This window comes from Lagenorhynchus albirostris, chromosome X (assembly GCF_949774975.1).
Source record: "Lagenorhynchus albirostris chromosome X, mLagAlb1.1, whole genome shotgun sequence".
NCBI lineage: Eukaryota > Metazoa > Chordata > Mammalia > Artiodactyla > Delphinidae > Lagenorhynchus > Lagenorhynchus albirostris.
In genome coordinates, this window is record NC_083116.1 from 116,226,008 (window position 1) to 116,298,096 (window position 72,089).

The following is a 72,089-nucleotide window of genomic DNA, read 5'->3' on the forward strand; positions in this document are numbered from 1 at the left end:
AAAGCTGAGAGGGGGCAGAAGCTAAAGGCCCAGTAGAAAAAGTCAAGAGACAGGCCTGGCTGGGAGTGGAGTGAAGCGAGACATGAGATGCTAGTGGGCTACTACACCCAAACCCTTCTTTCTTTAACTTGCACCCTGCCTTCTCATCCCCACGTCATCTTAAATAGTCTGCTCTGCACAGATGCAGCAGCACTCCTGTACAGTACCTCTCAGGCCATGTCCCACTCCTGCTAAGGCACAAGTGTCACCTCCATGTGTGAAGAGAACATATTCCTGTTTTAGTTAAGTAAGTTTTCAAGTTAGGGACTGCATTTTTAAGACTAGACAACAAATCTAGACAAGTCTGGAAGGATATACTATAGCTTTTGCCATAAGGGCTCCTAAAGAAGTATTCTGCTGTGTTGCTTTGAAGTTGTCTTCTCTTACGACTCTCTAAAGAAGACTCCTGTTTGTTTCGTAGTGGTGGTCTCCTCTGCAGGCTCTGGACTGCAGTCTCCCAGTACAGAAGACAGGCTCAGGGGGCCCCGGCAACCCAAGATGAGGCTTAATCAATCAGCTAAGCCAGGGGACACAGGGAGCAAAGAGCTGACAACATACACACGAATTCTGCTGCACTTACGCAAGGAAAACACCGCTTGTTCAATGAACAATTTAAGAACTTGAAGTTTTAAAGAATTATGGAAAAAATTTTAACCTTTTATTTATCAACATGTTTTCAAGGTGAGTAGAACTTGTATGTATTGTGAAAACAGTGATTGTAAAACCTGGTCTTGACATCCCAGAGTATTAGGGAATCCTTAAAAATGAATTTTAATTTACTTCAATGGAAAAATATCTGCTGGAAAGGTGAAACAACAGGTGTTTAAAATAACAAAAAGGCTGGGAATCACTGTTTTAGATCACACATTCCATACATTACTATTAACTGGAATTGCACTTAAAATTCAAAAAAGATAAAATTGATAAGAATATGCCTTGTATTTAATGCCTTGTATTTAATGTTTGATATGACTGTAAATAGAAAACTATTAAGAAAATAGCTTCATATTTATACTTAATGTATAAATGGAGAAAACTAACTTATTTGGCCTTTAAAATGAAGTAGTCTTATTTAAAAATCGAATTGTCCTTCCACCCCTGCCTGGTTATAATAAATACTGTGTTTTATTAAGGAGAAATGATGGTTCAGTGTGAACAGGCTTCAGCACCGACATGCACACAAATGGGGGCGTGTGTGCACGTTAGGGTACACCAGGTAAGCTGCTGGGCACTGGGAGGGACAGGACAATGATCGCCCCACAGAAAGGTGGCAGAGTTGGACAGGCATATAAGGAATTGTTTCTCCTTTTAGTAACTAAAAAAGTATTTGTTAAACGAGTATACAACTAAACCAAATAGAACTATTTTAAAGAAGTAATTTGAAGGAGGGTTAAGCAAACTCTTATTACCTATTTTAGACCTATATAACTAAAATAACCTTTATAATAAGATCCATACTATCCTTAAGATATAACATTAAAAGACGTTGTATCTTTTAATGCAACACTGTACAAACCACATGCAATTACACTATCTATCTATCTAGCTATCTAAATCTACACTTTCTTTCTGTGGGTTTTTTCCTCCTTAACAAAGTTGAGAACCCAAAGCATTCCTTACAGTTGCTGCTGAATACCCAACTGAAGGTGTACCATCTCGCATTAACTGATGGACTTAAACTTGATCCACTGGTTTGCACCCCGGACTTCAAAAGGCGGATCGCTGCAGTAGATGTGATAGCCGAGTTCTTCCAAAGGTGGTTCAGGGTCAGCTGTAGCAAACTGGGCAGCATCCTCAATTTCTTTTCTCACGTCAACATCAATTTCCTAAAAATCAATCAGATTACAGTTCAAGAGATGTTTTGAATAGACAGCAGCTTAGGTACCAACTTGTTCTACTGGGAACCTCTTGCTAGTTGTTAACTCTCTACTAGTACTGGCAGTATACCTATTATTATTGAAAATGTTAGGTTAACCATGACACAACGATCCACGAAGGGGGATTCTGGAGGACAGATACCAACATTAAGACATATACCCTGGCGAGGGAACATTTATGAATTAAAAATCTACAGTATATTTTTAGGAAAGAAGAACTGATGGTGGAGGAGGTTAATGTCCTGTGAAAAATATTGCGTTGGCCAAAAAGTTCTTCGGGGTTTTCCCACAACATCGGGGTTTTCCCACAACATGGCTCGGAAAATTTTTGGCCAACCGAATACAATATGTACTTTCCCACTTACTTACCTAGTTTACCGAGTGGCAGCTTCTTGTGTAGAGAAAAACTGCTCAAAAAGGAGAGCCAACCTTCAAAGGCAGACTTACTTTTAAACCATCAAGAGTCACTGTACCTTTAGTTCTTCAACACTGGCCAGATTGCTGTTCACCATCCTATCCTTGAGAAGCATGATAGGGTCACTCTTACTTCTAACTTCCTGAATTTCTTCTCGTGTACGGTAACTAGAGGGAGGGAAACAGAGTTACAAGTAGATAAGAACAGTGCCGGCACAGCAGAGACAGTCTGGGAAACACAGCAGTCTGTTTCTGAGACGAAGGAGCACATCAGTACTCACGTCACCGTAAGAAGGGCAGAATTATATACTTTCAAAATACAAGAACTCATCCTAATATTCTGTAAGGAAGAGCTGCTCTGTCTTTATAGAAAACTCTACAATGGCAATTCACCTGGCTTCTCTGGCATTCTGACAACAGGCGCCAAGTTTCTATTTGCTACTTGATCTAGAGGTCGGGCGTGAAGGTAGTGGTGGAGGCAGGGGAGATGGTTTTCTGTGGTGATAGCTATAACCTTTGAGGCAGCAGAAGGCTAAGCACAAAAAAAATGTGCCTTGCCTTTTCTCCCTTAAGACCACAGAGCAGTGTGGCTGGCAAGAACTTGGAGAGGAGGTTTTCCGATTCTTGATTGTACAACTGACCCTTGTCCTACAGCACTTGAAATAATACTAAAAGCAAAGAAAGGCTCTACCATTTTTTTAAGAACAGAATTACACCAAGTGCTTTCTTCCATGTAAGCTGCTCTTCATAACATTTTCCCTTAGGCCTTCATTCTATACTCAAAGACTTATTACGGCTTACTTTGACTAAATCTACTCTTAATTATGCCACACTCCGGGACTGCAGCATTACATGCCAGAGTTGCTAGGTGACAAAACTCCTTTTTTTTTTGACTGATTTATTTCAACATATGGAATATCCCACGTGCTACTTGGTCTTGCTCCATTCCAGCCAGAAGAGGAATATGCCATGAGAATCTGGGGTAATGCCTACAAAAGGTAAATGCCCCCAAGTATCCTACTCTACCATCAGTCCTGTTTTATGCAACAATTCCTCTCTGCAATTGTTTTCTTATTGGTGCTCATGCTAACTAGCATGTACACACTAGAGGAATTTTCAGAATGCTTTCTATATTGGAACCAATTTATTGGAAGGCACGGCTTTCAGGCTCAGACTAACTACTAAATCAATGCATGAAGCCAACTACTGGTGTCTGGCTTCAAAAGCAAACACACACTGAAATGCTTTGCTTTTTCATCTAAGTAGCACCATTCAAAGCCCATCCACTTCGGACACCACACTCAGTTTTCCCATGACCATACCTGACTCCAGGATCACTCATGCTGTGCCCATGGTAACGGTAAGTCTGCAGCTCCATCAGTATGGGCCCCTAAAACAGAACCCAGTGGAGGTAAGGTGAAACAATGGCCACAGCCTCAAATGTACGTCCTCTCAGGATCAAATACCTTCATCAGATCTGAGTTAAGAATTTCTTCTTAGTTGACTGATTATCTCTTCTCATTTCTATTACCTATTTATTGCATGTTTCATTCTCCTTATTTTTTTTTTTTTTTTTTTTTTTGCGGTACTCAGGCCTCTCACTGCTGTGGCCTCATCCCGTTGCAGAGCACAGGCTCAGCGGCCATGGCTCACAGGCCCAGCTGCTCCGCAGCACGTGGGATCCTCCCAGACCGGGACACGAACCTGCGTCCCCTGCACCGGCAGGTGGACTCTCAACCACTGTGCCACCAGGGAAGCCCCATCCTCCTTATTTTTAACAGGAACTTATTAATAAAAGCCACCCCCCCGCAGCATATTTTGAATCAAAAAGGCAGACAATTCTTTATGTAATGTCAATGGGTTCTATTTCACCAGAAATAGATATATTGCATTTGATATATAATTCTTTAAGCACAGCATAGATTTAATTAAGAAAAGCCTATCAGAAAGCGGGGATGGCATTTATCTTCACGGTTAATATGCTAGTCTTTCTGCCCACCCCCCTCCCCCCAGTCACAGGGGAAATCATCTATAAGCATTCTGATCAAGGCTAGAGAAAAACACTAACATAAACCTTAACAACGTAAGATGAAAAGCAAACCTCTAGTCCTCTCGTCCTTCTCCACTTCCCAGCACACATGAAGAGAGGCTGGATAGGTGACTTTCTACGTCACACCCACTTCATGCAGTGTTTCGTAGGGGACAGCAACCAATCCTACTTCACAGAGATCTAGCTACTGTGTAACAAAGTTGGCAGGTGCTGATCCTGCGACTGGGAGAGCCCGGCTACCACGAGGTAGCTTGCTCATGCTACACCAGCCCCCTTTTAGAAAACAACTTTGAACAGAGGGGATGGGGTGGATCTAGGATCCTTGGGCAGTTTGGTGTAGTAGTTAAAAGAGGGCGGGGGATGGAATCCAAGTGCTTGGGTTCCAGTTCTGGCTGTACTCTATAGTAGCTACATACCTCAGTTTCTTCATCTACAAAACAGTAATTAACCCAGCTCAGAGGTGCGCCGATTAAAAAAGGTAATACCTAAGTGCTTAGCACATTGCCTGACCTATCATCTCTCAATAACTGTCACCTATTGATTGTTAATCATCCCGTAGCCATTTGGAAGCACGGCTGGTTAGGCTAAGGGGATGGTGATACAGGGGTTTTTCCAGACCCTCCCCTAATTCCAAGATCAGGCTTTGGTCAGGCTGAGAAAGTCAACACACTACAAACTACTGATCCTGTTTCCACATACTGTTGGATGCCACATATTCTTTCAGGAACTGGGAGAGGGGGGGATGATGATACCCACCACCCAGGGCGTGGACCCCTAGTCTCAGAGTCCTGATATAGACCAGTGAGCCCACTGCCACCAACCTGCCATCTCAGTCATCTCATTTTTTTCTTGTTCAACCGTTCTACAGCTCCCTCCCCTCTTCACCCTCTCTTCCATTTTCATCACTGTCAGCCCAATCTTATTTGCACTACTGCCCAAACACATACGTGAGGGAAGTCACTGAAGGGTAAACCTCAGGGGCCTGCTTTCTGGGCTGTGAAACACTGATTTAGGGAGAAGAACATCTTTCTACCAGCTCAGATGGCATGTAAGCCTCTTTTTAGGCCAATCTCACTGGTCCCTTCTCCCTCCACTGCTATAACTGGAAGGGTCAAGATTCTCAGGACTGAAACAGCAAGACTAAGACTACATAATTTAAACGTATTATTTGATTTACAAAAGACAAACTTATGGATGCCTATTTTACATAAGCAAAGTTCTGTGCAGGGCACTGCAGGAGTCCCCAGTCTGTTCACTCAAGGGGCTTATGATTGATGGCGGGGGGGGTGGAAGAGTTAGAAGCACATAATTAACCAAACCAAAAGGCAAAACAGATTGTCACAATGAAGACAGAGGCAGAATGCTGAGGGAGCACTGCAAGGCAAGATTTACCCCAAATGGGGCAAACATGGAATGTTTCCCAAGACGTGAGCTATCAAGACCATGTTATTTATATGAAGGGACCCGATTCGCTTAACTGGACCCAGCTTCTATCTTTTACACCTCAATTAGCAGCTACTCCTACATTGCTACAATAGACACAGGGGGCATTCTTTTAACTTTAAGACAGATAAATGTCATTAGAAATCTCTAGCCTAGAGGCCTACAAGAAAAATCTTACCTTTCCAGCTCTACAATAGGCAGCTGCAAACCTTGTGGCCTCCCGGACACACAGGATATCCATTCCATCTACCTATTAATAAATGGGAAAGATTAAATAAACACAACATTGTAAATCAACTATACTTCAATAACATTTTAAAAATAAAAAGGAAAGGGGCAGAGCATAAATCCAACTGCCTAAAACCATTTTCATCTTACATGACCTGTTCATCCACTAAGAAAACAGAACTCTTTGATCTCTCTGAGATCTTCAAGGGCACTTGACAGAGTGCCTGGGCCCCGCAGGCCCTGAGGGTGTAGCTCCAGCTCTACAACAGGTGTCCTTACCCTCAGCCCAGGAATGAAGTCGCCTCTCTTGTAGTAATCAGTGCTGGCTGCTGCTCTCTCCACAGATGTTCCCATCCCATAGCGGTTATTCTCACAGATGAAAATACAAGGCAATTTCCACAAAGCCGCCATATTGTAAGCTTCGAATATCTGACCCTGGAAGTATGTATAAAAGTTCAAGTGGTTTCATTTTGCTGTTTTTCTCTAGACTTTATCATCCACAACAGCAGCTGCTCTACCCAGCAGAGAAAGCTTCCATAGGATGAAACGCCTCACCCACAACTAAGCTTCTGAAGCAAAGGAGCGTGTGCGCTTGGGGGGGAGCGGGGCACAGCGCAGCAAACCCATCACCTCTTTTGCCGCTAAGGAAGTGACAAACCAAGTACTACTACTTGCTTCTGTAGGGCCAAGGCAGCAGCGGAGAATACAACGGGAAAAGATGGACATGTAAGAATGTACTACGGCTGCCTAGTTGTGTGCTTCATTATAAATTCTATGAGACCCTCTGGATGACCAGAGTGAACCGGTGTCTGAGAATCGGCATCCAGAGCAGGGCCTGGCAGGGTGTCAGCCACGGACCGGTGATTACTCAGACCACGACAGAAGAGCAAGAAGAGTCAGGGCTCAGGAACTAGGAGAGGAGTCTGACAGCACCTTGGCATTCAGGGGAATGAGTCTGTACATTACGGTACTGGTTTAAGAACTGGTTTGCCAAGGATTAAAATGTAAATCAGTCCTTCCCCACAGAGTCTGTGGAGCACTGAGGTAGAGCAAAGGTGAGCGTACTCTTAGGAGTACACCTATGTAAAGCGCTTGTGAAACAATGCCAGGATGTAAATCTCTAATGTGGCCACAAAACCAAATTTTAGCTTGCCAGATAAATGGCCATTTCAACTAGTAAGCAATATACTACTTCACCACAAACTGAACTATGAATATTCAACACTTTGGACATAACACTGTAATCATTATTGCAATGTTAAGAGACACATACTCACCTGATTAGCAGCGCCATCACCATACAAAGTCAAACAGATTTCATCTTTTCCGTTATACTTACAGGCCAGAGCAATCCCAGCTCCCAGGGGCACCTAATATTAAGGACAACCAAGAAAGGAACCACAGAAATCCGTGAGGGAAGAAGTTAATGCTCTGAATGTTAACTCCTGACCAGAATGTGAGATAGAAATGACACTGTCCCTACCCCAACCCTGTCTCTGCTTACCCTACCCCCAATATTATAAACAAACTAGCAAAGTAACACGAATAACTACTATCGTATTCTATGTCAACCATTTAGCAATAACATTTATGCATTCAGAGATTCAACTGCTAATCCTGAAAAGCCAAAAAAAGAAAAAGAAACCAAGGATTAAAAAAAATACCAAAAACAAACCAAAAAACCCAGATGCTAGAACCTTAATATATTAGAAAGTAAACCGAACAATCTAGATACGATCTTCTGCTGTTCCTTGTCCATTATTTACTAACTGATGAGAACAAGGAGGACGGCATAACCACAGAAGCTGGCTTTAGATTCAAACTAGGCCCTTAAGACCCTGACCACCTGCTTCTCCTGGTCTGGTACCAGTGCCAGCACTGTCTACAGCAGGGAGAGAGGTGTGGCCAAGAGGATGTGACAAAGCAATTAAATATCAATTAAACGGCAAAGGTATAGTTCTACTGCTAGTGGCTCTTGCTTACTTATAAAACATAACAAGTACCTAAAAGGAAACATTTTAAATCACTGTACAAATCTATTTATTAAATGATAGGGTATGAAGCAAGAGGTCATTTAAAGCACACCGTGCCCCCCAAGTACTGAAGTACTTCAGAGGGAAGTTGTCTGGGGTACAGAATATTGCACAGATGTGGGCCAGGGCCAAATCCAGAAAATCATACAATGCTAGTCCTCAACTACCTGAGCTCCCACGATGCCATTGCCCCCGTAGAAGTTCTTGGCGTACATATGCATCGATCCTCCTTTTCCTTTAGCACAACCTCCTCTTCGTCCTAGAAGTGGCACCACACAAACATGACACATCAAAACCAAATATATAAAACAAACAAAAACACACCCTGAGTATTTACGTAGAGGCTCAACCATTAGAACTCAGAAACCGATTCAACTACATAAGCACCTGTCCCTCTATGCAAATACCTAGACAAGTCCTCCTTGTCTCCTGGCCCTTTTATAATGAAGGTCAGACCAGTCCCATGTCCTTGACCTTTCCAACTTTTTCAGCTCTCTAATCACTGAGTTTTCTTCAGATGTTAGTGTGGTCCCCTAGACTTTTTTTTTTTTTTTGGCCAGTGACAAACATCTGATTTCTCCTACACTCGCATAAGAGTCAAGGGGGACAAAGGGACTGTTGAGAAGATTCTACCCAATGAATTTCTACCCAATGAAATACTTATACTCAATTTACTTTCTTTGCTAGATTTCTATTGGCATGCTTGAGTGATAAACACTATTCTGATTTTATAGAGCTGACCTTTACCTGAGAGGCCAGACAACCTCAAAAAATGGTCAGTTTACTCAAAAGCACAATAGAGGTACCAGAGCACCAAAAGGGAGAGGTTTTTTTGGTTTCAGCTTTTTTTTTTTAACCCTCAAAAAGGTTTCAATGTTAACTTATAAACGGTTAGCATCTTAATAGGAGATCTGAAAACTTAATTTCCCCTTTTTGTAAATTAATAGCAAACCTGTAAGCTCTGCGAGAATTGCTCGGACAGAAAGCCCACGAGTAAACGTAAAGCCGTGAGCCCGATATGCTGTGATCAGATGGTCTGTGGGGTTTATGCCGGCCTCCAGGCCCACACAACAAGCTTCCTGCATTCAAGGAAGAAGTGGCAATGAGTCAGTACAGTACACCATTTCTAGTTAAAAGGTTTCCTACACTATTATGAAATATTTGGCCCAGGAGAACTCTTCATTAATAACAGCAAGTACCTCTACTTTACACCAGAAACAGAGTAGAGGGTAAGGCCCAAGCCAGAGCCATAAACTGGCAATGCACAGATACGTTTCTTTTAAGCCTGTATGGTGATGTGAAAAAATCCTGAATCAAATGTGAACATTAAAATATTGGGGAATTTCACATGAAAATAGAGACGTCTTCTCTCGAAGACATCAGCAACAGGAAGCATTAGCCCCGTATTTCCACATGGCACCAACTGGCTGGACTACCAGCCAGTTATGACTACCCCTGCGGGTGGGCCCCGTCTGTTCCACTTCACCACTAGTCCCTGTCACCTTTCTCGATACTTCATACAGCTGGCAGCCTTCACTCATGTATTCTACCTAACTGGTCCCTGGTAGGCATTTGATTTCACAAACCTTGGCCTAAACCTACAAAACAAAAAACAAAACAAAAACCCTTCCCCCAAAAGTATACTCAGTACAGGTGATCATAATGCTATAAAGGCACAGGAAGTCAGCAATATGATACATGAGTCAATTCTTTAGCATAAGCTTCCTAGCAGGTCTCAGCATTCTCATGTTTATTCTAAAATACCAGCCTCAATTCCTTCAGACAGATAAAGCAGGGTAAAAGCCGATAAACACACACCATACTTCAATTCCTAAGTAACACAGTTTTACTACAAAACTACCACCCACCTGACCATCACACAAGTGACAGAAACCACGAATAATTTTCTGTTTATATAGCTGATCTGCTTTTAACTCCATTCGACGAACAGTCTGCATCATCCTGTAGTATTTGAGCCCATCCTCCCTGGTGAGCACCGTAGTGACAGGAGGGCCCTCTTCCAGCCGGTGAAGATCACATTTCTGAAATGGAATCAGACAGTTATCTCTCAGTCACTACAATGTAAACACTGCCAACCCACTCTAAGATCTAACTCGAAATATTTAAATCGAAAACCAGCAAATACTGAACTTCAAAACCAGCAGGCGAGCACATCAGAAATGCTGCATATTGCTTCTGATTCCTTCATAAAACTGACTGTGCAATGAGATGGCGTTTTGGAGAAAGGAAGTCTTTCTAAGATGACTTTCACTGAAAACCCCTAGAAGTCAACTGAGTTACAGGTTGAAAGACAAACTTTCAAACAAGCATTCTAAGAATCTTCTTATTCAAACATGTTACCAAACCACATTTCAAGTCTTAGAGTAGGTCTTCAATCTTTTTAGCTTGCTCTCCTGCTCCAAACTACCAAAAACCTGCTACATAAAGGGAGTAAATTCTAATTTTTGCTAACTTCTCTGAATCTTCGATTCTAGAACATTTGGAATAAAATGGTGAAAAACATGAATATCAAAATGCTGTACTGCAGAGGTAAAACTATATATCAAAGTGTACCTGTGGAAAAAAATTTAACACGAAGCAAAACACCTCTTACCTTAATTTCAAATGTAGCATCATTTGCAAAATTACGGGATGCCACCAGCACTCTGCTTGCCTTGAAAGATCAAAATATACAAGTATATCAGTGCTTTTTATTGTCGGTTATTTTTGAGTTATTATTCTTATTAATCAGTTATCAGGATGCAGTCCTAGAACTCTAAGAGCCCTAACACATTCATGGGCTTATCTTCCATTCTGTTCACTGTGTTGGGATCTTGTCCTCCAAAAGGAATCCATGCTTTGGCCAAAGAAACATGATGGTACCCCCATCTAAAGGCAAACTGCAGAAACCCGTCTATATAGTCACTTTGTTTTCAAAGAAATTACAGTGAAAATGTAATGAAGTTAATGGCCAAATCGAAGAGACCAGATAATCTGTGGGGCATGTTTATGCTATTCTTAGTCATAACCACATACGTTGAGCAAGCTAATGCTTTACTTTCAGAATAGTTCTTCAAATAAAACTATGATTCAACTCCTATTTCAGGCAAATCACTTCTCTATGAAACGGTACTATAAGAAAAATATTTTAAACTACACAAAGCATGAGATAGACACCTTAGTGAGAAATGTACAAGACAAAAGAAAAGATACTTAGCATTCCCTGACTTAAAAAAAACAAAAGATTTGAGGGATGTTTTATGATTCGAAGAGCACCAGAAGGAAGATGTTCTCTACAACTCCCTTCCTTTTTTTTTTTTTTTTTTTTGAAATAATAAATGCTTCTCGAGAGGGCAGACAGCAGAAGCAAGAACAACTACAATCCTGCAGCCTGTGGAACAAAAACCACATCCACAGAAAGATAGACAAGATGAAAAGGCAGAGGGCTATATACCAGATGAAGAAACAACATAAAACCCCAGAAAAACAACTACATGAAGTGGAGATAGGCAACCTTCCAGAAAAAGAATTCAGAATAATGATAGTGAAGATGATCCAGGACCTCGGGAAAAGAATGCAGGCGAACATAGAGAAGATGCAAGAAATGTTTAACAAAGACCTAGAAGTATTACAGAACAAACAAACAGAGATAAACAATACAATAACTGAAATGAAGACAACACTAGAAAGAATCAATAGCAGAATAACTGAGGCAGAAGAACGGATAAGTGACCTGGAAGACAGAATGGTGGAATTCACGGCTGCGGAACAGACTAAAGAAAAAAGAACGAAAAGAAATGAAGACAGCCTAAGAGACCTCTGGGACAACATGAAACATGACAACATTCACATTATAAGGGTCCCAGAAGGAGAAGAGAGAGAAAGAACCAGAGAAAATATTTGAAGAGATTATAGTTGAAAACTTCCCTAACATGGGAAAGGAAATAGCCACCCAAGTCCAGGAATCGCAGAGAGTCCCATACAGGATAAACCCAAGGAGAAACACGCCGAGACACATAGTAATCAAATTGGCAAAAATTAAAGACAAAGAAAAATTACTGAAAGCAGCAAGGGAAAAACAACAAATAACATACAAGGGAACTCCCATAAGGTTAACAGCTGATTTCTCAGCAGAAGCTCTACAAGCCAGAAGGAGTGCAATGACATATTTAAAGTGATGAAAGGGAAGAACCTACAACCAAGATTACTCTACCCGGCAAGGATCTCATTCAGATTCGGTGGAGAAATCACAAGCTTTACAGACAAGCAAAAGCTAAGAGAATTCAGCACCACCAAACAAGCTCTACAACACATGCTAAAGGAACTTCTCTAAGTGGGAAACACACGGGAAGAAAAGGACCTACAAAAACAAACCCAAAACAATTAAGAAAATGGTCATAGGAACATACATATCGATAATTACCTTAAACGTGAATGGATTAAATGCTCCCACCAAGAGACACAGGCTTGCTGAATGGATACAAAAACAAGACCCATATATATGCTGGCTACAAGAGACTCACTTCACACCTAGGGACACATACAGACTGAAAGTGACAGGATGGAAAAAGATATTCCATGCAAATGGAAACCAAAAGAAAGCTGGAGTAGCAATTCTCATATCAGACAAAATAGACTTTAAAATAATATTACAAGAGACAAGGAAGGACACTACATAATGATCAAGGGATCAATCCAAGAAAAATATATAACAATTATAAATATACATGCACCCAACATAGGAGCACCTCAATACATAAGGCAACTGCTAACAGCTATAAAAGAGGAAATCGACAGGAACACAACAGTGGGGGACTTTAACACCTCACACCAATGGACAGATCATCCAAAATGAGAATAAATAAGTAAACAGAAGCTTTAAATGACACAATACACCAGATAGATTTAATTGATATTTATAGGACATTTCATCCAAAAATAGCAGATTACACTTTCTTCTCAAGTGCGCACGGAACATTCTCCAGGATAGATCACATCTTGGGTCACAAGTCCAGCCTCAGCAGATTTAAGAAAACTGAAATCATATCAAGCATCTTTTCTGACCACAACACTATGAGACTAGAAATGAATTCCAGGGAAAAAAACGTAAAAAACACAAACACATGGAGGCTAAACAAGACGTTACTAAAAAACCAAGAGATCACTGAAGAAATCAAACAGGAAATCAAAAAATACCTAGAGACAAATGACAATGAAAAACACGGTGATCCAAAACCTATGGGATGCAGCAAAAGCATTTCTAAAAGGGAAGTTTATAGCTATACAAGCCTACCTCAAGAAACAAGAAAAAATCTCAAATAAACAATCTAACCGTACACCTATAGGAACTAGAGAAAGAGGAACAAACAAAACCCAAAGTTAGCAGAAGGAAAGAAATCATAAAGATCAGAGCAGAAATAAATAAAATAGAAACAAAGAAAACAATTGCAAAGATCAATAAAACTAAAAGCTGGTTCTTTGAGAAGATAAACAACACTGATAAACCATTAGCCAGACTCATCAAGAAAAAGAGGGAGAGGACTCAAATCAATAAAATTAGAAATGAAAAACGAGAAGTTACAACAGACACTGCAGAAATACAAAGCATCCTAAGAGACTACTACAAGCAACTCTATGCCAATAAAATGGACAACCTGGAAGAAATGGACAAATTCTTAGAAAGGTATAACCTTCCAAGACTGAACCAGGAAGGAATAGAAAATATGAACAGACCAATCACAAGTAATGAAATTGAAACTGTGATTAAAAATCTGCCAACAAACAAAAGTCCAGGACCAGATGGCTTTACAGGTGAATTCTATCAAACATTCAGAGAAGAGCTAACACCCATCCTTCTCAAACTCTTCGAAAACATTGCCGAGGAAGGAACACTCCCAAACTCATTCTATGAGGCCACCATCACCCTGATACCAAAACCAGACAGGGATACTACAAAAAAAGAAAATTACTGACCAATATCACTGATGAATATAGATGCAAAGATCCTCAACAAAATACTAGCAAATAGGATCCAACAACACATTAAAAGGATCATACACAGCAACAACAACAACAAAAAAAACTCTCCAGAAAGTAGGCATAGAGGGAACCTACCTCAACATAATAAAGGCCATATATGACAAACCCACAGCAAACATCATTCTCAGTGGTGAAAAACTGAAAGCATTTCCTCTAAGATCAGGAACAAGACAAGGATGTCCACTCTCACCACCATTATTCAACATAGTTTTGGAAGTCCTAGCCACAGCAATCAGAAAAGAAAAAGAAAGAAAACAAATACAAATTGGAAAAGAAGAAGTAAAACTGTCACTGTCTGCAGATGACATGATACTATACATAGAGAATCCTAAACATGCTACCAGAAAACTACTAGAGCTAATCAATGAATCTGGTAAAGTAGCAGGATACAAAATTAATGCACAGCAATCTCTTGCATTCCTATACACTAATGATGAAAAATATGAAAGAGAAATTAAGGAAACACTCCCATTTACCACTGCAACAAAAGGACGAAAATACCTAAGAATAAACCTACCTAGGCAGACAAAAGACCTGTATGCAGAAAATTATAAGACACTGATGAAAGAAATTAAAAATGACACCAACAGATGGAGAGATATATACCATGTTCTTGGACTGGAAGAATCAATATTGTGAAAATGACTATACTACCCAAAGCAATCTACAGATTCAATGCAATCCCTATCAAATTACCAATGGCATTTTTTAAGAGCTAGAACAAAAAATCTTAAAATTTGTATGGAGACACTAAAGACCCCAAATAGCCAAAGCAGTCTTGAGGGAAAAAAACGGAGCTGGCGGAATCAGACTCCCTGACTTCAGACTATACTACAAAGCTCCAGTAATCAAGACAATATGGTACTGGCACAAAAACAGAAACAGAGATCAATGGAACAAGATAGAAAGCCCAGAGATAAACCCACACACCTATGGTCAACTCATCTACGACAAAGGAGGCAAGGATATACAATGGAGAAAAGATAGTCTCTTCGATAAGTGGTGCTGGGAAAACTGGACTGCTACATGTAAAAGAATGAAATCAGAACACTCCCTAACACCATACACAAAAAAAAACTCAAAATGGATTAGAGACCTAAATGTTAAGACTGGACACTATAAAACTCTTAGAGGAAAACATAGGAAGAACACTCTCTGACATAAATCACAGCAAGATCGTTTTTGATCCACCTCCTAGAGTAATGGAAATAAAAACAAAAATAAACAAATGGGACCTAATGAAACTTCAAAGCTTTTGCACAGCAAAGGAAACCACAACAAGATGAAAAGACAACCCGCAGAATGGGAGAAAATATTTGCAAATGAATCAACAAAGGATTAATCTCCAAAATATATAAAAAGCTCATGCAGCTCAATATTAAAGAAACAAACAACCCAACCCAAAAATGGACAGAAGACCTAAATAGACATTTTTCCAAAGAAGACATACACATGGCCAAGAAGCACATGAAAAGCTGCTCAACCTCACTAATTATTAGAGAAAGGCAAATCAGAACTACAATGAGGTATCACCTCACACCAGTTAGAATGGGCATCATCAGAAAAACTACAAACAACAAATGCTGGAGAGGGTGTGGAGAAAAGGGAACTCTCTTGCACTGTTGGTGGGAATGTAAATTGATACAGCCACTATGGAGAACAGTATGCAGGATCCTTAAAAAACTACTTTAGCCACATTCTGCCACGTCACGCATACGTAAACCAATATGACTTCTTCTCATGCAGACTTGAAGAGCATTCTTCAGACCCCACAAAAAGTACTTTTGATATGTTCATACAGTGTGTTACCTTACCATCCAACCTGTAGCAATGGTCTTGATCTTGGTGAGAAGGGGTAAGGTTGATCTGCTAAGTGTACAAGCCAACAGGCAGAAAGCTATTATCTAGTGATCTCTTCACCCATCAATATACCATTATCCAATAAAGCCAACAAAAACCATGACATTGCTGGAGAAAAAAAGTTGAACTGCTAGAGACAAATGCTTCAGTTAAGTTAGAGATTGAGAGAGTCCAATACATCTAAGAATAAGTGAAAAAAATTGAGAAATTTGGGAAGAAGAAAAGTTGAGAAGTATGAGGTGACAAACAAAACGTTATGTTCGGCAATCATGAAATGGATATGTTATTTTTGACAGTTAAATGGTTTTGGGGGGCTAGAAATATATGTATCTTGTCTTGAAAAATAAATCTCCAGATACAACTACAGAAACTGCATTTTGGAGACTGAAAACTAACGACCAAACCAGTCAAGCAACAGTAACCAAGAAAAGGAAAAATTCTCTTTCTCCATCCTAAATTCCTAACAAGAAACAATGACAGTTCTACATAATAAAGAGCAAGAAGGTAAGGTCAAAGATTTTGACTGTCAGAAAGCTACTTAGATACTTTCTCCCATTTCATTACTATGAATCTCAAAAATAGTAAGATTCACTGATACAATGGGTGAAAGGAGTCACATTAAGCGAAAGTTAAGCTAAAAGTCATATCAGAAGTTGGGGGGGGGGCCTTTCTCACCTTCTGAGATGGCCCACACTCTGTGGAGTCTGTTTCTCTCTAAATAAATCCACTTCTTACCTATCACTTTGTCTCTCACTGAATTCTTTCTGCGATGAGACATCAAGAACCTGAGCTTCGGGGCTTCCCCGGTGGTACAGTGGTTAGGAATCTGCCTGCCAGTGCAGGGGACACGGGTTCGAGCCCTGGCCCGGGAAGATCCCACATGCCACGAGAAACTAAGCCCATGCGCCACAACTACTGAGCCTGTGCTCTAGAGCCCACGAGCCACAACTACTGAGCCCGTGTGCCACAACTACTGAAGCCCGTGCGCCTAGAGCCCGTGCTCCGCAACAAGAGAAGCCACCGCAGTGAGAAGCCCACGCACCACAACGAAGAGTAGCCCCCGCTCGCTGCAACTGGAGAAAGCCCACGCGCAGCAACGAAGACCCAACGCAGCCAAAAGTAATAAACAACTAAAATAAATAAAAATAAAACAAAACAAAACAAAAGAAGTGTGAGGGAGATTTGGATCAAGATGGTGGAGGAGTAGGACGTGGAGCTCACCTTCTCCCACAAGTATCAATACACCAAAAATACATCTACGTGTGGAAGGGTTCTCACAGAACATCTACTGAGCTCTGCCAGAAGACCTCAGACACCCAAGAGGGCAAGAAAATCTCCACATAACTGGGTAGGACAAAAGAAAAAAGAAAAAAAAAGAGAGAAGGCAATCAGGATGGGACCTGCGCCCCTGGGAGGGAGCTGTGAAAAAGAAAACGTTTCCACACCCTGAGAAGTCCCCTCACTGGTGGAGATATCACCCAGGACAGAGGTGGAGCTTCGGAACCTCGGAGGAGCGTGCAGCAACTGGTCTGCGGAAAGCAAAGCGGAGAGAGACCTACACAGACGGTTGGTACCACGACCTTGCACTCCCCAGCTTGAGAAGCTCCTCCACTGGGCTGGGCAAGGGCTGGGTGCTGAGGTTTGGGCTTCGGAGGTCAGACCCAGGGAGAGGACTGGAGTTGGCTACGTGGAGACGACAGCCTGAGGGGGCTGGAGTGTGGTGCACTATAACTGAGGGAATACGGGAAGAAGCTTGGGCCCTTCAGAAAGGCAAGGGGCCATTGTTGGGGGGTGCACGAAGAGAGAGGTGGGACCGCCATAGGAGCTTCTTTCTCCGTGCGTGCACTCTCAGGCAGCAGGGCACCACCTACACGAGCTCCGGGGGGCGGACTCGAGCCGCCACTGCCATCTCGGACTCCAGAGGCGGATGCAGACCATTGCAGCTGCCAAGGGTCCCGTGACTGGGCACCCACCACTGCCCCCACCCTCCCCGGGAGCACACGCGGGCCACGCACCTGCACATCCCCTATCAAGGGGATAACGACCAGCACACGCAGAGGAAAGAGACGGCAAGAATCCAAACCAAAAACAGCCCTCATGCCAAAAAAATATTCAACCCACACAAACTACGCAGGGAGGCACCTGCATATAAGTAGCCCTCCAAGACTACAGTAGAAAACTGTTTCTCCTAAATTCAGAGAGTAAAAAAAATATAAGCAAAATGAAGAAGCAGAGGAACTACTCTCAGTTAAAAGACCAAGAAAATTCCCCTGAAGGAACAAACAATGAAACTAGGGTTTCAGTCTAGTAGATACCAAGTTCAAAAAGGAGATAATGAAAATACTGAAGGACTTAAGAAAGGCTATCGACAGAAATGCAGAGTACTGTAAAAAGAAACTAGAAACTAGAAAGAGGAGCCAAGAAAAATTAGAAACTTCATTTGCTGAGACGAAAGCTGAGCTAAAGGCAATGAATAGCAGAATGAATAATGCAGAAGAAAGAATAAGTGACCTCGAAAGTAGAATAGTGGAAATTACCCAATCAAAACAGCAGACAGAAAGGCAAGTGAAAAAAAATGAAAGCAATATAAGAGACCTATGGGATAATATAAAGTGTGCCAATCTACGCATAATAGGGATTCCAGAAGGAGAAGAAAGAGAAAAGGGGACTGAAAATGTACTTGAAGAAATTATGACTGAAAACTTCCCAAGCCTAAAGAAGGAAGCAGATATCCAGATACAGGAAGCACAGAGGGTCCCAACAAGATGAACCAAACAGACCTACACCAAGACATTTTATTATAATAAAATGGCAAAAGTTAAAGAGAGGATTTTAAAGGCAGCAAGTGAAAAACAACGTGTTAGTTACAAGGGAATCCCCATAAGGCTATCGGCTGATTTCTCTACAGAAATGCTGCAGGCCAGAAGGGAGTGGCAAAATATATTCAAGCCTTGAAAGGGAAACATCTGCAACCTAGAATACGCTACCCAGCAAGATCATTTAGAATAGGAGAAGAAATAAAGAATTTCTCAGACACGCAAAAACTAAAAGAATTCAGCAATACTAAACCTACCCTAAAAGAAATACTCCAAGTTCTTCTCTATATAGAAAAGAAGATATAGGAAGGAGGAAGTCACAATTGGAAAGTAAATCACTTAAATTAGCCACTATACAGATCAAAACAAAAACAAAAAAACCTATTTGTGAAAGTGATGATAAACACAAGGAACAGCAGAAGGATAAACATGAAGATGTAATCAAAAGGACATCAAGGGCTTCCCTGGTGGCGCAGTGGTTGAGAGTCCGCCTGCCGATGCAGGGGACGCGGGTTCGTGCCCCAGTCCGGGAAGATCCCACGTGCCGCGGAGCGGCTGGGCCCGTGAGCCATGGCCGCTGAGCCTGCGCGTCCGGAGCCTGTGCTCCGCAACGGGAGAGGCCACAGCAGTGAGAGGCCCGCGTACCGCAAAAAAAAAAAAAAAAAAGACATCAAAATCATAAGATGTGGGGAAGGAGAGTGACAAAATGTACATTTGTTTTTTTAGAATGCATCTGAGCCTATATGACTACCAGTCTAAAGCAAACAGATACAGGAAGGGGTTCACATACTTGAAAAACAGGGCAACTGCAAGTCAAAAACATACAATAGATTCACAAAAACCAGAAAGAAAACACAAGCATAAAATAAAAGGAAATCCTCAAACCACAAAAAGAAAGGAACAAAGAGAAAACATAGAATAAACTGGAAAACAAGGTTTAAAATGGCAATGAATACATACGTATCAATAATTACCTTAAATATCAGTAATGCTCCAATCAAAAGACACAGAGTGGCAGACTGGATTAAAAAAAAACCAAGAGCCTAAAATATGCTGCCTACAAGACACCCACTTTAGGACAAAGGACACACAAAGATTGAAAGTGAGGGAATGCAAACGGAAATGACAAGAAAGTGGGGGTTGCAATACTCATATCAGACAAAATAGACTTTAAAACAAATAGCATAAAGAAAGATAAAGAACACTATATAATGATTTTACACCCGTCAACATATATGAACCTAATATAGGAGCACCCAAATACGTAAAACAAATACTAACAGACATAAAGGGAGAAATTGACCGGAATACAGTACTGGTAGGAGCCTTTAACACCCCACTCACATCAATGGACAGAACTTCCATACAGAGAATCAATAAGGCAACAGAGATCCTAAATGATAATAACAATGTTCAACACAGGCAGCACCTACTATGTACCAGGCGCTACCGGGAAAGGTTTACATATTTGTCACTCGTTTAAGCCTCACCGTCTCTCATCCTCATTTTAAAAAAAAAAAAAAAACACAACCCCACGGGGTAAGTACTCTCATCTCCATGTTAGAGATGAGGAAACTGAGCACGGGGATTTTGAAGAAAAAACAAAAACCTCTTACTCAAGGTCACAGGGCTAGTAACTGGTGAAACTGAAGTGTGAATGGAGCCACTCTGTCTCCGGGTTCCCGGTCAAGAGGAAGATTTAAAATGAGTGGGCTGGGAAGAGGCGGTCAACTCGAGACTCGAGGAATCCCAAAGCCCCCTTCTCTGTCTGAGGTAAACGAACGGGCCCTTCCAGAGCGCACCGACCAGCCCGGCACCGGGAGCCGCGCCTGACCTCCACACGGACCTTGTAAAGCTCCCCCTCCCTCAGTCGGCGCCCGAGGGCCGAGCCACCGCTCCCCTCGCGGCCAGGAGCGGAGCGCACGACGTGGACGCAGGACAAAGGCCCGCGGCTCCACAAGGCCCGGCCCGCCCGGCCCACTCAGCCCGCTCGTCCTGCCCTCTGGCGTCCTCCGGCCTCGGGCCCACTCGCGCCCCACCCCGGGTCGCTCACGCCACCTCACCGGCTTCTGGGCGACGCCCAACAACACGCGGGAGACGGCGGCGAGCATCTTCCTCATGGAGTGCGGGCAGTGGCGGCAGCGGCGACTCCCAACGGCCCAAGCAGCGCGGCCCAGGTGCCTCCAAGTCTCCTTCAGGTTCTCGGAGCGGACGCTACCACTTCACGCCAGCACGACGCGACGGAAACGTCACGCGCCTCGCCGGGCCGCGGGCCAACCAGAACGGCTCCCAGGGCGTGCCCCGCCCACCTGAGGCCCGCGGCCGCCCATTGGGTGTCAGAGCCAGAGGGCGAGGCTGAGGGATCTTTCCGTCAGCAAGCAGCCGGCAGGTGAGGCGCCGGAGACCTGAGGGTGCCTGCGTGGGAAAGTGAGGCCACACCTCCAGGCCCCGCGGGAAAAGGACCTGCTTGGATTTTGCACCCCAGCTGAGCCACGCACGATCGTGCAAGGCCAATCCTACTGAGCGTCCAGCCCTGCCGGTGCCGCAACTTTGAAGCCTTTGCTCAATACACAAGATGGTGAAGATTAATATCCCTGGGGGAGGCCGAAAGACAGAACACCTGGTTTCTATAAATGGTTCTGCCGCTAACGTTTCTTTTAGAGATCATGTGACAGTTGTAAGTCTTCCCTATCTGCTGTGAGCTAGGATTTGATGAAATAAAATTCATATTTTAAGGCAAGACAAGAAAAATTTAAACAAACTGTTTTTACTCTGCCCGTTTGGGCCTCCTGCCTCCCCTCTCGTGTGCATTGTGCATCTGCATTTATGCATTAACCTGAACTCCCTAATGGCAGAAATACCTGCTCAACCATAAACATGAATTGTTCTTTTTCTAGCGCCAGCCATGTAACCCCTTTGAAGATAACATTCCTTTCTCAATCCTGTAAGGGATCACGATGACCCACCACTCACCTTGGATGTGCATACATCTTTGGTGAATTTTATGTACAATGCCAATGTATCATTTCCCTTAAAGATAGCGACGGGTACAGAACAGACCAGGTCACATGACCTGGGGAGATACGGGGCCACAGCTAATGGAAGTTCTTAGCTTAAATACTTACATATAACCTTATTAATGTCACTAGCTATATTGTTTATATCCTGCCTATTTTACAAAATGATTGTTTCTTGCATTACCAGATGTGTGACTGAGCCTGTGATAAAAATAACAATGACTAAGTGACTTGAAATGATTCACCAAATATTGATATATAGTTCTCTTAAGATCAATGATGGTAATAGCGTAACTCTAGCTATGGGAAGAAGCAACAAGAGGGAACCGTTTCCTGAACCATAACAGACCAGTAAGACAGGCGGTCCAGAGGCTTTGGGCTACTGTCAACAGGGCCTAATCCACTAACAGCACATGGAGAGTCCTATCAATGAAATCCTGGCCTTACCTGGGAATGAGCATTCCTAGTGTTGTGGGCCAAATTGGTCATGAAATGCCTCCCAAACCTTGGTCTAAATTAAGACCGAAAGGGAAGGGTTTGTAAAATAAAGAATGTTGCCCACCATCCAGTTCTACAAGAATCAAGTTGTGAGCCGCTGCAGTCACTGACCTAAAATATACCCTAAAAGGAATTCATGGTGAAGAACAAGATGAGGCATTTTTGTGCTCTGGGAAAACTGGCAGAACTGGCCCTCAGGTAGTTAGATATTTTCAGGAGAAAATTTTATGAACCCAGTTTCTTGCATCTTCCCATACTTGGAAAAGCACTAAAACCATTAACTAAGACCTCTCTTCCCTCATGAACATCAGTAACCTTCTACCAAGATGTGTGTTTGATTGCACGTACCCCTTCTCTAAAATCACAGACATACTGGCCTCCCTGCCCCCTAACCTCTTCAGAACAGTTCTGAGCTCTCTGAGAGGCTGTCTCCCAGATTATAATCCTCAGGTTGGCTCAAATGAAATTTTCCATTTCTTTCTTAGGTTGACTATTGATTAATTTTTTCCTCATTATAAAATAAATGTCATGGGGATGTAATATAGAGCATATGTGAAAGTTGCTAAGAGAATAGATCTCTTAAAAAGTTGTTATCACGACAAAAAATGTGTAATTATGTATAGTCATGGATGTTAACTAGACTTATTGTGATAATTTCACAATATCTACAAATATTGAATCATTATGTTGTACACCTATAACTAATATAATATGTCAATTATACCTCAATAAAAAAAGATCCATTTCATTTCTTAAAGGAAAATAAACTTTGACAGTCTCTATAATAATGTAAAAAAAAAAAAGAAGGAAAAGAAGAGAGGAGGGTTTCAGAGCTTGGGTAAAACGAGATGAGGGACTCTTCTCTCTCCAGCACTCCGGCCTGGCCAGTTTATGACCGGCTTCTCTGGGTGAAGCCGGAGGATTTAGATTAGGGATCTTGAAATATGCCTTTTGACCTTTCCTTTACAAAGCACCCTAAAAACTCTCAATCAAGCTGAACTTTAGAGCAAACCATGGTCCTTACCATGCCTTGGGCTTTCTTGGTGGGAGCCATCGCCCCAGTGGATGACTTAGAAAAATCATATATACAGGTCATAAAAGTCAATGAATATTTGAGTGTTTTTGATGTGCTAGGCTCCATGCTGTGGGAAGGATTATATTTTATTTTTTTGGCCATGCTGCGTGGCTTGTGGAATCTTAGTTCCCTGAACAGGGATCGAATCCAGGCCCTCAGCAGTGAAAGCGCAGAGTCCTAACCGCTAGACCACCAGGGAATTCCCTGTTGGAAGGATTATGGCTAGGGGCTCTTCTGACTTCCGAGCCACAGAAATGTTTTCCATAACCATAACACAAAATGGAATACAAATGGAGACAAAATGCAACAAATGAATTTAACCATATACGAAGTTGTGGACCTAACCCCCCAGGGAATGACCTGAACAACACAGTAATAAAGCCAGCAAAAAAGAACTGCCCAAAAAAGGCTTAAATTGTTTTCAGTTATCAGTGTCATTGTTATTGGAGACCACACACACACACACACACACACACCCCGATAAAATGAATATATAATTATGTTGACGTCATTAGGAACCAAGATTTTCAACATGAGACAAAAGAGACACAAAAATAAAATGAAAGCAAAAGAAGCTTAGTGGTACTGATTTTGAATTGGAAATAACAGTATAAACTCATGACTATTTTCCCCTTAAAAAATATACATCCTAACTCTCTCCACTGGAAAGACCTAGAAGCAAAGAGCCACCCAATAGTAATTACTCTGAAAACTGGTAAAGGGAAAGAATTGAGGATTTATCCTCCCTCTCCTATACAGACTGAATTTCAAGGTAAACCAATAGCTGATAGGGGAAAGTTTTTTTTTTAACTTTTTAGTTTATTTATAGTTTAGTATAGCCGATTAACAATGTTGTGATAGTTTCAGATGCACAGCAAAGGGACTCGGCCATACATATGCATGTATCCATTCTCCCCCAAACTCCCCTCCCATCCAGGCTGCCACATAACATTGAGCAGAGTCCCCTGTGCTATATAGTAGGTCCACTGGTTATCCATTTTAAATACAGCAGTGTGTGCATGTCAATCCCAAACTCCCCGACTATCCCTTCTCCCCATCCTTCCCCACCCCCACCCCCACCCCCGGAAAGTTCTTTATAGAAAAGTTTTCACCAATTAAGAAGGAATCCTAGAGTTTTAATATCCCCATCTTCCAACCCTCAAGGAGATGATGGATCTAGCCATTGGGGAACTTTATAAAGTAGGATCAAATTGAGAACATCTGGTCAACCAGCAGCCCACGCTCCTGCCCCAAGAGACGCTCAGGTGCCTCCTCACCTGAGGCATGTTCTTGCCTCCTATCACACTGGAATCCCATCAAGCCTTCAGGCTTCCTACCAGCTTACAGGATGGAATCTGTAAAATCAAAAAAGGCAAGAAGTATTACGGAAGAGATGGCCTAGTGTCTTTAAATGGCAAGATAAAAGAAAAAATAAGTGGATGCAGGAATTGTCACATGTTAGGAGACTTAGAGACTTATCAGCCAAATGCAACCTGTGGATCCCGGATGCATTCCAGAAAAAGCAACTGGAAAAAAACAGTTTATTATCAGACAGCTTGGACAATTTCAACACTGACTGGATGTAATGATATTAAAGAATTGTTTAGGCATGCAAATGTTATTCAAGTAATTTTATAAAGAGTCACAGATACACACTCAAGTTTTTACAGTCGAGATGATATGATGCTTGGGAGTAGCTTTAAAATAAACCAGTGACAGTGGTGGCCACACTGGCGGAAACAAGATGGCCCATGAGCTGATAATTGTTTAACCTGGTGGTGCCTGAACAGGGGTTCCTTGGACTCTTCCCTCTACTCCTTACAAAAAGAGCAGTATAGATGCCAGACATCAGGGATTACATGTCGAACAATTCTCTCTAGCTGTTTTAAGAAAATCCACGTTTCACCTTTTGGTATTTGCTACAGGGCATAGAAGCTACAGAAGGGCTTGCTTATGTCAGGCAATTGCAAACATTTATGAACACTCATTCATTTCACAATACATATTGAACACCTGTAAAGCAGACACTGGAGTTGTAGGTGACAGGGACATGATGGCTGTCATGGAGTTAGGGTCTGGGGGAGAAGGGGATGGATATTGAATGGATAAATTACACACATAGTGCACATTTGCATTATAAAGAGTGTTATGGAGGACTGGGGGTGATCGGGAAAGGCTGAGGAAAAGACTTTCAGATGTGATCTGCTAACTGAGCTGCACTGAGTAACCAGCTGAGCTGAGGCAGGAAGAGGGCATGCCCGGCGCACTCCCAGGTCAAAGGTGCTTTTGAGAAATGGAAACAAGATTGACAGTAGATCATCCTGCTCGTTTTAGGCTCACTGAGGATTTAGACATTTGTCCTAAGAACAGTGAGAAGCCAAAGAAGGATTTTAACTTTAGCTTTGCATTTTGTACATATGGAAGATAAGATGTACCTACCCATGACAGGACCCCAAGGGAAATTCATTAAAAGAGGCGCCAGAGTGTTTTCTTGGAAGCATGGGTTTCCTGAAACATGGTAAGATGTGTGAATAATGGTAGGTATGATCATTTCGTTCTAATAGCCAATGTAGAAATGTAAAAAAAAAAAAAAAAAAAAAAAGATTCTAAACTCTTCCCTACTGAAATGTGGGTGTGCTCAAGGTGAAGAGAATTTCAGCATGAAATGCTGGGACCACCAGATCTGCAGTTCAACTGTGGTGCTGCCTTTGATCTATTCTGCATGGCCTGACAAGAGCAGGGCAAACCTTTTCTTCCATCTGTGGTTGCGTCGCCCTGGGTTGGCTTTCACTAAACCACAGACTACATCACAGGGCACATTCTTCTAAGTCTGGCCTTGTTCTCCCATCATGCAGACCGTGGCTGGTTACTGTGGCCTTAAGTTATTGTCAGTCATTTTCTGCGGCTGATTTCCAAACGGAAGCAGCCTTTGGAAACCTAATAATAGGCTTGTGGAGAGGCAGCATAGCATCTGGACTCTGGAATCTATCTGGTCTCAAATCCTGACTCAACCACTTACTAGCTGTGTGACCTGGGGCAAGTTGCCTAATCTCTCAGTGCCTGGACATGCTCATCTTTAAAAAGAACGGAATGACAATATTCATCTCATTGGGCTGTTATGAAGCTTATTCGTATTTGTCAAGCACTCGCAACAGTGCCTGACCCATAACAAGCACTATTACTAGAATTTGATTGGGTACTCAGCAGGTTTAAGAGGTGACTGCTATCTTTATAGTCAATAGTTAACTACTGTTTAGGGCCACCAACAAGAGCTACTACATAAACAGAAAGAACCTCTGTCAGTGTAGTACTTAGCCAAAGGTCATTAATTGAACAACGCGGCTAAACAAAGGCAGATGTCCAATGGCAGGTGTGATCGGGGTGCTCAGCGGCCTTTGAACTCATCCTGCAGCTCAAAGCTTCTTTCTGGGTCAGGTTCTCCACTCATGAAAATCCACCAGGCCTCAAATGAGATCTAATTAAACTTAAAAGCTTTTGTACAGCAAAGGAAACCATAAACAAAATGAAAAAACAACCCACAGAATGGGAGAAAATATTTGCAAATGAAGCAACTGACAAGGGATTAATCTCCAAAATACAAACAGCTCATGCACCTCAAATTAAATAAAAAAACCAAACAACCCAAACAAAAAGTGGGCGGGGGACTTCCCTGGCGGTCCAGTGGTTAAGACTTCGCCTTCCAATGCAGGGGGTGAGGGGTCTGATGCCTGGTCAGGGAGCTAAGATCCCACATGCCTTGCAGCCAAAAAAACAAAAACATAAAACAGAGGCAATATTGTAACAAACTGAATTAAGACTTTAAAAATGGTCCGCATCAAAAAAATCTTTAAAAAAATAAATGGGTAGAACATGTAAATAGACACTTCTCCAAAGAAGACATACAGATGGCCAAGGGGCACATGGAAAGATGCTCAACACCACTTATTATTAGAGAAATGCAAATCAAAACTACAATGAGGTTATCACCTCACACCGGTCACAATGGCCATCATTAAAAAATCTACAAACAATAAATGGTGGAGAGGGTGTGGAGAAAAGGGTACCCTGCTACACCGTTCGTGGGAATGTAAATTGGTGCAGCCACTATGGAGAACAGTACGGAGGTTCCTTAAAAAACTAAAACTAGCGCTACCATATGATCCAGCAATCCCACTCTAGGGCATATACCCTGAGAAAACCATAATTCGAAAAGATACATGCACCCCAATGTTCACTGTAGTACAATTTACAATAGCCAGGACACGGAAGCAACCTAAATGTCCATCGACAGAAGAATGGATAAAGAAGATGTGGTACATATACACAATGGAATATTTCTCAACCATAAAAAAGGGAGAGGCCACGAGGCTTCCCTGGTGGCACAGTGGTTGAGAGTCCGCCTGCCGACGCAGGGGACACGGGTTCGTGCCCCGGTCCGGGAAGATCCCACGCGCCGCGGAGCGGCTGGGCCCGTGAGCCATGGCCGCTGGGGCTGTGCGCCTGCAGCCTGTGCTCCGCAACGGGAGAGGCCACAGCAGTGAGAGGCCTGCGTACCGCAAAAAAAAAAAAAAGAACGAAATAATGCCATTTGCAGCCACATGGATGGACCTAGAGAGTGTCATACTGAGTGAAGTAAGTCAGACAGAGAAAGACAAATAGCATATGATACCGCCTATATGTGGAATCTAAAACCATGGTACAAATGAACCTATTTACAAAACAGAAATAGAGTCACAGATGTAGAAAACAAACTTATGGTTATCAAGGGGGGAAGGGGGGGATAAATTGGGAGACTGAGATCGACATACACACGCTACCATATATAAAATAGATAACTATTAAGAACCTACTGTACAGCACAGAACTACTCAATACTCTGTAATGGCCTATATGGGAAAATAATCTAAAAAACGAGTGGATATATGTATAACTGATTCACCATGCTGTACAGCAGAAACGAACCCAACGTTGTAAATCAACTATACTCCAATAATAAAAATTAATTTTAAAAAAATCCACCAGGCCTCACCAACTGTCTGCACAACTGGCTTAACCATCGATAAAGCTTGCCAATCTTAAGAAACTTGCCAACCTTTAAGAAACGAAAATCGGGATTTACCACACACAAGGGAGGGGCAATTAGGGACTTTACCAAATAGCTATAATAGGATTCTTTCTTAAAGTAGTTTCTCATCATTTTATAACTAGCATTTTTCTTATTACAAAAGAAAGGTGTTCCATGTAGAAATTCTGGAAACTACAGATAAATCAAAAACAAAACAAAACAAAAATATTCTACAACCATACAAGGCCACACAAAGTGCTGTTAGTGTCAGTATATCACCCCCAAGCAATATACTTTTGCTACACATTTACACATTTACAAAATTTATAGGAATGAGGTCAGAAGGTACCTAATAGTTTGTAACCCCTTCCCACGGGTGAGTAAGTATTTTTAACAACCTGATTTTTAATTCCTAATATTCCACTGCAGCTATAATTTATTCCACTAATCCGTCATTGTTGCACAATTAGATGGCTTTCCATTTTTACAATCATAAACTCTGCTTGAGTATATTTGTAGCTATCAGCTCATCCAAATTATTATTATTTCTTTTAGGACAAATTTCTCGAGGTGAAATTGCTGGGTCCAACAATATGCAAACATTTCAGGGATGTGATTCATAATACTCTTTGCCCCTTAGGAAGCGTTAAATCCATTTTCAGGAATCCCCCTGGGGCCCAAAGAGAACATTATATCTATTTTTAAAAAGGATTTCCAGATGTTTAAATATTTTGTTGACTCCAAGGGTGGTGGCAGAGGGGCTAAAAAGTGAGACTTGGACAAAAAGTGAATGCCGTTTCCCTGGCACACTGCCAACAGAGCACTGCGCGCCCTTGCCCAAGTGGGCCCCCAGGTCGCTGCATCTGCCACATGGCTACGGTCCTTGGCCCATCCTGAGCCTAGATGTGCCTTCCTTAGTCTCTCCTCTCTTGCCTTTGCTCCTCCCTTCAAAGTGATTCTCAGTGGGAGCCGAGCTGTTCCCTACGGCTTACAATGGACGCTTCTGCGGCTGGGGGTCTGTTGTCACAATGATGGGGGGGAGTACCCTTGAACCTAGCTTCCCGACACCCTGTGCGATGGAAACGTTTTCTATTTCTCACATGACTTTCAAACGTTCCTCTGGACATTTATGTAGGTGAAATCCTGCATCTAAAACCTGTATATAATATCTGGACCTAGATCCTACCTCCATTCTACAGAGAAATAAAAAACAGCTTTTGAATGAATCTTCCAGTAATGCATAGATATTTAGCGAGTAAACCGAGGAAAGACTGTGTCAATAATGTGTTTTGTTCCAGGTTTTTCAAGACTTGTTTACAACTGCAGAAAACTCGTATCGCCAGTGGCAATGCTGCTACTGGTATTCAAGTGAGTGATTTAACACCCCACTTCAGTCTACACCCGCAGCTGCCATAGTCACAGTGATTCTACGTTCAGGTGCAAGCATCCAACCACTTCACTGTGGCTCTAATGTAGTCGTCCAAGCATACATCTTAGTTTGTAACACATTACTTTGCTTTTATTTCTGCGTTATATTATAGTCTTTTAAAAAGTCTAAAAATTATTTGTGTAGTTAGGTACTATTGTTATCTATGAATTGCATTTCAGGATTTTAAAGAGTGTGTTTAAAACTATTTGTTATAAAAAGCTGGCATTGTAAAAGAATGAAATTAGAACATTACCTAACATCATACACAAAGGTAAACTCCAAATGGATTACACACTTAAGTGTAAGACCAAACACCATAGAAAACTCATAGAGGGCTTCCCTTTGCTTTTGCACAGCAAAGGAAACCATAAACAAGACCAAAAGACAACCCTCAGAATAGGAGAAAATATTTGCAAATGAAACAACAGACAAAGGATTAATCTCCAAAATATACAAACAGCTCACGGAGCTCAATATCAAAAAAACAAACAATCCAGTTAAAAAATGGGCGGAAGACCTAAGTAGACATTTCACCAAGGAAGACGTACAGGTGGCCAAGAGGCACATGAAAAGATGCTCAGCATCACTAATTATTAGAGAAATGCAAATCAAAACTACAAGGAGGCATCACCTCACACCGGTCAGAATGGTCACCATCAAAAAGTCTACAAACAATAAGTGCTGGAGAGGGTGTGGAGAAAAGGGAACCCTTTTGCACTGTTGGTGGGAATGTAAATTGATACAGCCACTATGGGGAACAGTATGGAGATTCCTTAAAAAACTAAAAATAGAACTACCATACGACCCAGCAGCCCCTGAGATATATCCTGAGAAAACCATAATTCAAAAAGAGTCATGTACCACAATGTTCACTGCAGCACTATTTACAATAGTCAGGACACGGAAGCAACCTAAGTGTCCATCAACAGATGAATGGATAAAGAAGATGTGGCACATATATACAAGGCAATATTAGCCATAAAAAGAAACGAAATTGAGTTATTTGTAGTGAGGTGGATGGACCTAGAGTCTGTCATACAGAGTGAAGTAAGTCAGAAAGAGAAAAACAAATACTATATGCTAACGCATATATATGGAATCTAAATTTTAAAAAATGGTACTGATGAACCTAGTTGCAGGGCAGGAATAAAGATGCAGACATAGAGAATGGACTTGAGGACACGGGGTGGTCGGGGGAAGCTGGGGCGAAGTGAGAGTAGCATCAACATACATACACTACGGAATGTAAAATAGCCAGTGGGAAGCAGCCGCATAGCACAGGGAGATCAGCTCGGTGCTTTGCGAAGACCTAGAGGGGTGGGATAGGGAGGGTGGGAGGGAGGCTCAAGAGGGAGGGGATATGGGGACATATGTATGCATATGGCTGATTCACTTTGGTGTACAACACAAACACAGTATTGTGAAGCAACTATACTCCAATAAAGATCTACTAAAAAAAAAAAAGAAGCTGGCATTGGGCTGTAATAGGCAACTTGCTGGCGACCCCTAGTGGCGCACTCGAGCATTGCTTCACAGCCAGCGGCTCTCTGGTTTAAAAGCTTGTTGGCTCCAAAATGTGGTAACGAAATAACCCCTTCCTCCCCCAACCCCCCAGGCTCAACCTGGACTGGTTCCCGTTACTGTGCTGGTGCCTGAGCAGGGGGGATGGAGCGGAAAGCGGGGGCGGGGGGGGCGGTCAGAGGCAAGGGAACGCCAGCCCCATGTATCTTTTCATACCTAGAAAATTTAAGCATGTCACATCCCATTATTTTTTATGTCTTACCTGCTGGTGTCTCCCCGCTTTTCCCCTCCATTAATGGCAGGGTCCCATGCTTTTCTCAAACCAGTGCTTCTACCAATTTAGCGCGCGCCAAACTCCCTCGCGGGCTCCTTGCAATGGACTTGGTAGTCCCGCCCCCCGGGTTTCACATCCGGGTCTCCTGGGCCGGGCCGACTTTGCCTCTCCCAAGAGCTCCCAGGTGATGCTGATGCGGCTTGATAGGGGAGCAGCTCAAACTCTGCTTCAATCCTGTGCGTGAGCAGTATTTATCAGTCTCAGCTTTGCGAATTTTCCAGAGTGCCTGGATTTAAAGGAATTTTGCACTTTTCTAAAGGCAACAGAGCGCAGTGGAGGACTACCTCATAGAAGGGTGCCTGTGAATCCTTTCCTGGAGGCGGGCGGGGAACGTAATCAGCTGTGCTTACTCGCCACGGCGACGCAAGTTTCCCGCATCTCAGCATTTCCCCCAAATGAGCCTCCATGCCTTAAATAAAATATTTCACTGGGAAAAGCTATTTGCTCGTCTGGGCTGCTTTGAGGCCTCTGCTCTAAAAGAAGAGTGTATTTTCAGAGAGAAGAACTCGAGTCTCAAAGGGCCACAGTACTTTCGTTTTCATCATTTCTCTTGGGCTCGTTCCTGGTAATCATTTCGAAAATTAAATCCTCCTGGGCTTTCTGGAAAATGAATAAACAGGAGAGAAAGAGAAAGAAAAAGAAAGTGGAGGGAAGATAAGAAAAAAAGGAAGAGAGAGAGAAGTGAGGGACAGGGGCGCCTGGGTTGGGAGGTCTGGCTGGAAAGGGGAGAAAGTGGTGACTTCTCTGGAGAGAAGAATATTGAAAGAGGGGCAAGTGAGAGGAATTGGAGAAAGCAGCGGGCAACAAGATTTCCCTCCCCGCAAGAGGATGGTATACGCCTAGTGGGCAGGACGTGCTTCTCAACCGTGATGCGCACGTGGCTCCCCTGGCGGCTGCAGCACCCGAGTCTGCAGAGGCAGGTGCGGTGGCCCCCAGGCTGGCCCAGTGGCGTCGCCTCCTGGCAGCCACACTCTCGAGCCCTGCTCCCGCATACTGGCCCAGGGTTGGTCTGTATGACCGTCAGCACACAGCGGAAGCCGTGGTCTGTCACTGCTGAGACTGGGTCATAAAGGCACTAGGCTTTTTCCCGTCTGTTGGGTCACAGCGGCTCTGGGAGAAGCCGGCTGCCGCAGGCGAGCAGCCCTGTGGGGAGGCCCACGTGGAGCCCGCAGCCAAGCCAGGGAGCTGGGAACGGCTCCACCCATCTCAGATGACTGCAGCCCAGCCCACAGTCTCACCAGAGACCCTGAGCCCCCAACCCCCGGCTCAGCTGCTTCTGGATTCCTAAGCCACAGAAACTGGGAAGTAATAAAGGTTTGCTGTGTTGAGCCACCAAGTTTTGTACAGAAACAGGACAGATGTCTGCTACAGTGAGAAAAGATTGGGAACACGGCACCCCAGTGAGCGAGGAGAGGTCCCCTTGACTTGCCCGCCCTCCCCCTCAGCAGCTTGGCAACCTCTGTTTTATATCTCCGCCGGGCATCATTAAGGGTCAGGACCATGATTCCCGTGGCCTAAACTGCACATTTCCGAGCACTGTACGACAGAGGCGTGATTACCACACTTTTCATGTCGCACCACAGGGAGAAAACAGTGCTGCTTATGCAGCTCGGTGGAATCAATGGGCCAGGCGGCTCTTACACCAACCTGGGCCTCCGCGGGACTTCCAGCCTCCACTGAAGGCAAGCAGATTGGTATCTTGGCATCCCTGTAGCTCATCTGTGGCACCCCATTGGGTGTTCTGTGCTGGATGACCTTTAGAGGACTTTGCAAGTCATTCTCACCCCAGGTTCCTCATCTGGACCACAGAACACAGAACATGATGGGAGTGACTATCTTCTCCATTCTGCCAGAGAGAGTACATAACTCCTATTCTAGGAGTATAAGAGAGAAGTTAATTCATTACATACAATGGATGCTTTGGGATATCAGGGTTTCATCCTCACGGAGGCCAAGCAAGGCTGGAGGGTAACTGGAATTGCAAATGCGTCCTAGCATTTTCTGAAAGAATGGAATCATGACATTTTAGAGCTGGAGGTAGCTTTAGTAATGGCTAGTTCAGGTTTCTTGTTCGCAAATGAACAAACTAAAGCCCAGAGAGGTTAAGTAATTTGTCTGAGATCACACAGCTAGTTGGTGGCAGAGCTGAGACCAGAACTCAGAATTCCTGACTTTTAGCCTAAAATCCCACATGTTAGACTTTTAATAAAGAGCAAGTGAATAAATGCATGAAGAAAACCTCAGGTTTCCTGGATTTATACTGTCTGCAATTTACTTTCACAGAATTCTGCATAAATGAAGTGCTATAAGTGTGTCTGTAAATTAACTTTAGTCTCCTCTACCAGAGGGGCAGTCAGTTAACCTGTGAATCACCCTAATCAGGGAGCCACGCTGCAGGTTAGGTGATTAACATTCGAAGGACCCTGATAAGGATTCCATGTTTTAGAGGACCTGCAAATATCCTATCTCCATCTGCACCAGAGCTTAATAATTCACCTAAAGAGTGTAAGGAATACTTTTTAATTGGTGAAATGAGTGGTGTTCAAAACATGTGATTAGCTAAAATGATGAGGAACCCACCCCTTGCATGAACGGAGGATAAGCGTCTGACAAGCCAGAGGGCTAACACCTTTGGACTAGCGGTCCTGTGTTCGCCTCTTACGGAGACTCTGTTGTCTCATTGGCTCTGCCATGGAGCAACACGTCAGGAAGGAGCTTGTTATAGTGCCTAAAAAACAGAGCAGGGGGCTTCCCTGGTGGCGCAGTGGTTGGGAGTCCGCCTGCCGATGCAGGGGACACGGGTTCGTGCCCCGGTCCGGGAGGATCCCACATGCCTCGGAGCGGCTGGGCCCGTGAGCCATGGCCACTGAGCCTGCGCGTCCGGAGCCTGTGCTCCGCAGCGGGAGAGGCCACAACAGTGAGAGGCCCGTGTACCGCAAAAAAACCCAAAAAACAGAAAATCAGAGCAGGCCCTTGCCTGCTTCTAGGAACAGGCTGTAGGGCAGGATTTGTGCCTGCATATGAATAAATGATTTTGACAGATTTCTGTCTGCAGCTTCTTTCACTGTAATATAATAGTGAAGTTGTGGAGAAGGAAATTGACAAACCGTCTTCCTACTTCACTTGTGGGAAGCTGCCACATTTATCCTAACAACCCGGCAATGCTGAAGGCCTAAATTCATTCATTCATCCAACAGATATGTAGGGAAAGCCTATTCTATTAGGATTGGGGGATACAGAAAACAAACAGAATTCATCCCACATTGTAAAGTGGCTTAGATAAGTTTGCAAAAACTGGTATCAAAAGCAACGGGTAGATTTAGTCAACAGGTATCCTGAGTTCTTTGGAAAGACTCAGGAGAGCAAAGGTTTCCAATGCCTACAGATCTTCAGAACGGAAACAATTCTAGAAATTATACAGGAAAAAAAATCCCAGTTATGTGTGAAACTAACATTTAAGGAGTGGGTATTTCAGTGGTTCTCAAAGTGCAGTCCCAGATAAATAGCATCAACATAAACTGGGAAACTTGTTAGAAATGCAAATCCCCACACCCTATCCCAAACCTCCTCAATAAGAAACTCTGAGCATGGGGACATGAAATTTTTGTTTTAAAAAGTTCTCCAGGTGATTCGGATGCCAAGTTGGAGGACCACTGCCCTACTTTGTAACAAAGAACAAATTCCACTAGGTGGCACTCTTTCACAAGAATATAAAAACTTTTTTTTCCAGGTAACACTTTAACATGAGAAATTGAAAACGTATCTGTTCTGCAATTGCAGGAAAATTCTACTGGGCGGCACCCTAACTTCAGCAATAAAACTGTTTTGCAATTACATGGTATTTCCACCAGATGGCGTTCTGGGGTGCCACCTGGTGGAATTATCATGTAAGTGCAGAACACGTATTTCTTTTTTTCCCTATTACAGGTTCACCCCGCTATCTGAAGGTAAAGTTCCTATGAAACATTTTGTAAGCAGAAATGGGGAAAAGCAAAGACAATCCCCGCTTGCTAAAAGTTAGAGTTATGCCACTTTAACAAAAGACCAACATTAGTACAGTCAGCAATGCCTTTTTTGTGTGTGTGGGTAAAAGCAAAAATCCTCTTCAGGTTTCTTTTGCTTACTGAAAATTATGTACTAATGTAGGTCTTTCATAAAAGCAAAGTGGTGTAAGAATAACTTTCAGAAAGCGGAAGATACCTGCAGTAAGAAAAACATGTTCTGCAATTGCACGATAATTCCACTCGGTGGCACTCTAACCTGAGAAATATGAAAAATTTATCTGCAACCGCAGGAAAATTCCACCCAGTGACATTCTCACCAGAATAATAAGAAGAACATATCTGTGTGCAATTACATAAAAACTCTACGTGCTGACACTCTTAACTGAGTAATAAGAAAAGTATATCCTCTGCAAACACATGATAAAACCACTGGGTAGCGCTGTAACACAAAAATAAAAATTCATTCTGCAATTACATAAAATCTCCACACGATGGAACTCTAACATAAGAAATAGAAAAAAGAGCTGGCGTTGTAATTTCAGACATTTTCCACTAGATGGCACTCTAACACAACAAATAGATAAAATTGGCTTTCCGGTGAAGGGAATTCTTTTGTCTTTTAAGCAAAAAAGATTATGACATAGGTGACAATAAACATAGGATTTATTTACTTAGTAAATTAAAGTGTAAATAAAAATTTAGTACATATCTTTTCAAGTGCTTTGGGCATATCTTAATTATAGTGCTTGTTTTTTGCTTTTTAATTACTTGTTTGTACCTTCTTCCCACCGTTAGTAGGTCCTCAAGGGCAGAGACCAAATATCTAACTTTTCTACCTTTCCAGCCTCTCCTACAGTAGCTGGTGCGTAATAGGAATTCAATAAATATTTATTAAATGAAAGACTGAATCAAACTGAGAGGCCAGGGAACAAGGAGGGAAGAAAACATAAATAGAATAAAAATCTAGATTCTTTGAGCTCTATTCCCAGGGCTTCTTTATCCTGCAGTTGGACAGGTAGAGTGAAATGTAGAAGAAAACGTAATTGAGACAGAAATGACAATGATGTTCATTTTAATGCCTTCCAAGGGTGAGAGTTTTTTTTAAGTTAGTGAATTAAAAGAGAAGAAAAATCAGCAAAGATTACTTGGATAAAATTCAGTGAGAAAACTTTATTTTTAAATAGGCTAACGGCCTATCAAAATGGTTTTGATTGAGTTTTCAATAGCTGTCGAAACTATTTCAGTCATGTAAACGCTCTGGAAGTTGGTTTTTGAATTAAGTGTTGGCGTTATTCACCCAGAGGAGCTTGGGAAAGCTTCCTGTTAGGGTCCCCTCAGGATTCACCCTCCTGAGAGCACTTCCTGCTCTGCCCCAAGTCTGTGCCGGATCAGCACCCACGGGAGGAAGAGGTAAGGGCCTTCCAAACTGCCGATCAGACACAGAAATCCAGAGCGGCCTCAGGAAATGTGGCCATATTTGCCTTCCTGCCCTCCCGCCAACTCTTTCAGGCCTTAATGACGGCTTCCTCCTCTCTGAGCTCCCCTCACCCCATCCAAACCGGCTCACGCAGCCGTCACCGTCATCGTCAGGACTTTCAGTGCCACAGCCCTAAGGCTATTTCTAACCCAGAACAAATCTTCTGTCCCATCTGACTTCTTTTTCTTTTTTCATAAATTTATTTATTTGGGGCTGTGTTGGGTCTTTGTTTCCGTGTGAGGGCTTTCTCTAGTTGTGGCAAGCGGGGGCCACTCTTCATCGCGGCGCGTGGGCCTCTCACTATCGCGGCCTCTCTTGTTGTGGAGCTCAGGCTCTAGACGCGCAGGCTCAGTAGTTGTGGCTCACGGGCCCAGCCGCTCCGCGGCATGTGGGATCTTCCCAGACTAGGGCTCGAACCCGTGTCCCCTGCATTGGCAGGCAGATTCTTAACCACTGCACCACCACGGAAGCCCCCATGTGACTTCTGACAGCGCTGAAGTTCATGGCCGCACTGCTCCGTAGGGCCCAGTCTCCATCACTGCCTTCTGCTTTGCCTTTTGGAAGGGAATTTGCATTTTGCCCTGAACTAAAAACCTAAACCCAAAAGACATCGCAAATGGTGGACTTTCAGGCATCAGCCGTCGAATGGGGATTCTTCGAGAAAGAATATGAGGCTCTCCCCCGAAGCCGGCCGTGTTTTGGCCTCTGCTCTGTGCTGCTTCCACAGCCAGCAGCTCCTGGAGCCACTTGGCTCTGAGTCCCAGGGAAGTTACAAAATGCCCTACCTCCTGGCTGTTAGCCTATTTGAAAATAAAAATGGGTTTACAAGGCCCTGTCATGCTTGCTGTCTGTCATTAGTCACTGCTTCATTCCCTGGAGCTTCAGCTTCAAGCAGCCCAAGCGCTTTGCCAAGACCCCAGCTCCACACTCGGGCCTCTGCTCGCCCATAGCCGGCTCAGGGCACCGGGGCTGCCAGGCCCACACAGGCTGCCAACTCTTCTCCCGAATCAACTTCCAAATCCAAGCGCTTCACCTCCGCCCCTCCAACCTGGTTGGGCTCACCTGGACTCCTGCGGAGCTCAAACAACAGAGCTCCCAGGGCTCGTCTTGTCCTGCTCCGGTTCATTCCGAGCTGGGGCTCAAGGGGATCTTCCCCAAGCAGAAACCAGATCTTGTCCCTCCCCTGCTTCCCACCCTCCAGCACCTTCCCAACTAAAGTGCAACCCAAACTTCCCGTGAAGACCTCCAAAGGAGTCACCTGACCTGGCCTCCCACTCCCCCCATTTCCCTCACCTTCTGTTTGCTCTGGTCCAGCTGCTTCCCTTTCTGTCCCTCAAATACTCTAACTCATTCCCAGCTCAGGGCTTTGGAGGTAGGCTTTCACCAATCTAGGCCCAGATCTCTGCACACATGCCACCACCTCTGCACTCCGCTCAGGTAGGCTGCACCAGGTAGAGGCACCCTCTCCCCTCCCTGCCACCCAGCGACTCTCTTCCACAGGATCTAGTTCTCTTCCCAGAATTAGCTTGTTGGCATAGGTGTGCCCCTGTTTATCATCTTCCCCCTCCCTAGAATGGGGGATCCCTCCAGGGTCGGCACCTCGAGCATCGTGTTCCCCTCTGTATCCTCAGAGCCTTAGAACAGTGCTTGGCACACAGTAGGTGCTCAATGAGCATGTCTTGATGGAATCTTCTCCACTCAGGCTAACTCGTAACTATCATAAACCCCTTGGGGAACTTTCTTGTATTGTTGCATCTGTGGCCATACGTAGAGTCACAGTTAATCACGGAACATAATAGTACTTAGGAAGTCTTTGATATAGAACATTTCAGGGGGCTCTGTTTATCTCACGTTCTTTGTCCAGTGTCAGGACAGATGGGAAACGAACATCCCATGAGGCTGGCAAAACTTCAACTTTTTAGAGTCTAACCTTCTTAGAAACTGAACAGATGATGCCGTGGAACCTCTTATTTGCTGTTCTTTTACACATTTGAGCAAGTGGCCCCATGTTCTGGAAGAAATATTACTTTAGGTTAAATGCTGACATGACATTGGTTTCTTCAAAATGAAAAAAAAAAACCTCATGCAAATCTGAAACAACTTTTGACTAATCTTATTTCACTTCGTGGTCGTTAACTACTAGCATTGTTTTCTGATCTGAGATTCTCTTAGACCAGTGGTTCTCAACCAGGAACGCTTTTGCTCCCAGGAGACACGTGGCAATTTCTGGAGATAACTTTTGGTTGTCACAGGACAGTACCCACAACAATGATTCAGCCCAAAATGTCAAGAGTGCTGAGACTGCAAAATGCTGTCTTAGACTATGTAAGAAAGCACATGTTATTTATAGAAACTTTGGGAAATATAAACTCAGAGACAAGAAGCTGCTAGCAACTGTTAATCCTCTGGTGTTTCAGCTTTCTAGGATTTGTCCCCTGTGCACATATATTAACAAAAATTGTATGTACTGGATATATTGTTTTGCAACTCTTTTTAAATTGTGCCTCATGAACCATGTCCTTGTTGTTAAGTATTATTCTACAACGTGTTTTTTTTTTTTTTTGAAGATGTTGGGGGTAGGAGTTTATTAATTTATTTATTTATTTTTGCTGTGTTGGGTCTTCGCTTCTGTGCGAGGGCTTTCTCTAGTTGTGGCAAGCGGGGGCCACTCTTCATCACGGTGCGCGGGGCTCTCACTATCGCGGCCTCTCTTGCTGCGGAGCACAGGCTCCAGACGCACGGGTTCAGTAGTTGTGGCTCAGGGCCTAGTTGCTCCGCAGCATGGGGGATCCTCCGAGACCAGGGCTCGAACCCGTGTCCCCTGCATTGGCAGGCAGATTCTCAATCACTGCGCCACCAGGGAAGCCCTCCAACGTGGTTTTTAATGACTGCATAGTATTGTGTTGTATGGATATACCATTATTTATTTATTCACTTCCCCACCAGAGGACCTTTACATCTTCTCATTTTATCTATTATTTTCAATGCTTTGAGGAGAGATGAACATTTTGGTGTCCAAGTTTCTGTCCAACTATAATTTTCATAAGATGTATTCTTAGAAGTTGGACTGCTAGATCAAAAGTTGTATTTCAAGGCTTTAACGTTTACTTTTATTTTATTTTATTTTTGGCCATGCCACGTGACTTCCGGGATCTTAGTTCCCCAGCCAGGGATGGAACCCGGCTCCTGGCAGCGAAAGGCGGAGTCCTAACCATTGGACCGCCAGGGAATTCCAATGTCTACTTTTAAAAACTAGTAACTACAGGGCTTCTCTGATGGCGCAGTGGTTAAGAATCCGCCTGCCAATGCAGGGGACACAGGTTTGAGCCCTGGTCTGGGAAGATCCCACATGCTGCGGACCAACTAAGCCCGTGCGCCACAACTACTGAGCCCATGTGCCACAACCGTTGAAGCCCGTGTGCCTAGAGCCCGTGCTCTGCAACAAGAGAAGCCACCTCAATGAGAAGCCCGTGCACCACAACCAACAGTAGGCCTCGCTCGACGCAACTAAAGAAAGCCCATGCACAGCAACAAAGACCTCATGCAGCCATAAATAAATAAATAAATTTATTTATTTTTAAAAACCCAGTAATTCCTTAGTTTAAGAAAAAAAAAAGACTAGTAACTACATGGTGAGCTCTTTATGCTTGGGGAAATATTTACACTCCTTGGTATCGCCCACTGTAACTGGCTGTCTTAGGTGGGGCTCCCTCAGAAGTTGATCTGAGAATAAGATTCAAGTGCAAGTCATTTATTTGGGAGAAGCACCAGTCAGGCAGTGAGGAGGTGAGACGGAATGGAGAGAAGCCAATGCAAGAGTAGGCTACCTCTGTGGACAGCTGGGCCTTCACACCCGAGAAGCTCTAGAAGAATGTATGCGGCACACCTCAGAGTTGTCCCACCTGAGGGGGAAGAAGCTGGGGAATTGACCCTCCCACTCTCATTCATTCATCATGGCCCAGGGCTGCTCCTGGGACAACTCAGTGCCACTCTGGTCTTCCTTGCACACAGGCTGGGTGTGCTCCCATGGCAGGAGAGAGCCCCTGCGGGAGAGTGCCGGGCGCTTGCAGGAGAAAGCCATCAGTGTGCAAGGGGATGGCGAGTGCCGAAGATATTACTGTTGGTGCACTGACAGTGTCAGCCACACTGGGCCCGTAGTGAACACACAGTAGAGGCCCACCGACTATTTTTCAAACAAACTAATGTCATTAATGTTTAGTGATTAACTGATTCCATGTATGCACATAGAGGCAACAATGCAAGAAAATTCCCCAAGGAGTTTGTGATAGTTATAATTTTAGCCTGAGTGAAGAGTCACGCCATCTTAGAGTAGCAGGTGAGCTCCGGAAACATCCCAGTCAAGCTTTGCACTTCACAAATGAAACAGGTCCATCCGATGATAGACTCCATGTGCCTACGTGCGGGATAAAGGGTCTGATCATTCTAATAATTGACAAGTAACTAAGCATTCAGCTCCGGACCTTGGGATGCATTTTCTGTCCCCCAGGCATTCCAAACTCCCATCTGTCTCAGAGGGACAGAACTTTTGAACTTTGCACTTGTTGTTTCCTTCTGCATAGAACGGTCTCCCCTAGATCTTTGCACAGATACCTTCTTCTCTCGGCTCCAACATCACTTCCTCGTCCAAGCCACTCTGGCCTATGGTTATCACAATCGACAAGCTTAGGGAGATACCATCAAATGGTCAAAGCACATGAAAGGCACTGACACCCAGAGACTGGACAGCAAACACAAATAAAGGGTTGTAAGATGTATAGGAAATGAGCAGGTGGTTTGGGCGGAAGGAGAGGAGGAATTGAGTCCCGGTAGATGTGTGTTCATTGCGGTGCTGATTATCTAGTTTCCACTCTCTGCTTTCTCCATCCTTCCCCAACCCGTGGCCCAGGAGGTTGACCTGCATGCATTACATCCATATACCTCCTTGCTCTCTGGCTTCCTCTTGGGCCCAACCAGTGGACGACACTAGCAAGAGATGGGGGCTGAGTGGGGTCAGTGTAAGTACCCCCTGCGGAATTCCTCCCTGTGGAATTCTGTAATGCTTTCCCAATCCTTTTTTTTTTTTCTTTTTCTTCTTTTTTTTTCTGGCTGTACCACATGGCATGTGGGATCTTAGTTCCCAGAACAGGGATCAAATCCATGCCCCCTGCAGTGGAAGCATGGAGTCTTAACCACTGGACCACCAGCGTCCCCAATCCTTTATGAATAAACCCTTTATTAAACATGTCTTGACTTACCCAGTTTGCATGTTGTTTTCTGCCGGGATCTTGACTGATAAAATAATTTAGTATATTTAAGACTCAGACATTTAACTCAACACCTGTTTATTTCAGAGGCTTTTCCACAGTCATTTGAAATGATGTTATGCAAAGACACCTGTCTGGTTCTCTTTTTTCCTTTCTTGAAGGTCATGTTTTCTGAACCCTTTCTCATCTTTGTGAACTTTAAAAAACTCCACCTGGGTTGATTTCCTCATTGTGGCTCCTGACTCCAGAGGGGTCTGGCATTGAGTTTCCTATCAGAACACCTTCCCGCCCTCTGCCTTATGGGCTACAGAGAATGGGAATCATCTGAGCTTTCTGAATGCCAGGAAGGTGGGCATGGGAGACTGTAAATCTTCAGACAAATTGCAGTTGTGAAATGTCAGTAGCTCCTACTTTCAAAAACCTAGCAACGCGGGTGGGAAGGAATTGGGAGATTGGGATTGACATATATACACTACTGATACTATGTATAAAGTATATAACTAATGAGAACCTACTGTATAGCTCAGGGAACTTAATGCACTATGGTGACATAAATGGGAAGGAAATCCAAAAAAGAGGGGATATATGTATAACTGATTCACTTTGCTGTACAGCAGAAACTAACACAACATTGTAAAACAACTATACTCCAATAAAAATTATTCAAAACAACCCCAAAGAAACCTAGCAAGGACCTTCAGATGAGAGCCTGTTAATCTCCAAGGATGTTAGGTGTAGGGAAAGTGTTCTGTAAGAAAGGCTGGGATTTTCTCCTCCTAGCCCTTCTCCCTTATTTCTATCGTCCACCCTCCAAGAACAGTAGTTTTTGATGGAACATGGTATTTCAATTCATACAAAGTCGGCTTTGGGAGATGGTCAATATTAGAAAAATAAAAGATTGATGTGGCCCATTGAAGCTCTACTCTAAGAAACTGAAAGCCTTCCTTTCATGACCTGCCATCACAGAGCAGGACGGAGTGGGCGGGAGTTTTGGACCCTGAGGATCTGACGGTGCTTCTCCAGATGGCTCTGGTACCCCCAGATGTGTAGAGTTCATAATGGCCCCTCCACAGTGGGCATACTTAGGATTATGTGTTTTTTTGTTTTTAGGATTGTATCCTTCATTAACATGGCAGCTCAAGAAGTTATTTTATTCATACAACAAACATTATTGATCACTTACAATATGCTGGACACTAGAGACAGAAAAGTGAACATGACACAGACCCTGCCTTTGACAAGCTGCTCACAGCTCAGTGGAGAGACAAGCATAAATAAATAACTAGCCAGAGAGGTACAAGGAAACCCAGCTGAGGGACTGAATTCCGCCTGAGGTGCTTGGGAGAAGGCTTGCTGAGGAAGTGATAATTGTACTAGATATCAAAGGAGCCATAGAAATTCATCAGGTAGGGAGGAGTGAAAAGGCTATTCCTGTAAGAGGGACCAGCGTTTGCAAAGGCACACTGAAGAATGACAAAGCATGGAGTGTTCAAAGACCAGTCCTGTGTAGCTGCAGAGGAGGGGTCTTGGGTAGGAGCAGGGGCGGAGTGGGATAACCCAAGAAATAATGAAAAATGTGTTTTTAAACTTCCACATGAGAAACTTTTTGGGGGAGGGACATGCTTTTCTGTTAATATCTAATTTTATTACACGGAAGCAGACCCTTTTTCCATGCACAACTGCATTTTAAATATAAAATAGATTCAGCTGCAGTCATCAAGACAGTACGGTACTGGCACAAAAACAGACACATAGATCAAGGGAACAGGACAGAGAGCCCAGAGACAGGCCCACGCACTTACGATCAATTAATCTATGACAAAGGAGGCGAGAGTACACAATGGAGAGAAATAGCGTCTTCAGCAAGTGGTGTTGGGAAAGCTGGACAGCTATGTGTAAAAGAATGAAATTAGAACATTCTCTAACACCACACACAAAAACAAGCTCAAAATGGATTAAAGACCTAAATGTAAGATCAGATACCACAAAACTCTTAGAGGAAAACATAGGCAGAACACTCTTTGACAGAAGTCGCTGCAATGTTTTTTGGCATCCATCTTCTAGAGTAATGGAAATAAAAACAAAAATAAACAAACGGGACCTAATGAAACTTAAAAGCCTTTGCACAGCAAAGGAAACCATAAAGAAAATGAAATGACAACCTACAGAATGGGGGGAAATATTTGCAAATGATGGGACTGACAAGGGCTTAATCTCCAAAATATACAAACAGCTCATGCAGCTCAATATCAAAAAAACAAACAACCCAATCAAAAAAATGGACAGAAGATCTAAATAGACATTTCCCCAAAGAAGACATACAGATGGCCAAAAGGCACATGAAAAGATGCTCAACCTTGCTAGTTATTAGAGAAATGCAACTCAAAACTACAATGAGGTGTCACCTCACACCAGTCAGAATGGCCATCATCAAAAAAGTCTACAAGTAATAAACGCTGGAGAGGGTGTGGAGAAAAGGGAACCCGCTTGCACTGTTGGTGGGAATGTAAATTGGTACAGCCACTATGGAGAGCAGTATGGAGGTTCCTTAAAAAGCTAAGAATAGAGCAAACCTATGATCCTGCAATCCCACTCCTGGGCATATATCGGGAGAAAACCGTAATTTGAAAAGATACACACACCCCAACGTTCACTGCAGCACTATTTACAATAGCCAGGACATAAAAGCAACCTAAATGTCCATTGACAGATGAATGGATAAAGAAGATGTGGTATATATACACAACGGAATATTACTCAGCCATTAAAAAGAATGAAATAATGCCATTTGCAACAACATGGATGGACCTAGAGATTATCATACTAAGTAAGCCAGACAAAGAAAGACAAATATATGATATCACTGATATGTGGAACCTAAAAAAAATGATACAAATGAACCTATTTAAAAAACAGAAATACACTCAGACACCGAAAACAAATTTATGGTTACCGAAGAGGAAGTGAGGGAGGGATAAATTAGGAGTTTGCAATTAAAATATACATGCTACTATATATAAAAAAGATAACCAACAAGGACCTACTGTATAGCACAGGGAACTAAACTCAAGATCTTGTAAAAACCTATAATGGAAGAGAATATTAAAAAAAAGAATATATATGTGTTTATATATATATATATATATATATATGAATCACTTTGCTATACATCTGAAACTAACACAACATTGTAAATCAAATATATTTCAATAAAATTTTTTTTAAAAATCCAAGGAGCCACAAGACAATGGAAAGATGATGAGGTCAGGAACCAGAAGGCCTGAGCTCCAGCCTGTTTCTCATATTTGGTAATCATGCAACCCAGGAGTAATTAACTCACCCCTCAGCTTCAAGATTTTTTTGTGTGTTTTAGGAGAATATATTTGGTCACTTCATTTGCCTTCTAAGTGTCCTTTCAAGGAGAAATGCCTTTAACTATGTTCTTAATTCCATGGAATACACAGTCTTTTTTGGAGTGATTATTTAGCATTAGTTCACAGCCATGGTGATCTAGGTAATCAAAGGAGGTTGAAGAAGATCATTCATAGCAATCAGAGGCTGCAATTTTAAGTGAACAAATATTCTAACAAATGTAACTTCCTATAATAAACATTGACAGTTCCAAGTCAACAGTCTTGGGAACCACTAAAGCAAACTTTTCAAGGCTTTAGAAAACTTTCTGGATTTTGTTGTTCTTTCCTTTTTTCTTTTTTTTTTTAACATTTATTAAGATACAAATTTTCTTTTTTAATTAATTAATTAATTTATTTATGGCTGTGTTGGGTCTTCGTTTCTGTGCAAGGGCTTTCTCTAGTTGTGGCAAGCAGGGGCCACTCTTCATTGCATGCGCAGGCTCAGTAATTGTGGCTCATGGGCCCAGTTGCTCCGCGGCATGTGGGATCTTCCCAGACCAGGGCTCAAACCCGTGTCCCCTGCATCGGCAGGCAGATTCTTGACCACTGTGCCACCAGGGAAGCCCTGTTCTTTTCTTTTTAAGGGCAATGTTATGAAGTCAACAAACAGGACAAGTATGGATTAACTGAATTTTTATGGTAACTGGTATAAAAACTATCTGCTTGCAGCTATCTAAATAAAGGCTGATTGTCAGTTCAGGGCTTTGCTTAACCCTTTATCAGATACATGATTTGCAAATATTTTCTCCCATTCCTGCACTGGGTCTTTGTTGCTTCGGGCAGGCTTTCTCTAGGTGCGGCGAGTGGGGGCTACTCTTCCTTGTGGTGTGCGGGCTTCTCATTAGGTGGCTTCTCTTGTTGCAGAGCATGGGCTCTAGGCACGCAGGCTTCAGTAGTTGTGGCACTCGGGCTCAGTAGTTGTGGCTCGTGGGCTCTAGAGCGCAGGCTCAATAGCTGTGGCGCACGGGCTTAGTTGCTCCACGGCATGTGGGATCTTCCCGGATCAGGGCTCGAACCCATGTCCCCTGCATTGGCAGGCGGATTCTTAACCACTGCGCCACCAGGGAAGCCCGTTGCCTTTGCCTTTAGTGTCAGATGCAAAAACTCATGTCCAAGACCAATGTCAAGGAGCTTACCCCCCACGTTTTCTTCTAGGAGTTTTTTGTTTTTGTGGTACGTGGGCCTCTCACTGTTGTGGCCTCTCCCGTTGCAGAGCACAGGCTCCGGACGCGCAGGCTCAGCGGCCATGGCTCACGGGCCCAGCCGCTCCACGGCACATGGGATCTTCCCGGACCGGGGCACGAACCTGTGTCCCCTGCATCGGCAGGCGGACTCTCAACCACTGCGCCACCAGGGAAGCCCTCTTCTAGGAGTTTTATGGTTTCAGGTCTTACGTCCAAGTTTGTAATCCATTTTGAGTTGACTTTTGTGTACGGTGTAAGAAAGGAGTCCAGTTTCATTCTTTTGCATGTGGCCGTCCAGGTTTCCCAACACCGTTTATTGAAGAGACTATACTTTCTCCATTGTATGTTCTTGACTCCTTTGTCATAAATTGTGAACGCTTCTGGGGAGATAATTTAAATATAGTAAAGTGCTCAAATCATAAAAGCACAGCTAGATGAATTTGTACATTTGTATACAACTGCCACTGAAATCAAGATCTAGAATGTTTCCAGCATCCCTGAAGGCTCCCTTACACTCCTTTCAGGTCAATACCACCCTCCCAGAAGTAACCACTGTTCTGATTTCTGTCACCATAGATTTGTATTGCCTGTTCTTGAACATCATATAAGTGGAACCATATAGTATGTGTTCTTTCTTATCTGGCTTCTTTCATTCGGTTCAATATCTATGACATTCACCCATGTTGTTGGATGTTCTCTGCTTCTAAGTTTGATTTGACCTTGATTAAAATTAAAATCCTTTCAGGCTTACATTAACTTGGTTACTTATCTGCAAAATGGGATATATGACAGCCATGTCTTAGGGTTTGGGGGAGAATTAAATTTATAGATAGCGGTTATCCATACTAGTTTTGTGATTTGATAATAAGAGATAATAAATATAATTAGAAACAGTACAGTAGCAGAATCAAAGCTTATGTGATTCTCTGAACAGAAAGCAAATGTTATCTTGGGGAAACCTTCCCATTCGGTTACTGGACATGTTCTTTGCTTATCATGTTGCCCCTTTTACTGAGAGAAAAGGCCCTTCGCATCAGTTCCCCACCCAGCGTGCCATTGAGTCAAATGGAGACTATCGCTAATGCTCCGTCAGCTCAACAGGAAGACATTACTTTCAATGGATTGCTGTGATCTGTGTGGTTTGGGTCTCCTGGAAGGGTAGGCTCCCCAAAGCCCCATTCATGCATCTGAGTCCACCCCACCAAGTCTTGGGAAGGCCAAACTCAATCTGAGTGATGTCCTTGGTTTCTGTCTTTGGACCTCCTCTCCAGCTGCCAAGGAGAGCTCCATCCTGACCACACATCTGAGACATCAAGGAGCTTAAGCAGCTCCAGAAGGAATCTGCAATTAATTATGTTTCACAAATTGCCTTTAGTGGGGGACCAGCTCTTTTCAGGCCCTGGATGAGGTGCAATGTGTGACTTTGACAGGCTTACCTAAGTTACACATCCATGGGGGAAGTGGAGAACACCACTGTCGTTTGGAAGCACCCCACTCTTTGTAGGAGAGGAGGGCATAACCAGCCAGGACATTTAGCAGTAGAGTCTCACCCTCCTGGGCAGATTAGCTCTTCTTTTAGTCATCTGCAGTGTGGAGAGTTGGGCTGCCTATTGAAAGGGATGGAATTAATGATTTTCTTGTGCTCTCTTGGGCTGGAATAGTCTTCTTACATTTCTGTTACACCACAGAGTGTCATCTTCCTTTAATAAATCACAGGCCCTATTCTGCAAGCTGGGAGTTAAAAGTGGGAATTGCTACCGGCAATGGACTGGCCCTATGGGTAATGAATAGCCACCTCGAAGCACGATGGAGGGGCTAAAAGCCTAGGCCCTGGAGTCAGGCTGCTGGGGGTTCAGCTGGCTCCACCGATTACTTGCTGTGTAACCTCAGGCAAGTAGTCATTAACCCCTCTAAACTTCAGTTTCCCTATTTGTAAAATAGGAATGATTTTACCTAAATCATAGAGGTGTTGTGAGGACAAAATGAGATAGTCATTATAACGTGCTTAGCATAGCTTCCGTATTAATACATGTTACTTAATGTAATCGCAATGACTCTCGGTTCAAAAATTCAAATATAAAAACATCATTTTATTATTTACTTAAATTCAGTTTTGGACACCCGGGGTGGACGGAAATTCGACCTCAATTATTGAGGCTTCTCTAGGCTGTGCAGCTGCTTCATGGTCATCAGCCATTGTCCTGTACTGGACAGGGTCCAAGCTCCCTTTCAAGTTCAGCAGTTCTGGAGCTGCCAAGACACACTTGGGTCATGGAGCCCCTGTTCCTGGGATTCAGTGTCCCTGAGTGTACCAAGGGCTTGCAATTTTCCTGAGTCATCAACAAATGCAGCAAGGATCAGGAGGCTGCAGACTCTTGACCTCCCTCAAGGATTTATAATAGAATATTCTAAGGTATTCTATGAAAACTACACCTGTGCCCAGCAAAGCAAGTGCTTCTATTAAGTTCACTAGACTATGCATTTTTTTTTTTTTTTGGGCTGCACCACATGGCATGTGGGATCTCAGTTCCTGGACCAGGGATGGAACCCGTGTCCCCTATATTGGAAGCATGGAGTCTTAACCACTGGACCGCCAGGGAAGTCCCATAGACTATGCTAACTTAATCAGAGAAAGGCTATTTTGCTTGTGTGGTGATGAAATGAAGCAATGAATAAATCTGTTAGGGGTGCAATTGTGTCATTTTCTTCTGCACTGCCCAAGATGACCGTGGTTTAATGGGGTGTGCACAACAGAAGGCACAACTTGATTTTACCTGAAAGACATATTTTTTTCTTGAATTTTTAAAGATTTTTTTAATTTAGAAAAAAATTTTCATTTCTCCAGAAAAGTTGCAAGAACAGTACAACAGATCCTTATACACCATTCACCTACATTTGTTACCGAGTCCAAGCTCGCTCTGCTCGCCACACGACAGGCCAATAAATCAGGAGACGAGGTGCTGAGGCAAGGAATATGACTTTATTCAGAAAGCCGGCAGAGGGAGAAGATGGCGGACTAGTGTCTCAAAAGAACCATCTTATCAGGGACTGGATGCCAGTTTCTTTTATAGAACAGAGAGGGGGAGGAGGTGAGGAAGTAAAGTAAAAAGGCCATAAGTCTTGCAATATCTCCTGGAATGGCCACCCTCGGGGTGGGGATGTGTTAATTGCTTCTTTTTGCAGCCGTTCACAGGTGGACAGGGTCAGGATGCTTCCCTGAACAAAGGCACTTCGGTTTAACATTCAGGCAGAGGGACAGGGTTCCCTGAGGCAGCCATTATGTATAGACAGTATCCTCTTAGTGAACAAAAGCAATGGGAAACAAAGGTTAAAGTAAAAGAAACAGATCCAACATGTAGTCAGATTTTGTTCTTCCCTATAACATATTCACGTTTTGTTAACACTTTGACACACTTGTGCTCGCTCTAGATATAGATATATAGATATGAGTTTTAAAGAACCATCTGAGGGTAAGTTGTAGACATGCTGTTGACCAGTTGATGACCTTTCACCCTGAGTACTTCCACATGCACTTCTTATAAACTTTCTTATAAAACTACAATATAGGGGCTTCCCTGGTGGCACAGTGGTTGAGAGTCTGCCTGCCGATGCAGGGGACACGGGTTCGTGCCCCGGTCCGGGAAGATCCCACATGCCGCAGTGCGGCTGGGCCCGTGAGCCATGGCCGCTGAGCCTGCGCGTCTGGAGCCTGTGCCCAGAGAGGGAGAGGCCACAACAGTGAGAGGCCCGCGTGCCGCAAAACAAAACAAAACAAAACTACAATATAATTATCAAAATCAAGAAATTTAAAAGTAGTGGATACAATATTATTCTCTACATATAGTCTGTATTCAAATTTCACTAAAATCAAAACAAACTTATGGTTGCCAGGGGATGGGGGGGGAGGGATAAATTGGGAGATGGGGATTGACATATACACACTAGTATGTATAAAATAGATAATAAGGACCTACTGTAGAGCACAGGGAACTCTACTCAATACTCCGTAGCGACCTATATGGGAAAAGAATCTAAAAAAGAGTGGATATATGTATATATATAACTGATTCACTTTGCTGTACACCTGAAACTAACACAACATTGTAAATCAACTATATGCCAATAAAAATTACAGGAAAAAATTTTCAATAATGTCCCTTATAGCATTTTTTTTCTTCCCAGGATCCAATCCAGGATGACTTGCTGTATTTAGTTATCGTATAGTAATCAGCACTTATGAACACCACTAAAAAGCATTAGATTAGGAGTCAGAAGCATTGAGTCTAAATGACCTTTCAACCTCTCTAAGCTCCAGATCTTTCATGCGGTAATGAAGATGAACGCTCACCCCTGCCTGCCTGCCAAGGTTGTTGCAACGATCACATGAGGTTCCCTATTCTTTGTGAATGGCAAAGCACTGTGCAAATATGCAGGACTGTTCCATACACCCATTTTCAGCTAGTTTCCTAGGGCTTAATTGCAAAAAGTTACTTTCCTGAAGGGATGGAAAGGGGTGAGGCAGAGTCAGGAAAATGGTGTCGACAGCTGAACCCGGCACAGATCATAGCGTGACACCAAAGTCACGTCAGAGCTTTACCAGACTTCATACTCCTCAGATGATGATTCTTTCTTTTTGTTTAATAGGAAAGGTCTCTTAAAGCTCTAAAAATCTGTGATTCTATTTTTGTAGTCTTTTTTTCTTCAAAACTTGAGATGTAACTTCCACACAGTAAAGTGCACAGATCTTAGGCCATAGCTTGAATTTTATGGGTGAACACCCATAACATCTCCACCCAGATCAACAGAAAGAACACTTCTGTTACCCTAAAAGGCTCCCTCATGCCCCTTCTCAGTATCTCTCACCCTCACGTTAACCGCTGTTCTAATACCTTGTCATATATTTGTCTATCTGTCCTTGAACGTCGTGCAAATGGGATCAGGTGCTTTTTCGCGTCTGCCATTTATTTCTCAACATTCTTGGCTAGATTCATCCATATTATTGTGTGTAAGAGTAGTCCATTCTTTTCCTGATGGCTGTGTAGTATTCCATTTTGCACATGTTGCAATACTTACCCATTTTACTACTGATGGACACTTGTGTTGTTTCCAGTTTGGGGCGATTATGAATAACAATGCCATGAATACTTTGTGCTTGTCTTCTGGTGGACGTAAGAACTCATTGCTGTTGGTTAGATACTAGGAGTGCTCAGTCATCGAGTGTACATAGATTCTGCTTTTCCATGGTGGTTTTACCTGTTTACACTCTCACCAACAGTGTGAGAGAGGTGAGAGAGTCCTTCCATATCTTTAGCATCACTTAGTATGTCAGCCTTCCTTTTATGCTTTAGCCATTTTGGTGGCTATGTAGTGATGTCTCATTGAGCTCTCTCTGCATTTCTGGCATAGATCTGAGGTGCACAGTGACTAGGTCATGGCTGCTGTGTCAGGGCCAGCCTTAGGCAGCTGCTTCTGTAAGGAAGTGACCAGATGAGCACAAGGAAGTCTTCTCAGACACAGGCTAGGTGACTCCACAAAAGTCATTCTCATTAGAGGATAACTTTTTTCTCCTGGCGACATCTGTGTAATCTGTGGCCACCTGGCATCTTCTGAACACCCACCTTATGTCTGGAAAACTTCCTCCCTGGATGCTGACTCTTTAAAGATTGAAATCATACATTTGCTTTCCCAAAGTTCAGTGACTTTCCCCCGACCAGATGCACCTGGGTAAGACTTGGATCTGAAAGCCAGTGATGTGTAGGAGCAGGTGATATGAGGAACCCAATTTCTGGCACCTTCTTTGGAGGCAGCAGTGGCTGAATTTGGGGCACCCAGTGCCCACTGCCACCTGTGGGAGCTGCAGGGTCCGTCTGAGAAGTAGCCGCTCTTGGCTGCAGCACACCACTGGCCGTTTGGGCAACGTTCCTAGTCCCCCCACCCCACAGAGGTTCTATGAACTTCTTAAATATGCCTTAAATTTTTTTTCTTTATTTGGAAATCATTTTAAACTTGGAGAAACGTTCAGGGTGTATTTCCTAAGAAAAAGAATATTCTCTTAAATAACCATAGTACAGTTATCGACATCAGGAAATTTAATGTTGATACAATATTTTTATTTAATTTACCATTTGCGTTTCAGTTTTGTCAGTTGACCCAATAATGTCTTTTATAGCATTTTTCCCCTCTAGCACAGGATGCAGTCTACGGTCAGGCATTGCATTTAGTTGTTGTTTAGGTTGTTTCCATTTAAAGAAAATTAGGCATTTCTTTGTGAATACCAACACTCGTGTATATACTCTTTGCTATACGAACATGCTGTGGTGTAACCTCCCATTTTTTTTCACTCCATGATACATTATGTCAACTTTCCACGTCAATAAAGTTGTCCAAACCTAATAATATTTAATGGTTGCCTAGAAATGTATAACTTCACCAATCACTTGTTGATTGCTGTTTAGGCTGTTTCCATTGAAAGAAAATTATAATCAGCTTTATAATAGTGATTACTGGAGATTTACTCAGGTTTAGAGAAAATCCTCCACTGACTGAAGGGTGTGATCCCCCCACCCCACTCCCACCAACTTCTATTGTCTGCACCTGAGGGAATCCACCTTCCGAACTCAGGCATTGCTGTTTTCTGTTTCCTTACAGTGGCAGTGGTGCAGAAGAAATAAAATGTCTCTAGGGCTGATGTCGAAAATCCCAAACTTAAAATGACTGCAAATGTCATAGCACTTGATCCCAGAGGCCAAGAGTCATCATCTGCTGACATTTGAAGGGACAACAGAAGGAGTCTAGTCTACGTGTTTTTAATTAAGGTATGTACATTATTTTTTTTAGACATAATGCTATTGTACACTTAATAGACTACAGTAGTGTATACATAACTTTTATATGCACTGGGAAACTAAAAATTGCATGTGACTCGCTTTACTGTGGCGGTCCGTAACTGAACCTGCAATATCTCCATGGTCTCTCTATATTTGTTAGTTCCAATTCTTTGAAAATTGAAGGTGCTGAAGTTGGGTAAACTTGGCTTCTTGCTTTACACATAATACAATAGTTGTAAAGTTCAAATACGCATATCAAATAAATGCTTTACTTATGAATGGACACTAACGAGTCACCTAGGTATAACCATCGCAAAGTAAGTACCTTTGTAAATGTAAGTGTGAACTAAAGGGTGATTCATACACCCCTCCCCGTTGTTCTTCTCTATTGTGTTTTGATGATACAAACACTAGTTCCCCACATCCATTTTCTCTGTGAGATTTACTTATTTTGCTATGTGGAAAGACTGATGTATTTAAATTAGGTAATAAATCGCGCCCTGTAAAACTGTCTTACTAGCTGGCAAGAAACCACATTGTCACTGATATTTCTAAATAATGAAGATGCTTTGGGAGACACTTTTCAAATTTAGATGGGTATATGAAGTGGAATTCTCCTGTTCTCTAGGGTTTCACAGTTTTGTGGTGCTACTAATGTGAAATGGCAGCTTTTCCAGAAGACGGTCTGACTTTGCGTGCTTGTCAAAAAAAAAAAAAAAAAAGCCAAAACAAAAACAAAAGAACCCCCAGAAGCTTACACGAAGTTTGCTCACATGCTAATGACGCCTGCACTTTTCTAAGAAGCAGATGGACAGTGAAAGCATTAGTCTTGGCTTTGTCTACCCAGCCCCAACTCCTAGCATTGCCCAGCCCGCTTCTCACTCGGAAAGGCTCACTCCCCAAATCCTGTTCTGGAAGCACCCTAGGACTATTCTTGACCTCCAGTGCAAAATGAAATGTTTGCTTTATACAAGATTACAACATGGAGTTTAAGTGGTTGCGAACACTAAAGTGAGGAGAAAACAGATTGGCAGATGATTTCCCTGCAGATTTGTGTAGAAATCAGAACAATGGAAAAGGCAGGGAATGCAATGGTGATTGTAGAAGTTGGGTCTACTTCCGGGTGGTTCAGCAATGGAACCCTTTGGAGGAGATTAGAGAGCTTTGAAAAGGCCCATCACGCTTTAAGGCAGCTGATCTCGACCCCAGGGGATATAGAGGAATTACTGGGGAGAACTTTCAAATGACAACTTTGCCCACTCTAAGGGTTTCTGATGTTCCTTGTGATGGCAGTGCAGGCTGGATATCTTCTGTCTGCTCCCCAGATCCATCCTCCATCCACCCCGACCCTGCTCTATGCCCGTGTGGACTACATCCCCAGGCTCCCTCGCCCTCCCTTTTCTGGTTGGCTTCAGCCACAGGGAGGTAGTGGCAGGAAGTTGGAGGGCGGGAGAGAGTGAGGTTGGGGGATTTATTCTCCAGGTCAACCTGGCTTGCTGATTTGTGTGGTGGAAGAAACAGCTCCCACAAGATGGCTGCTCCCACTGCCGACCTCTGGTTACTGCTCTCTTCATTGCCCTTCCTGCGTGAGGAGTGGTACCGGCTTCCTGCTGTTACTTGCCCTGCCGTATGGAGCTCTCCTTTGGGATTTCCCTAAACCCTGACCGTATCTCTGCAAAGGGTCCCTTCCTTAAACTCTCCTCAACTCCTAATTAAGTGTGCCTCCTGTTTCCAGCTGGGACCCTGTTGGTGTGGGGAGTGGGTGAGATGTTTTGTGGGTCTGTGTGGGGTAGAGAGCTCTCCAGGTGATTCTAATTCACATTTGCTTCCCTGGAGCAAAGAGAGGAGCAGTTATCAGAGCAGAGAGAATGCCTGGAAGGCCACCATTTTCCTTTCACTTTAGGGTCTGTGGAAATCCTGATGAGTCTGGAAGCAGGTACAGGACAGCAAAGACCCAACTTGCTAATTTGCAAAACCAACTTGGATATGGCCACTCATTAGACTACTGCATATTCTGCCTTAAAAAAGAAAACAGTACACAGGAAACATTACTCTCCTTTTCCCCTCGCTGACTATTTCAACTAATAAGCCTGTGCATTAGTCACTGTGCTAATGAGTAGTCTTACCCTGGCCCTCAGTGAACTAGGCCAGAGAGGGGCCCTGCAAACTCTTGGAAAACCTCAGGAAAAATGTTGTTCTTGTTGACCCATTAGCAGAGAGGTGAGTCGTGCCAGGGGCCTATGTTTATATATTGTAGCTATATTTGGAAATTTAATTGTTTTTCTCAAAATCTCAATTGAGAAAAGTTAAGGATTTTATAATAATAGAATCAAAATAGCACATTCCAAGACCTAATGTGTTCTCATCTTTCATTGGCCTCTAAGATTTTCATAGTCCAGAAAAACAAGCAAGGGAAAAACTATTCCACCAGGTCTTCTACATCAGTGGTCTCAACCAGGGGTGATTGTGCCCCCCCGGGGGACACTTGGCAATGTCTAAAGACATTTTTGATTATTACCACTGGAGTGAGGACTCTACTGGCATCTAGTGGAGAGAGACCAGGGATACTGCTAAACACCCCACAGTGCACAGGACAACCTCCCCAACAAGGAATGATCCAGCCCCAAATGTCAATAGTGCCAAGGTTGAGAAACCCTTCTCTGCATTAAAATTTCAGCTCTGTTAGCAAGGAAATTAGCGCTAAATAATCTTCATAACTTTGCAATCTAAAAACCACACTCCAGGGACTTCCGTGGTGGCGCAGCGGTTAAGAATCCACCTGCCAATGCAGGGGACATGGGTTTGATCCCTGGTCCGGGAAGATCCCACGTGCCGCGGAGCAACTAAGCCTGTGCGCCACAACTACTGAGCCTGCGCTCTAGAGCCCATGAGCCACAACTACTGAAGCCCACGTGCCACAACTACTGAAGCCCGAGCACCTAGAGCCCGTGCTCCACAACAAGAGAAGCCACTGCAATGAGAAGCCCATGCACCACAACAAAGAGTAGCTCCTGCTTGCTGCAACTAGAGAAAAGCCCACACGCAGCAACGAAGACCCAACGCAGCCAAAAATATAATAAATAGACAAATAAATTTATTAAATAAATTAATAAAAACCACACTCCAGGGACTTCCCTGGTGGTCCAGTGGCTAAGACTCTGTGCTCCCAATGCGGGAGGCTCAGGTTCAATCCCTGGTCAGGGAACTAGATCCTGCATGCTGCAACTAAAGATCTCGCATGCCGCAACGAAGACTGAAGATCCCGCGTGCCGCAACTAAGACATGGTGCAGCAAAGTAAATAAATAAGTAAATATTTTAAAAAATAATAATAAAATAAAATGAAAACCACACTCCAATGAAGTTAGGTACCCCTAGTTTACCAATATCATATAAATCGCTCATTAAATATTATTGCCTTGGGACTTCCCTTGTGGCGCAATGGTTAAGAATCTGCCTGCCAACGCTGGGGACACAGGTTCAATCCCTGGTCCGGGAAGATCCCACATGGCCGCAGAGCAACTAAGCCCGTGCACCACAACCACTGAACCTGTGCTCTAGAGCCCACGAGCCACAACTATTGAGCCCATGTGCCACAACTATTGAAGCCTGCGTGCCTCGAGCCCGTGCTACGCAACAAGAGAAGCCACCACAATGAGAAGCCCGCGCACAGCAATGAAGGGTAGCCCCCGCTCACCGCAACTAGAGAAAGCCTGTGCGCAGCAAAGAAGACCCAACACCACCAAAAATTAATTAATTAATTTAAAAAAACAAAACAAAACAAAACAGCAGCCTGGCTTATAGTAAAATAATCACATTTTTAAAATATATATATTATTGCCTTAGAGTTTGTGGTGTTTTGAAAATGGCAAGTTTATTGCATTTTTATGTTTACAACCAACATTTTTCAAAATAGAAACCACGCTAGTTGGTCGGATGGAATAAAATCATTTTGGAGCACATGGAGTCTTTTTTTTAAAAGTGCTTCTCTAATCAAAAGCATTTTCTCTTCAGATTGTGGTTCTAACTAAAGAGATGCCCAGCTCCAAAGAAAGTGGTCTGAGGTTCAGAGTGCAGACCAAGGAGAGGGTAGTACAACTAGCATCTTAACCATTAGCAACTGCAAAGAAGAGATGAGAAGCTAGTGCTAGGTGGGAAGGATTTTACCAGACACAAAGGTATCAGATGTCCTATCTCCTTTCCACCCAAAATAGTTCTGGCTTGAACATGAGGTTCTCAAGGTGTCCTCGAGTAAGGAGGAAAAAATCTGTTCTGGGAATTGACTACTGTTAGCCACCCCCAACTACTGACGTTTGCTGGTAAAAGAAGAGGCCAAGAGTGTCTTACACTGTTTGTCACTAAGGAACATGGTGTGCTTGTTTTAAAAACAAACAAACAAACAAAGACCTTTTGTTAAACCTTACTCTGTGCTGGGGAAGCAGGTTCAGAAAGAGTCAAAGAGCTATTAAAGAAGCTAAAAGCCTTTTATGGCAAAGAAAAATCACCCTGGTATTAAAATTAATGAAGAAGCTGGAAGAGCATAGACAAAAATGCTGAAAGGATGGAGACAGAGAAACTATCTTTTTTTTTTTTTTTTTTTTTTTTTTGCGGAGCACAGGCTCCGGACGCGCGGGCTCAGCGGCCATGGCTCACGGGCCCAGCCGCTCCGCGGCATGTGGGATCCTCCCGGACCGGGGCACGAACCCGTGTCCCCTGCATCGGCAGGCGGACTCTCAACCATTGCGCTACCAGGGTAGCCCCCAGAGAAACTATTTTAAGGTCAGTCTCCAAGAAGATGGAGAAAACAAATGTGGCCAGGTGGAAGGAAATGCCAACCTCTCCAAATTAATTATCCAAAAGAAGGACCACGTTTCTTGGAAAAACTGACCTATGCAAATTTGCAGCTCCAAATACCATTCTTCTGAGTCTATTAGAAGAATCAGCTCAAGGGCCTCAGCAATTCTGGAGTTTGAAGAGCACTTGAGAGTATGTTGAAATTTCTGCTCTTCAAAGGAACATTCCTAGAAGCAGAAATTGGTCTGCTCAGGCTGACAACACTAAAATGATGAAGAGCTCAGATAGGCTCAGACTGCAGGAATGTAACAAGGTTGTTCAAGTGATGGATAAATAGCGGATGAAACTCATGGCCAAAGTTGTGCAACATGGCTTTGTGGACCACCCAAGCCCAGCTCCCTGCCAGGTGAGGGTACGAGGAAGGGTGTGGCTGTCACAGCTAACCCCTACTATACAGCCCATCAGAAGCGGGCTATCCTACTGATACTTTAAGAACGTTCTCACTTTTGAGCCCATGAGGTCCTATAAGAAGATGGTGGTGAATTGGGCCCAACAGAGCTAATAATAATAGTGGATAATAAGTATCTACAAATGCTAACAATCTTTATTATGGAGTTTACTTTTTGAAAATAAACCAGTCAGTGGTTTATCCTAATCAAAGAGATAACAAAAGGTGGGGATTAAAGTAGCAGGAAGTATTGAAGTAGCATCTGAAAGCAACAGACTAGATCAAGTAGGAAAATGAATTTAATATGGTAGCAACTAATCGAAGGATTAGCAAGAAAGTAAAGATGGTCATGCCCCAATGGGAATAAAGCTAATGACAATATCCGACATTTATTCACCTCTTATTCTGGGCCAGAAATCGCTAGAGGATTTTATTAACATTATTGTACTGAATCTTCCTCACGGCTCTATAAAGTAGATACCATTACCCCCATTTCGTGATGAGAATCTGAGATGCAAAGACGAAGTAAATGCCCAGGTTCATGTAACTACAAAGCAGCAGAGCTGGGATATGAATCCACGTCTGCCTGACTCCAAAGTCCAAGCTATTAAACACTATATTCTATTGGCATAAACTTCTGGCCCTCTGGTGGAGTAGGATGCCTGGGGAACAGCGGAAGTTTCATCATTCGGGTTTTTAGACTGAAAAAAATATTGGTATGTGTGTCATAGGAAGTAACCTCTAACGGCTCAGGGGTGGGTTAAAATAATATCTGCAACTTCCACTTTTGAATGTTAAGGACTCTTAATCCACTGCACTAGTCATTTAGTGCAGTCCATTGAAGTTTTCACAGCCCTTCACACACACTTTCTCAACTGATCCTCACTGAAACCTTGTGAGGTAGGCAGGTCACGTTACTATGCCTCTCCTCAAAGATGTGACGGGCAGTCCCATCAGAAATGAAGCATTGCCAAGTTACTTATCATCACAAATATGTAGGAAGAGGGGGAAATGTGATTCCAAAAAAAGTTGCTTATTTCAACCCTGAGCAGTTCATAGGAGTTTATAATTTATTTCCATAACTGTGCTTGCTTCCTTTTCAACAAGGCTTTGACTCACTCGGAGGAATGTATTCCATTACAAGTCCGCTGGCTTCAGGCTTTATGCAGAACCAGTTGGTTGCCATGACAACCTGGATTAACAAAACACAAACCATGAACTTTTTTAATACTGGTCACTAACTCACTTCTAACAGTCCACTTCAGAACTGTGGAAGCTGATGGTGTTCCTGAAGGAGTATATTTTCATATCTTCATTCAGAAGGGGTTCTCTTAGTTTGAAAATAATCTCAAGACATCTGCTTTGGGTTCAAGGGAAACTTGGACATAGGGCTTTTTTGTCTCTGTGGCCAGAGTGTTTAGAGAGCAGTGTCTTCAGCCATGTCACTTTATTCTTTAAAAACTTGCATTTCTCATACCAAATAACTTATAGTGCTGGTTGAAGCAAAAAAAAAAAAAAAGTAATAATATATTGAAGTTTACTAATAGCACAACCGTTACAGCATTTATTACTTAAGTGCCTAACTCTTATCAGAAGATGGTTTATTCACTATACAAAAATGCTATACGATAATATGTGTGACTTTTGAAAAATGAGATAATTTCTAAGATACCATAAAACCTCACTGGCTACAGGTAAATGAGAAATTGGAGGAAAGAGAGGCAGGGAAATTTAACTTGAAATGGGTTTCCTAAATTGTGGCAAGCCTGTTTTTCTTTGCTCAGCATCCATCCCCAAATCCTCTGATAACAATCTGACTCTCCTTGGGTAACCACCCTGTACCCCACACTCAGCCCTGTAATTCAGATACAGCTGACCCCACTCCAGTACCAACCAGGGATGGACATGTGACACAAGCCTGGCCAGTGAGAGTAATGCACCCAATTGAATATGGGGACTGGTTTAAGGAAGGCACATGACCAAAGTCTGGCCAATCTGAGCCAATACAATTCAGTTCCATGGTCTTTGTTGGAGTTCTTGGGATGGAGGGGTGTTCTGCTGGGGTTGCTGAACAGTTGTATGAAAGCCTAGAGCTACTGGCAGGTATCTTGCTACCATGAGGAGACAGTCACCTGAGAATGGAGTGTACTTAGAGGGAAAACAGAGAGAGGTGGAAAGAGCAAGGCCAATTTCTGATGACATCGTTTGAGCCCCTAAATCAAGCCCTGCCTGAAGTCAGCCTCTGGACTTTTCAGTTATTTGACCAATAAATTCCTTTTCTCCTTAACTTTAGTTTAATTGGATTTGTTATTTGCAACTGAAAAGGTCCTAATTCATAGAGAAAAAGATCTATATTATTATTTTCTTATAAATTTATTTATTTATTTTTGGCTGCGTTGGGTCTTTGTTGTTGCACACGGGCTTTCTCTAGTTGTGGTGAGAGGAGGCTACTCTTCATTGCGGTGCACAGGTTCCTCATTGTGGTGGCTTCTCTTGCTGCAGAGCACCAGCTCTAGGCACGCGGGCTTCCGTAGTTGTGGCACATGGGCTTCAGGAGCTGTGGCTCATGGGCTCTAGAGCACAGGCCCAGTAGTTGTGGCGCACGGGCTTAGTTGCTCTGCAGCATGGGGAATCTTCCCGGACCAGGGCTCAAACCCATGTCCCCTGCATTGGCAGGCGGATTCTTAACCACTGCGCCACCAGGGTAGTCCAAGATCTATATTATTTTAAATACATGCAATAATTAAACGTAAGCTAGAAAGTAGAAGAGATCCTCAGGGACCCTGTTTCAGTGATTAGATAATTATGGCATCTGATAAGCCTAATTAATTCCCTTGTAGCCAATCCCTTGGGGGAAGTTTATTTGCTTAAATCTTTTAGAGATCTTATTTATGATTTTAATTTGTGCTCCTGAGAAATAGTTTCCTCAGAAAGGATACATTATGACTCCCATCTTAACTAAAACACATCAATGGGATTTTATTATAGAAGGCTCATTATATCTTTCTCAGCCTGACGAATAATTGGACATGCTGATACCCCAATCATGGACAATCCTGACCTCCCAAAAGAAAAACTGAAAACATAATATTTTTTACTCTTCAGCTTCAAGGTATTATTGTATTTAATAAACTTTTGCTCCATAAATCATTGCATAGTTGTTTTAAATTATATAACATTCGGAGGCACAAGCAAAAAAGACCTGGACAACATTGTGATTATTATCTTGTTTTTCTTTAAACATCTTCAGGAACTTTACAAATTTTCCTATTCATTACCATCCATCTTAGGGGGTTAATATATTTACTTTAGTAGATTCTCTAGAGTATTAGTATGACACTAAATGTTACATGATGACAGGGATTCTCAACCCTGGCTGCCAATTAGAATCACCTGCGGAGCTTTTCAAAAATACTAAATGCCATGGCCCAACCCTAGACCAACTGAACCAGAATTTTTTGGAGTAGAATCCTGGCATCTGTGTTTTTAAAAATCTCCCCAGGTGATGTTAATGTCCAGCCAGAGCTAAGAAGAACTGCATTATTGGAAATATTGACTAGAATTCTACGATTTGTTTCAGTAAGAAATCATTTAATAAGGAATCATTTTAAAACGCCCTTAATGCCTGGAAATGAAATTTTGAAAAAATTATATATGAGTATATACACACACATGCACACACACTCACACATACATGAAATACATTATATATTTGAGCAACTCCCTTAAGTTCTTCGGTACACTGAAACACCTCTCAAGAAACCTGATCCTTTGAAGTCTCCTTTCAAAGGAATGTATAAGAGGCCAGCTATGTGCCATGTGTTGGAACATCAGTCTTTCTTCAAAGTGAATTATTTCTATTATTATCCTCAAATATTATCTATTTGAAATTGTGTAGTTCTACAATTGTTTCTTTGTTAACTTTCCTCAAAAGAGTGCTTGCTTACTGTTTTTCCAACTCTAGTTAGTAGTGTCTGTACTTAGAGGAAGACTTATGGCTACTGTCTAAGATGCTATTATCTTCTTCTAAATAATACATGAAACCTAAAAAGACCCAAAGAAACTTTTAGTGAGAGAGAGCTAGAGTAAGGTGGCAGGATGAAACCAATCATAGAATCTCTTTCCGTTAATATGAACAAAAAGGGATTTTTTCAAAATAGCAAAAATTTACCAACAGCAATCAATCATAGAAGAAAAGAGGTATTACCTGCTCTTTTCCAAAGGAAAAAAAAAAAAAAAGGAAAAGAAAGAAATGGTGGTCAGAGGAAGAAATGGATAATGGGGGCTCTTATTCTGGCTCAGTGATGTACTGCAGCAAGTTCACAGTGGCTTACGAGAGCTGATAGCTCGATTTTCAGGGATGTTTTTCAAGCCAGGTATTAAACAGAGCAAATTTTAAAAATTAAATAATATGGGACTTCCCTGGTGGCACAGTGGTTAAGAATCCGCCTGCTAATGCAGGGAATACGGGTTCGAGCCCTGGTCCAGGAAGATTCCACATGCTGTGGAGCAACTAAGCCTACGTGCCATAACTACTGAGCCTGTGCTCTAGAGCCCGTGAGCCACAACTACTGAACCCATTGCCACAACTACTGAAGCCCGCGCGCCTAGAGCCCATGCTCCACAACAAGAGAAGCCACCTCAATGAGAAGCCCACGCACCACAACGAAGAGTAGCCCCCACTCGCCGTACCTAGAGAAAGCCTGCAGGCAGCAACGAAGACCCAAAGCAGTCAAAAATAAATAAATAAATGCTTTAAAAAAATTAAATTATATAATGATATGAACTTACAATTAAGTAAATTATATTTAAAACAAAGTTCACAAATACTCAAAAACATCACTTCCTAATTATTTTACTTCATTTTATTATTACTTATGCTCGAGGGTATTTGCATCTATCGTACCTTTTATATATGGTGGAAATACTGTATAATGTGCTATGCTATACAATGCTATGTGTTCCAATTCCACATTCAGTAATGTCATATTGGTAGCTTGAAATTGGCTATGGTGGGAGTATTTATACTATGGAAATTGGCATACACTATACATCAGGGATTTTTATTTCTGAGAGCCAGTTGCCAAACATTTACCACCACACCACTGCTCTTAACCTCACTCCCACCTCCACTGACAATCACCTGAAGTGGTACAGGGGGAGAATACAGTGATCGACAAAAACCCAAATTCTCAGCAGTAACTCTCAGTTTAGACAGAAGTGAATTGATGAAGAAAGTAAGAAACCCTAGGAAAAATCAACAAAAAGACCTGTGTTTCATCAGAGATAAAAAAAAGAAAATCATGAGTGTGCCATTTACTATGGATTCATACAAAATTGGGGGCATAATTGCACAGGGAGATCAGCTCGGTGCTTTGTGACCACCTAGAGGGGTGGGATAGGGAGGGTGGGAGGGAGACGCAAGAGGGAGGGGATATGGGGATATATAGCTGATTCACTTTGTTATACAGCAGAAACTAACACAGCATTGTAAAGCAATTATACTCCAATAAAGATGTTTAAAAAAATTGGGGGCATAATTCCAAGCCTAAGGATACAACATGTTAAAAATTGGTTATGTCTCCAAGCATAAGGTCTGAAACTCTTAGTGCAAAACACAGAAGAAATTATTTAAAGAGAATTCATGTCCCCCAACAAAGGGAGCACCTAACTCCAGGTGAACCATCTACCTCTACCCCATGACCTTATCATCAGTATAGAGAAAAGTATATAGAATACCATATTTAGACCTCAAACTCGAGCTATATGAGGAAGATAAATGACTTTTAGGTAAGTTAGAAGAGGGTAAAAATTCACTTGTACATGTCAAAGAAAACAGAAGGTCCAGACAGCTGGCAACAGAGAATGAGAAAATGAAAATAAAACAAAAAACCAAGATGAAACGCTAAAACAGCAGATGTGGCTAAAAAGAGAGATGTCAAAGTTAAGGAAACAATTTGAGGACCAGAACAATATTATTAGAAGTTGAATAAATTAATTAGAAACAACAAGAATTGACACAAGATGAAATATCAAATTATTGACAGAGAAAAATCTTGAAGATATACAGTTAGAATAGAGGAAAGATACATGTTAAAATTTTAGAATATTAGTAACTAAATAGGATTGGGTAAAACCTCAACTATGAGATCAGAAGTGACATCACAAATGAGGGTCAGATGGACATCAGATGGTTGTGATACCCTGAGAAGGACACAACACTTATAGTATCCTGGATGGGAAGGTATAACTGTAATCTAAGGAACATTCTATTAAAAAAAAGAAAAAGGTCTGTATTCTTTTAAAATGTCAACATCTTAAGACACAAATGCTGAGGAACTGATCCGTATTAGAGGGGACTAAATAGAATGACAGCTGCTATGGTCTGAGTATGTGTGTCCCTTCAAATTCATATGTTGAAAACCTAACGCCCAAGGTGATGGTATTAGGAAGTGGGGCTTCTGGGAGACAATTAGGTCGTGAAGGCAAAGCCCTCATGCCTAGGGTTAGTGCGCTTATAAAACAGGCTACAGACAGCCAGTTTGTCCCTTTCACCATGTGAGGACACATGCAACAAACAGAAAGGTAGATCATTTTGGTCCCATCAAAGTTGGACTTTTGTTTTTCAAAAAACAGCATCAAGACAGTGAAAAGACAACCTACAAAATGGGAAAAAAATTTTGCAAGTCATATATCTGATAAGAGATTTGCATCTAGAATACATAAAGAACTCTTACAACTCAACAATAAAAAAATAACCCAATTAAAAATGGGTAGGGCTTCCCTGGTGGCGCAGTGGTTTAGAGTCCGCCTGCCGATGCAGGGGACACGGGTTCGTGCCCCTGTCCGGGAAGATCCCACATGCCGCAGAGCAACTGAGCCTGTGAGCCGTGGTCGCTGAGCATGCGCGTCCGGAGCCTGTGCTCCGCAACGGGAGAGGCCACAACAGTGAGAGGCCCGCGTACCGCAAAAAAAAAAAAAAAAAAAAAAAATGGGTAAAGGATCTGAACAGACATCTCTCCAAAGAATATACACAAATGGCCAATAAGTACATGAAACGATGCTCAACATCGTTATCTTTCAAGGAAAGGATGGCTATAACCATCCTATGAGGATGGCTATAACCAAAAAGTCAGATCTTAGTTTCTTTGAGGATATGGTGCAATTGGAACTTTCATATACTTCTGGTGGGAATGTAAAATGGTGTTGCTGCTTTAGAAATCAGTTTGACAATTCCTCAAAAGGTCACACATAGTGTTCCCATATGACCCAGAAATTCTACTCCTGCGTATGCACCAAGAGAAATAAAAACATATGTCCTCACAGAAACTTGTATATCAATGTTTACAGGAGCATTACTCATAATAGCTAAAGAGTGAAAACAACCGTGACTTCCCTGGTGGCGCAGTGGTTAAGAATCTGCCTGCCAATGCAGGGGACACGGGTTCGAGCCCTGGTCCTGGAAGACCCCACATGCCACAGAGCCACTAATCCCGTGAGCCACAACTACTGAGCCCATGTGCCACAACTACTGAAGCCCATGAACCTAGAGCCCATGCTCCGCAACAAGAGAAGCTACCGCAATGAGAAGCCCACGAACAGCAACAGATACCCAACGCAGGCAAAAATAAATAAATAAATGTATTGGAAAAAAAAAAGGAGTGGCAACAACCCAAATGTCCATCAACTGATGAATAAAGTGTGGTAAATCCATAGAAGGGAATATTATCTGACGATAAAAATGAACTGAAGTATCAGTATGCACTACAACCTTGAAACATTATGCTAATTGAAGAAGCCAGTCATCAAAAGGCCACATGTAGTAGGATTTCATTTATACAAAATGTCCGAAACAGGCAACTCTATAGAGACAGAAAGTAGATTAATGGTTGCATAGGGCTGAGAGAAAATGGGGAGTGACTGCTAATGCTACAGGGTTTCCTTCTGGGGTGAGGAAAACATTCTAAAATTGTGGTGTTGGTTGCACAACTGTGAATATACCAAAAGCCACTGAATTGTACACTTTAAATGGATGAATTGTATGGTATGTGAATTGTATCTCAATAAAACTGTTATTAAAAAGTGTTTGAACAAAGGGGAGAAATAGGATAGAAAATAGCGTAAGAAAAAACTTTTGCTCTATTTCGATATATAACAGATCACCCCGCCTTAGCACTAACAATATAAGGAATGGCAATTCACTCCCACGGTTATTCGCTTAGCAAGATATTTATTGAGGTACTATGTACCAGGTCTGGGCTGAGAGCTGAGGATAGTGAACAAGACAGGCATGGTCACCACACTCATAGTACTGTGAGTGCGCTAACACACAAGATAACTAATCACACGATTGAGTAAATGCCCTAGGAGAAAAATACAGATAGTAGGAAAGGGTATAGTGGAGAACCCCAGTCTAATCTGGGAAGGGAGGGAGGCTACTCTGAGGAAGTGATGTTTGAGTTAAGGTTTTGAGGATTATTATTATTATTATTATCTTGCTGTACGCGGGCCTCTCACTGCTGCGGCCTCTCCCATTGCGGAGTACAGGCTCCGGACGCGCAGGCCCAGCGGCCAGGGCCCACGGGCCCAGCCGCTCCGCGGCACGTGGGATCCTCCTGGACCGGGGCACGAACCCGTGTCCCCTGCATTGGCAGGCGGACTCTCAACCACTGCGCCACCAGGGAAGCCCTTGAGGATTATTAAGAATAAACTAGATGAAGACTGGGTGTGGGACTTCCGTGGCGGTCCAGTGGCTAAGACTCCACGCTTCCACTGCAGGGGCTGGGGTTGGATCCCTGGTCCAGGAACTAGGATCCCGCCTGCCGTGGGGCATGGACAACAACAAAACAAAAAACCAAGACTGGGTGTGAGGTAGAGAAGATGCCAAACAGAGGGAACTGGGCCTCTTCTGGCAAAAGGAACCAGAGGACAGAGGACAGTGAGAAGTGGGAGCAGCATGGAATGTGCTGGAGGGGCTGGCAGACCCGGAGGGCTTTGGAAGCCAGGTTAGAAATTTGCTCCTTATTTCAAAGACCATGAAAAGCTGTTGACAGATTTTAAGAAGGAGAATTTTCTCAATTCATGCCTCCAGTGTGCTTTGCTGTCAAATTTCCCCAACAACGAAACTACCTGATTATGTCAGTGGAGATGATGTGGCTCCCCCTCTTCTTCCCAAATTTCCTAGTGCATGGTTCTCAGGTTTTGGTCCCTGGGAAACAGTGTATGCAATTCCCAGATGAAGAAGGGCGGGGAGCATGTACAGAGGAGCCCTGAGGAAATCAAGCTGGACCACGTGAGCTTTGGTGAGCTCAGCAACATCAGTAACATAATGATCCATAAGGACACACTAGCCTTCTGTAAACTTTGGATGTGTGTCAGAGGATGAGATCACTTCCTATGACTCTAGGGTCTTGTTATTTACAGCTGCAATGCTAACACTGGCACCACAGGTACTTTATGAAATACGGGTGGAGGAGCCCCTGGCCTCCGTAATATATTGCCTCGGCTATGAGCTGGTATTCTCAACTGAGTACAGGTGAAAAGAGATAGAAAATAGATTATCTTACAATTCTCAGTGTGTTTTCATTGACTTAGCATCTGCTGGAAAATTTGTTCTGAGAATAGCATCAAGGAACGGATCTGCACAATAGGCAACGGCCAACTGAGGCCTCTGAGAGATGGTTTCTCTGTTGGCCAAGGGGCACTTTGCCAAAGTTCTCAAGGCTATGGGGTTGCCTTGACAACACTAAGTACAACAAAACACTGAAGTTCTTTAAATTTACCGTTAAGTCCCAAGTTACAATTGCTCTTACTTCTGTATCTTTGGAATATATGTTCCCTGGCTGATTTATTTTCACTTTTTTTTCTTGGCTATGGTGGGGGATGCCTTCTATGTTGTTAACGGCAACTCAAGGCATTTTTTGATTCTCCTTGCTGTTGACCTTCCCTTCTTTTTTCCTTGTCCTCTTTTACTATGATCCTCTTTGCTTCCTGATCTCTTGCTTTTGAGTGACCTGCTAGAATTTTGAGCTGGTTCCACTTGGATAAGGTGAATTCATCATGATCAACCACCAAACAATACGCTTTATTAAAAATCATTCAGTTCCACTATGCGCGAGGTACACACTGACCTCAAGGCAGCACTGTGACTCTACTCGGCACCCTACTTTCTTCCTCGGCTTTTCTCATACTCATTTCTATTGCTTTTCTTTTGTCATGGTCACAGGGACACCTCAATATTCATTCAAACCGAAATATGATTAGTCTAAGCCAATCATGGTGGTTCTATTCTCTTGAACAACGAATGTTTTCTTTGAGAACTTCTGCGGCCTTTTCCCCTCCTGCCTGAGGAGGAAGCCAACACTGTTCTGGACAAGTTACAGAGAAGTGAAGTTGGAGCCCTAATGTACTATGCTTGGAGTCCATGCTAGTTCCGAAGTTCCTGTTACATGACATAATTAGGTTCCTTATTGTTTAAGCTGATGTGAGCAAGGATATTCTGTTGGTTGCGTTTAAAAACATGCTTCCTAATGTTCCCTCTTAGTTCTCTGACCTCCACTTCTTAGGCTCCTTCATTAGTTTTTCTTCCTTCCATCTTAGGGTTTTGTGCTTGGTCCTCTTTTCTTGCTTTCCAATCTCCAGGAGTGAGCTCATCCATTCCTTTTGCTTCAACTACCGTCGACACGCTGATGGCTTCCAGATCTAAAATTTCCAGCTTAACCTCTTTCTCAAGCTCCATATTTGTATTTTCTGCTGCCTGGGGTCAAGAATGGTATCAACCTTGACTGCGGTTCACAATCACTGTAGAACTTTAAAAATATATAGGTTTCCATGCCCATCCCAGAGAATTCTGATCCACTAGGTTTAGAGCAAGCCCAGTGCTGTCCACGAGAACTTTCTGAGATGTTGGAAGTGTTCTACATATGCACTGTCCAATACAGTAGCCACTAGCCACAGGTATCTACTGAGTGCCTGAAATGTGGCTGGTATGACTCAAGAACAGAATTTTTACTTTTAATTTGAATTAATTTAAATAGCCACATGTGCTAGTGGCTACCATAATGAACCCTTGCAAGCCCTACTTGACTACATCTGGGAATCTTCAAGAACTTAAACAGAAGATAACTACTCTATTAGATACCACTTCTGCTCTACAGACAAACCCTTGTGATTTAAACCATGGCCCACAGGAAGAGGTATATTTTACAGAATGACCCAGGACATAGCTGCAGATACTCACACACATGCACACAGACTGGCATATACATATATGCATACTTAGGTAAAACTTACTACTTGTGAGGAACTACGCTGCTTTTCATCCTATTCTAGCCTATCAAAAAACTGCTGGTCATGACCCACCAAATTAATTTCATGACCCACGAATGCATCAGGCCCCACAATTTGGCAAACGCTACCCCACGGAGCTATCTTGTCTCATGGGGTGCTTGTCTCTCTACTCTAGGCATTGAGGTCTTTGCCAGCTGCCACTGCTGGTCAGCCAGGCTTATCAGAGCTCCTGTGGTCCAGTGAAGGGGAGAATGCCTGTCTCCCCTTTGTGTTTCAGTCTGTTAGAAGGCTTCCAAAGCGTGCAGCTGATATCTGAATCCTTTAAAGCTTCTTACTGAAGCAGCTCTTCTAGCTTCAATTTATGGCCTTCCAGCTCCTGAAGCTGTGAGTTTCCACTGGGAGTCTGGAGGTAGGGAAATCTGAATGACAGACATCATGTTGTACTCAGGATTGCTTCCCATCCTTTGGCTCTTGGACCAAGGTTTCCCACTGGCTCAAGTTCTTTGTGTCCAAGATTAGCTTCTCTCTCAGGAGGCTCCTTAGCCAGCATGCATCAGGCGTCTGGTGGGCCCGACTCCCACTTCAACTAGCTTGCAGAAATTTCCTCCTACTCAAATAACTCGATAGACGTTATTTCAAAAAAAAAAGGTGTGCTGTGGGACCATGGTTGGATTCATTCTGCATAGGGCTGAGGGAGCCTCAGAAAGTGACAGAAGGGAGGAGAGACTGAGGAGGTAACAGGTGAATTAATCTCAAAGGATAAGTAGGAGCTTGTAGGAAGAGAGGGACTTGCTATGATGTCTTTTCCAAATCAAGTCAGTAATTTTCCTCCTCTGCTCCCACAGCACTTTGTTCATACCCCCATTATAGACTTGTCACACTTTAGGGTGGTTGTTACTGTCTGGACTTTGAGGTCTTTGGGTACAAAGTTCATGTTCTCTTCATCATTGTGTCCTTACCCACTAATGTCATGCTTTTCCTATTGTAGAGAGAAAAAGCCACTGAAAGAAGAGACAGAGTGTATTAGATATAACAGGTGAGTGTGAAGATCGAAGGGGACTCCCACGAGGGAAGGGGATACTGCCGGTAGTTGCTTTCAGAGGCTCCAGGCCAGCCCCAGGCCCTCTTCTGTTTAACTGCCCTAGAGAGAAGAGACAGCTGGGTCCTTCTGGTAGGTTTGAGATCATCGAGGCCAATCTTAGAACCAGCCCAGGATTCCTGTTCACATGCTGAGCCTTTGCCTCTAGCTGTGAGGTAGACCGAATCTCTGGAGAGACGAGCAACCAACCATGTCCTTTGAACCCAAGGAGTTCAGCAGCCAGGCTCCATCACCTGCATACGGCGCCCAGCATGACCCTGGTATATTACATCCTGCTCCCAATCCACATCCAAACCCCAATCAGGTGTGAAGACAAGGAACTGAAGCATTTCAGGTCTGAACTGGCCTTTGAGATTGTCTGCTAAGGTCTCCCTGACTGAACTTTCATGAGAATCCGACTTCAGCCTAAAGCAATCCTTCAGTCGACTTGCTTTCTCTTTCTTCTCCAGGATTTCCAGGGAAATCAGTCATGAAGAAATGAATGATGTTCTGCTTCCTGCAGGTGTTCATGTTCTCGCCTCTTAGTAATATCTACTGGGAGTACTGGAAGCAAG

At 43.0% G+C, this 72,089-nt stretch overlaps 1 protein-coding gene across 1 annotated transcript; it reads right to left on the reverse strand.

The window, feature by feature from the left end:
* Positions 1 to 1,142: 1,142 nt before the first annotated feature.
* On the reverse strand, positions 1,143 to 21,032 carry LOC132513855 (pyruvate dehydrogenase E1 component subunit alpha, somatic form, mitochondrial). Its single transcript, XM_060138459.1, has 11 exons — positions 20,863 to 21,032; positions 10,699 to 10,758; positions 9,953 to 10,126; positions 9,037 to 9,163; positions 8,252 to 8,343; positions 7,329 to 7,421; positions 6,331 to 6,486; positions 6,002 to 6,073; positions 3,653 to 3,720; positions 2,390 to 2,498; positions 1,143 to 1,865 (listed from the first exon to the last, which is right to left on the reverse strand). The coding sequence occupies exons 1-11, from the start codon at positions 20,917 to 20,919 to the stop codon at positions 1,701 to 1,703; spliced, it is 1,173 nt and encodes a 390-aa protein (XP_059994442.1). The 5' UTR covers positions 20,920 to 21,032; the 3' UTR covers positions 1,143 to 1,700.
* Positions 21,033 to 72,089: the final 51,057 nt, after the last annotated feature.

Coding starts and splice junctions, on each gene's coding strand:
- LOC132513855 (XM_060138459.1), bottom strand. CDS start 20,919: ATGAGGAAGATGCTCGCCGCCGTCTCCCGCGTGTTGTTGGGCGTCGCC. Junction 10,127..10,698: donor ATGCTACATTTGAAATTAAG/GTAAGAGGTGTT, acceptor ATTCCATTTCAG/AAATGTGATCTTCACCGGCT. Junction 6,487..7,328: donor GTGATGGCGCTGCTAATCAG/GTGAGTATGTGT, acceptor ACATACTTCCAG/GGTCAGATATTCGAAGCTTA.